This window comes from Ictidomys tridecemlineatus, chromosome 4, assembly GCF_052094955.1.
Source record: "Ictidomys tridecemlineatus isolate mIctTri1 chromosome 4, mIctTri1.hap1, whole genome shotgun sequence".
NCBI classification, from domain to species: Eukaryota; Metazoa; Chordata; class Mammalia; order Rodentia; family Sciuridae; genus Ictidomys; species Ictidomys tridecemlineatus.
The window spans coordinates 10,735,635-10,807,154 of NC_135480.1; the positions used below are offsets into that span (position 1 = coordinate 10,735,635).

Below are 71,520 nucleotides of genomic sequence, written 5' to 3' on the forward strand. Positions count from 1 at the left end.
GGGAAAAAAACCCCTTGAGAATTAATCTAACCAAGCATGGAAGATCTCTGTGATAAAAATTAAAGAACACTGAAGAAAAAAAATTGAAGACCTTAGAAAGATCTCCCCTGTTCTTGGATTGGCAGCATTAATATTGCCAAAATAGCCCTACTACCAAAAGCACTATACAGATTCAATTCAATTCCCATCAAAATACCAAATGCAGTCTTCATAGAGCTAGAAAAAAAAATAATCCTTAAATTCATTTGGAAGAATAAGAGACCCAGAATAGCCAAAGCAATCCTGAGCAAGAAGAGTGAGGCTGGAGATATCACTGTACCTGACTTCAAACTACACCACGGAGCCACAGTAACAAAAACAACACGTGTTGGCATCAAAAGAGACATAAAGAGCAATGAAAGAATGGAAGACACACAGACAAACCCATATACTTTCAGTCATCTGATACTTAACAAAGGTGCTAAAAGTATATGTTAGAGAAAAGATAGCCTCTCTAACAAATGGTGCTGGGAAAATGGCATATTTGTATGTAGCAGAATGAAACTAGATCCTCATCTCTCACCCTATACAGAAGTTAAATCAAAGTGGATCAAAAGCTTAGAATTAGATTGGAAAATTTTCAACTTCTAGAATAAAACATAGAGCCAACACTCCATCGCGTAGATGCAGGCCCTGACTTCCTTAAGAAGACCCTTGGAAGCTCAAGAAATAAAACAAAGAATCAATAAGTAGGACAGCATCAAATTTAAAAACTTTTGCACAGCAAAGGAAACAAGAGCAAAAGAGAGAGCCTACGAATTGGGAGAAAATCTTTGCCAGTCACTCCTCTGACGGGGGATTAATATCCAGAATATACAAAAAACTAAAACAAACAAACAAACAAACAAAAAAAAAACCCCCACAATCAGTAAGTGGGCAAAAACACTAAACAGCACTTCTCAGAAGAAGAAACACAACAGCCAACAAATATAAATATATAGAAAAAAATGTTCAACATCTCTAGCAAATAGGAAACTTCAAATCAAAACGACGCTAAGATTTAATATCACTGCAGTCAGAATGGCAATTATCAAGAATACAAATAATAATAAATTCTGACAAAGATGTGGGAGGAAAGGATAATTACATTGTTGGTGGGACTGCAAATGAGTATGACACTATGGAAAGCAGCATAAGTATTCCTAAAAAAAAAAAAAAAAAAAACTAGGAGTGGAACCACCATATGATCCAGCTATCCCACTCCTTGGTATTTATAAAACAAAAGAAAACAAAACAAAAACCTAAAATTTGCACATTATAGTGATAAACCACATCAACATTTTTTTTTTGGTGTGTGTGTGTGTGTGTGTGTGTGTGTGTGTGTGGTGCTGGGGATTGAACCCATGGCCTTGTGCATGGGAGACAAATACTCTGCCAACTGAGCTATGTCTCCAGCCCCCATGTCAACATTTATAGAAGCACAATTTACAATAACCAACAAGAGATGAATGGATAAAGAAAATGTGGTGTACATAGGGCTGTAGATGTGGCTCAATCGGTAGCAAGCTCGCCTGGCATGCGTGCGGCCTGGGTTCGATCCTCAGCACCACATACAAACAAAGATGTTGTGTCCGCCAAAAACTGAAAAATAAATATCAAAAAGTTCTCTCTCTCTCTCTCTCTCTCTCTCTCCTCTTAAAAAAATCAATTAAAAAGTTAAATACTTTAAAAAAAAAAGAAAATGTGGTGTATATATACACAAAGGAATATTACTTAGCCATAAAGAAAAATAAAATTATGGCATTTGCCAGTAAATGGATGGAGACAGAGAACATCATGCTCGGTGAAATAAATCAGACTCAGAAAATCGAGGGTGAAATGTTTGCTCTCGTGTGTGAAAGAAAGCCAGAGCAAAATAAAGAGAAAGCTAGAAGGGGAAATAGATATCAGAAAGATATAAGGAAGATCAATGGAGGAGAAGGAGACTGAGAGGGAGGGACCAGGGATGGGAAAGGAGAGGGACTGTGGAATGAATTTTTAAAAATCACCTTATGTGCATATATAAATATACCACAGTGATTTCCACCTTTATGTATATGTATAAGGCACCAATTAAACAGATGAGTGAAAAGAAGATCAATAAAGAAAGGAGAATATGGGAGGGACGCCAGGTGGGAAGGGGCCAGAACAGGGACTGAAATGGAGTAGACCAAATTCCACGCATGCATGATTCTGTCAAAATGAACCAAAATACTATGTATAACTATCATGTCCTAATAAAATAAAAACAGAGGATATATCAAAATATCTAGAAGAGTAGATTTTTAATGTTTTTATCACAAAACAATGATCAATATGAGATGATGAACTGGATAATTAGCCTGATTAAACCAGTTCACACTGGAAGGATATAGCAAAACGTCAAATAGTACACCATAAATAATTATGTATATATAACTATTGTTTGCCAATTAAAAATAAACATTCCATAAATGGAGGGAAATACATTAACACTATTTTCTTCAAGTGAAAAAAAAATCCCTATTTTTAAAAAATAAATCAATGAATCAGTCACTATTTACAAATATTCATTCAACTTCCAGAGGTCTAAATAAAGCAGTATACACCTTCTTCTGAGGCAAATATGAGAAAATTGAAACTGTTCTCAAGAGTATTCTACCAAGTAAAGCAGCCCCACCGTAATCCTAACAGAGTAGTCCTGCACTTTGTCTGGATTCTGAGTTCCTGTTTAGATCTCCCCACATCAGCTTGTATTCATAGACTGAGGAGCAGGGAGCGGCCCAACCTCAGGCGGCACAACCTGGGGTCGAGCTCAGTTCAGGCACCTGTTCCGCTTGTGCGGGCTCCAGCAGGCTGAATCTCCCAGTCTCACTTTGCTCATCTCTCAGACCAAGGTGACAGTAATAGGGCCTGTGCACGGGATCTGTGAGAGGAGTCAATGAACTAATAAAGGAAAAATCCTCAGCAAAATGCCTGTCTATAAATGTCAATTATCTGATTTAGAAAAGGGAAATGGTCAAACAAAATAAATGACCTTGACCCCAAGGTAAAATATCAAACCTAATCTAACTGAATCTGTCAACAAGAAATGTTAATGCTAAATGCTAACAAAAATGTCCTTCGGACCTGGCTCTGTTTGCACTGGCACCTCTCACTCTCCTGTTGGTAAGTCCATGTGTTCCCTACGGTCAGGAGGAAGCAACTGTTTTTTCATATTAACATCCTTAACAACGAAACTGGAGCAGAGGCTAGAGGAGGGGGGTGGTTGGAATAGTCAGCATTCTTTCTGAAGGGAAAGTCCCTGGACTCACATCCTCATCCAGATGAGGTCAAATTTGTCCTTTGGATTAGGGATAAAAAAAAAAAAAAATCCAGGAATTCTCTAGAGAGTTGGTGTTTGAACTGGTGGGCACAAACCTAGGGGTCAGAAGAGGTCCTAGTACCCTCATAGACGTCAGCATGAAGGAACCGTGTGCTCACACTGGTTCTCATCTCTGCCTCCCTTTCCACATTCACTCAAGTTCCGGTGTGTTTGACAGAAGACCTGCCTGTCTTCGCTGAATGTTAATACTTGGCATTGATTGTGAACGTAGATATTTCTAGACTTCAAAGAAAAATTTTGAAGTATTCTTTTGTCACACACAATTTTTTTTTCTCTATCAAATGGTATCTGATTTCTTGTCTTGAATAAAATCGATCCAGTCACGGGCACTGTATCGCTACAAAGAATTCTGAGTAATAGATCTCCCTATTCTTTTTAGCCCATAGCACACAGGAATTCAAAGAATCAAGTGATATTTCTCCCACAAAACTAATTGGTCCCACACGTCCATTCATCTGAAAAGTATTTTCAGAGTTATAAAAGTTTAAAAAAAAAATTCAGAGTTAGAAAAATGAAAAATGCCCTATAGATGCAAGGAGTGTGGAAAAGCATTCAGTCGATTCAGTCAGGTTCTCAGACATCAAAGAACTCACAATGCAGAGAAACCCCATGTGGGTGAGCAATGTGGAGAAGCCTTTAGTTCTTCCAGCTGTATTAAATACATGAGAAGGGGCTGGGGATGTGGCTCAAGCGGTAGCGCGCTCGCCTAACGTGCGTGCGGCCCGGGTTCGATCCTCAGCAGCACATACCAACAAAGATGTTGTGTCCGCCGAGAACTAAGAAAAAATAAATAAATGTTAAAATTCTCTCTCTCTCTCTCTCTCTCTCTCTCTCTCTCTCTCTCTCTCTCTCTCTCTGTCCCCCCCTCTCTCTCACTCTCTCTAAAAAAAAAAAAATACATGAGAAACTGCATACTGGACAGAAACCTCATGCGCATAAGCGCATAAGCAACGTGGGAAAGCCTTCATCCAATCCAGCCATGTTCTCATAGATGAGAGAACTCATATGGGAAAGTAACCATGACCAAAGACTTGGTAGGACTTCTTTCTTGAACTTTCTATCAACTATGAACAGTCGAGAGAACCCATATTAATGTCAAGCGTGTGGGAATGCCTGCGGTCATTGTGTTCAATATGCACATATAAATGAACAGAGCATGGAGAGAGATATGGAATAGAAGTGACGTGCAAGAGCCTTCAGCTGACCTGTGTGTAAGTATTGGTACTAAATCTAAAGGCTGGGAATGAGAAAAACACAAGAGAGTTGTCATTTAAAAGAAACAGTTGCAGCATCCTCTGAAAAGTTCTGGACTGGAATCCTAGATATAATTAATATAAAGACCTTGTTGCAAAATAATTGTGATTAGAATGCTCCAGAAAACACACTGCTGGAAGGAAACGTATTAGTTATAAATCAGTTGTGCTTATCAGTGGCTTTTTTTTCCCATTGTTTTATACTTACAGGGTTTGTTTTCCCTGCTGGATGCAAGCTTTAAAGGGCATGGCTATGTTTTACAAATACTCCACCACCTCAGCTCAAAAGCCCAGGGAGGGACCCCTTGTGGAGGGATGAGAATGTACAACTCTGAACCAGGCCCTGGGACTCTGGGTCTCGGTCATCTCTGCCTCTGATGACTGCAGCACCCACTAAGTCTCCTCGGGCCTCACATGAAGTAGGGGTGAGGCTTCGTCCCACCAATCTCTCTTAACCACAGGATGGATAAGAAAGGCTCTGCAAGTTTTGACGCAAGCTGCAAAATGAGAGGGGTTCTCTTATTCACCAGGCAGAGGCCGTTCTACAGGGTTGGAATGCTCTCGGTGGAAAACGAATGTCTACTCTACTGAATGTAGACATTCAGACTTGAACCAAATAGACTCCTGTGTGATTCAGAAAACATCCTGAATTTCTCATTTTGTTTCAGTAGTCTCCCCACCTAGGCTTGACTCCATTTAGGCCTTGTGTAAAGTTACTTTTTAAATCTCTGGTTTGATTTATAAGCAAATCAAGCACACTGATTTGAACCATCAATAAATAAAAATGGAAAGTGAAAAAAATTCTCTTGTTTAGCAATAATATTTTATGATGCATGGACATGTAAACACAAAAAAACTGCATTCAACTTATGAAAAAAATGTATTAAAATTTTGCTTCATGTACTTAATACTTTTTCAAAATTGAAACATATGGGTCTGGGGGTGTAGCTCTGTGACAAAGTGCTTGCCTGGCATATATAAAACCCAGGATTTAACATGCAGAACCAGAAAAAATGTTTGGAAATACATGGCAGGTCCTCTGTCAAAATGAATCTCTGCTGGTACCCAAATCATCAATGTGCCTTATGCTACAAATTCCATGGAGACATTTTCTTATTATTCCCTTGTTCCTGGTGAGCCTGTGTGGTTCTTGCCTCAAGCTCTTCATGACAGTGAATGAGTGCTGTAGCCACCACTCCCATGCCCTCAGACCCAGGCCATACCTGTAGCACACCCAATGCACCTGCAGACTTTTTGCTGCCACCTCTGATTTGCACAGTGAGGCTCACTGAATGGAAAGGTCATTCATTAGACATCCGAGACAGTGATGTGCACCAAATCATGCCAAATGGATGGTCCTGTGGTGTCTAAATCCCTTTTCTGTGATATATCCCAGGAAGAAGAAAGGAAGAATCTTAAATGCTTGACTTACCATGGAATTATCAAAGTAACTGCCCTACTTGGGCTGTTTTTAATGACAGAAACCAGTCCCAGTACCATCTGAGATACAGCCTACAGTTGGGGAGCCCTTTAACACCTATATGTTGACTTCACACGTCATCTCCATGGTCCAGGTATTACACGTGCCCTCTCCTGCTTGGCCTGAGGCCTTCTCTCCAGGTAAGACCAAAGCCTTTTCAGCATGAAAGTTTTGTCTTGGTGATAGAATTCACTTCCTCTTTGAAAATCACTTCCAAATCACAGAAACATTGCAATGACAGGTAGAATAGAGATCACCTCTACAAGCCCGTCCAACTGCAGTTCTTTTGCTTTGATAATACCGTCTCCTTGATTCCACTGTGCTTAACATGAATTCAGGATAAGGGTCACCATTTGTGGGACAGACGTTCCATCGGGTATTCAAGCTTTGAAAATCAAATGACAACCAGACTCCCCCACCCCAGCCCTAGAGTTCTGGCAATATCATACATAAATCCAGTGTTGAAACAAGAATCACATGGCCGACACTGAACAGGCTTTATGTGGAGAAAGCCCTCCCAGTGTCAATGACAGACACACAGACAGGGTTCCAAGGAGCAGTAGGCTCTTCTGTGAATTTTTCACAGGTTGTTGAGAGATCCAGTTGAGTCCCAGCAGTTTTCCTCCAGCATGTAACAGTCACTTGAACATGAAGGATTCTCCTTCAGGGCCAAGTTCCTTTCCACAGGGTTGAGACCACTAGACTAATCTAAAGCTCGGTTCCAATACTTTGGTTCTACCAAGAGAGTGAAGCCTAATTAAATGGATTTACAAGAACTTCCTTGCAGTGACGCAGTCCAGGTCCCATCAGCTCTTCTCTCAGCACTGCTTTGTGCTGGCAAAAGGAAATTTTTCTCTTTGTAGGCAAATGTGACTCCTTCTAGCCCCTTTGACATCTCCCTCTGCACATAGAATCCCTAATCTTCCTAGATTTCTGGTAAAGACAAAGAAGATAATCCCAAGCAAGACAGTTAGCCACAAGGGAACCGTGTTCCAGTTTCTCGTTTACAGGAGGAAATTACCCTAACTTCCCAGAGCCAGTTTAGAATTTGTCTCTCTGTGGGACACCACTAGTTGGAGGTCCTGACACCCTTCAGGTACAGAGGGAAGAGGTGGCAAGGCCAACTAGCACAACCAAAGATGTGAGATGGGGGTATATTTTTTCATCTCTGGATTATATGGACCACATGAGTTTGAAAGAGCCATTACTCTTTCTGTGTCCCAGTAAATGGAGACAAGACCTTCTTTACATGAAGGTCCTAGATTAAATAATTACCATGTGTTAAACACTCGGGACCGCGTAGTACTCAGACGGCCCTTCCACCTGAGCCAGGTGGACACTTTCATCCTCTCTGAATAAGGCAGCTCTATTCTTCCATTCTCACTTCCTTTACCTTCCAAGACACTAATACAGCAGCGTCTTTCCTCTTTATTCCCCTTTATTAAGGTCGACCCTCAGTACAGTCTCTACTCAGTCTTTACCTCAGTTTCTTCAGCCCTGTTGCCCTCCATTCCTCATCCCCTTCTTTGTAGCTATGAAATATAAAATGGCAGGCACAATAAGCAACTGCCATGGGGACGCAGAGCTCTCTTTGGTCAAAAAAAGAAAAACTGGTCAGCTGTTTTGAACTAAAGTAAAAAAATAAAATAAAATGAAACTCATTTCCTTTGGTTCACTTTGGGTGTGAACTTCATCACTTCCCACACACAGGGACTGTTGGCAGATTGTAAATGTTCCATGAAGTTCCAGATTCTACAGGAAATGGTGCCACCTTGAGGTTCAATCTGCACACTTACATTCAGTTTTAGAAAAATACTCCACAGACACTTCCTATTACATGCCAGTCCCTACGCATCACTTTGGTGATTAGAACAACAAACTCATTTGAGACCCTAGGATGTTCCATCCTGTGCAGGAAGGTAGACACCTAAATATGACACTGCAAAACAAGGAACATGGTCTTTGGGAGACATGTGCTTAGGAAATTGTGGAAATATAGAAAACGGCCACGTAAACCAATCCGGGCATTCAAAGGAGGCTTTGTGAGGGGCAAGATTAGGAGAGAAGTAGAATTATTTTGTCAAAATGAACCTGAATATTATATATAGTCATAATGCTCTAATAAAATGAGAGAGGAATAAATAAATGTCTGACCTGGAGTATCAGTCAACATTCACTTAACATGCACAGGGACACTGCAGAGGAAGACCTGATGGAGCTGGATGCTGGGACTTAGATTGGACTCCTGGGAGGAGGATGGGTGCTGAGAGCCACAGCAGAGTCAAGATGGCGCCCGAAGGAGTGGTAAGTGGTGACAACAGGGAGCCATTAAGATGATGATAATTAAGTTATAATTGCTGTGACTGGATGATGCTGGATTGGGACAGGCTGTGTATTGAGTTCTATATGGACCAGCTGTCCAGCAATAGGGTGGCTCGGGAATAGGGTGGTTCCTTTGGAGTTCCCGTGGAGTTCTCTCCGGGTTCAGAGAGAGAGAGAGAGAGAGAGAGAGAGCGCCCAGTGGAGAGCTGGGAGAGTTCCTGGGACAGTTCCCAGCAAGTGTGCGTGGAGTGGCAGCTCAGTTATTTTGTGCCCAGCCAGGCTGCAGCACTGGCTCTCAGCAGATGGGGTTTACAAAGAAGTGAATCAAGAATTGGAAAATCACCTCCAAGTTGGCACAGATGATCAATTCAACCCTCATGGCAGGTTGGGTGACAATAACTCTGCAAATCCAAGTGACCCAGGTACACTGAGGGCCAGGAAGGATGATAATCCTGGCAGAAACATATCCAGACAGCCATCCTTGTGGATGAAGACAATATAGCTGCAGTTGAGGGAAGACGACGGCTTAGGGGAAGCATGATATCCTCTGTGGTTTGTCATTTGGTCTTTAAGAAGTCATCAGAGTGCTGAGGAGTTGATAATGGTCAAATTATATTGTTACATTATGTGCATATATGAATATCTCACAACAAATTCCAACATCATGTACAATTAAAATACACAATTAAAAAATGTGTAAAGAAGGCTGGGGTTATGGCTCAGAGGTAGAGCGTTTGCCTAGCACATGTGAGGCCCTGGGTTGGGTCCTCAGCACCACATTAAAAATAAATAAATAAAATAAAGGTATTGTGTTATCCATAACTAAAAAAAACTAATTTAAAAAATATGTAAAGAGAGGATATAAAAGGAAGTCATCAGAAATTCATGGAAGTCAAATCGTTGGCTTGCTCACCACCTGTAAAGAAGAGTACTATTGACTGGGGATTAATAGATACCATCATAGCTGTAAGACATTTATCAGGGAGGAGTACACATCTACTTCCCCACCTCCAAGGGTGGAGGTAAACCTTGCACTCTCTTAAAGTACTGCTGTTTCTTTTAACCATATTTGGTATAGCCACCATCTTTCCACATACAAATATACTCTTGGTTTTGGTTTTTGTTTTGTTTTTGCAGTGCTGGGGATTGAACTGAGAGTCTTGAGGAGGCTAGGTAAGTGTCTACCACTGAAGTACGCCCCCAGGCCCCAGACAAACACTCCTGAAAGACCCCACTCATTTGGACAATGCACAGAACAGAACCATTTTTAACATCCTAAGGACCAGAGTATTTCCTCAAGTTTAGGTCCTGAAGACTCCAATGATACAGAAGAAGATCCTCACCTGAGAATGAGACTCACTTTTCTCCCAGCATTAGAGGGTGAGGGAGGAAAAAAGTCTACAAAAGATATGAAGAAAAAAAATTAAGAGAATATGACAATGTTTGTCATCAATTTTTGAGGAACGTTATACTAAAACAAAAAGATAGCAAAAGTAACTCAAAAAGTTATCCAAAACCCCACCAGAAGGCATTTCTAATTACTGAGAAATAGGAGAGCCCTAACCAATGTCAGGAATTGGGAAATGAAAAGAACGTCCTATACCTAAACAAATAATATCTAAAAACAGACTCTCTTTCAACTTGAGGTGGGTCCCGAGGCATTACATCAGTTCGTCCACATTCCCTCTGAACCACCGTCTCATTCAGAGGACGTTGTCGGTGTCTCAATGTTGCAGTCACCAAAAAATTCAATATAACGTTTGTGGCAGATGCTCATTAAATATTTGTTAAACAAATGATTGGGCTGGGGATGTGGCTCAAGCGGTAGCGCGCTCGCCTGGCATGCGTGCGGCCCGGGTTCGATCCTCAGCACCACATACCAACAAAGATGTTGTGTCCGCCGAAAACTAAAAAAATAAATAAATTCTGTCTCTCTCTCTTTAAAAAAAATAAATAAAATAAAAATATTAATAAATTGTCTCTCTCTTTAAAAAAAATAAAATAAAATAAATAAACAAATGATCGTCATTGAAGTTCACATCTTTCTCTTTGCCTGGAGTCTAGCTATTAGGTTCTGAGCTTAGTGAGACTTCTAAGTTAGTTTCCATAAAGAGATGAATGTCTCAAGGACATGAATGTTCTAATCTTCTTGACTCTTCTTTTCTTTTCACATGATTTAGTTAAAATGCTGGGTACATGTCATTCTCTTTGGGGCCTCAGAATTGTGATGCAACCTAACCCAGTAACCACTACCAAGGTACTGAGTAAGGTAAGGATCATGCCAAGAGTCAGAGGTACACGAATTCAGCAAAATACCATGGAATATATAACTTCCCAAATCAGTTAACACTAAGCCATGTAATGGAAGGTAGAATGTGCCTTCTGTTCAGGATGCACATGGGTCAGGAAGGAGTTCATCTAAAGTAACTCGGATTCCAGGATGTCACCTGAGAGGCCACAGAACATGCCATAGCAAATGGACCAGGCAGCTATCTTACCTACCTGGTCCACAGACCTTCTTTGGACCAAGGACTAAAATGACAACAGAAATTATTAGTTGCATGAATGGACGCTCATGGACACATTTGTTCCTTACCACTTCTGGAGTCAATATCCCTTTGTAACCTTATTTGAAATTGAAGTAAAAAATGGGAATATAAAAGAACATTTAAATAAAAATATTGGAAAAAGTCTTAGAGGAGGCAATAATGACAGTGGATCATATGCTACGCGGTGGTATTAACCCTGGAATTCAGAGTCAAAGAATAAAAAATAAGCCGCGGGCGGTGGCGCATGCCTGTAATCCCAGCAGCTCAGGAGGCTGAGACAGAAGGATCACGAGTTCAAAGTCAGCCTCAGCAACAGCGAGGAGCTAAGCAACTCAGTGAGACCCTGTCTCTAAATAAAACACAAAATTGGGCTGCGGATGTGGCTCAGTGGTTGAGTGCCCCTGAGTTCAATCCCTGGAATCCCGCCCTTGAAAAAGGATAAAAAATAATTATAAGAAAAAGGAAAATAACAATGATATCTGTGCATGAATATATCAAGAACAGTGTTAAGATTTAGCCTAGGGGAGAACCGATAGACGAAATAAAATCCTGGTCAGCTCTAAAGGAAGACAAATAGGGAGAAATAGCACGACAGATGCACTGAGTCCTCCTCATTAGGAAACTAGATAAAGCAGACAGACACAATGGTGAAACAACCAGGAGCACGGTCCAGGACACAGGGCGCTACCAAGAGCATGAGGAAATACCAGTGCTAGATCTAGGCAGGACCCAGGCACAGGAAAATGACCCACACTAGGCACTGGTTGCTCTGCAAGAGGGCGTGAAGAGATTGCTCATTTCTACCTAAGAGATTGCTCATTTCTTTTCCCCTCAGGTTGAGTCAAGAGAAAAACCTAGGAATAGAAATTAAATAGAAGCAGAAAGGCCCTTGAAGGGACAGCAGCCCATGAAAACAGGATTAAGCTGATTCTGAAATCTGTGTCTCCGAGCATTCTGACGTGTCAAGTCCTGGCAGGAAGAAGATAATATAATCAGAAGATGACACCAAGTGCATCTGTCGTGCTATTTCTCCCTATTTGAAGATGACACCATCCCAAGTCTTAAATTACTTTCACAATGTTTTTGCCAAAACATTAGGCAGAACACAATTTTAGAAAGCAGAAAAAGAGCCGGGCGTGGTGGTGCAAGCCCGTAATCCCAGCGAGGCTGAGACTAAGACAGGAGGATCACAAATGCAAAGCCAGCCTCAGCAATTTACCAAGGCCCTAAGCAACTCAGGGAGACTCTGTCTCTAAATAAAATATAAAAAAAGGGCTGGAGATGAGTTCAATTCCCAGTACAAAAAAAGTCAGGAAAAGAAGGAAATATAAGATTAAATATGTGTCTGGTGGGGGAGAGCCACACTGAATGACCACGCCTTCCAGTCCTGATGCACCAGGCTCTGACCAACCACCGCACTCATTGTGGCTTGAGCAGTGACCCACTAGACAGCAAGGAGGTCTTCTTTCTGGGCCTAACCCTAGGGTTGAGCTACGCCCACCTGTTCCCTTGTAGTCCTGCCCCTTCTGCCCTTTTGTGGATAGAACTTTGTAAGAACAGTGCCCCCCCAATAAAAGGTGACTTCCAAACGTGTTCTCTCTCTCTCTCTCTCTCTCTCACACACACACACACACACACACACACACACCAGCCTCTCCTGACTTTCTCTTGCTCTCTCTGTGGGGAGCCTGAGGTCAAGAGCCAGGGAAGCCGTCCTGAAGCTTGTGTAAAGGTAAATTGTGTCTGTGTTTTATTTTGTGTCCCTGAAAATTCACACGAGCAACCTTAGTTCAGCTGCCCGCATTGGTCATAGGCAGCATGTGTGTGCGCGTGCATGTGTGCGTGTGTATGCGTGTGTGCATGTGTTTTGTGTATTCATGAGAAAGAAAAGTTTTTAAAAGATCTGTAGGGGTTCCAGACGGTTGTTTAATCAGAGTTTGGGGGCTTTTTTGTTTGTTTGTTATTTCAACAGCGTCTCACTAAGTTGTCCAAGCTGACTGGTCCCCAACTTGCCATCCCCCTGCCTCAGCCTCCCATTTCCTCTTTACAAGCATGTGCCACCATGCCTGGTGAGGAAAATTTTCTTTTTTTCTTTTTTTTTTTTACATAATTATGATGAATATATTTGGTGAAATAAAAAAGACAAGATTCAGAATTCTGGAAGATAAACTGAAAATAATAAAAATCAAATTGAAAATATATCTGCAATGAAGAACACAATGTTAGGTTTCAACACCTTTTGCTACCTTGACATGGGATGCTGCAGTAAGAAATGTCTAAATGTGGGAGTGAGTTTGGAACCAGCAATGGGAGGATCCTGGGAAGAAATACATGCCAGGTGCAGTGGCACACGCCTGTAATCCCAGGCAGGAGGATCACAAGTTCAAAGACAGCCTCAGCAACAGCGAGGCACTAAGCAACTTAGTGAGACCCTGTCTCTAAATAAAATACAAAATAGGGCTGGGCATGTGGCTCAGTGGTTGAGTGCCCCTGAGTTCAATTCCTGGTACCAAAAGAAAAAAAAAAAAGAAATACAGGCTCATGTTAGAGTCCAAATTGCCCTGGACAGACTCAGTGGAAGTTGGAACTTTTATGACACTCCTGTTGAACATTCACAGGAAAGAGGAACGTGTTATCAGAGAGCAAAGGGGAAGGGCTATTTACGATGCAGTGGCAGAAAGTTATCAAAATTGTTTGTCTGGGGCTGGGGATGTGGCTCAAGCGGTAGCGCGCTTGCCTGGCATGTGTGCGGCCCGGGTTCCATCCTCAGCACCACATACCAACAAAGATGTTGTGTCCGCTGAGAACTAAAAAAAATAAATATTAAAAATTCTCTCTCTCTCTCTCTCTCTCTCTCTCTCTCTCTCTCTCTCTCTCTCCCCTCTGTCACTCTCTCTTTAAAAAAAAAAAATTGTTTGTCTGCTGACCAGGTCAAGATACCACCATGCCTGGGTTCTTGGTTACCCACATCATTCCAAACCAATCATTCTCCTTTTCAAAGGCACTGCTCACTCAGTTTAGAGTAACATGGTCACAAACATGCAGATAACACACCCTAAGTAACTGAAGCAGGAGTCCACTAAGATGTCACAGTGTCCCTGCCACTCCTGCAGTGGTGGCTTCTGCCATGTGACCAGCACTAGCTTCATGAAAGAAGGTTCAGTTCATAAGTAATTGCTAGGGAGTTATAAAGAGACTCTCATTACCTTTAATACCAGCTCCTAGATGGCCTCTCCTAGCTCCCGCCTCCAGCCACCTGATGCGGTGGGGGGGGGGGGAGAGAGAGAGAGAGAGAGAGAGAGAGAGAGAAAACGTCAGGGAGTGAGCTTTTATTGGAGAACAAAAAATTCCAAGGAAAATCCCATCCAATGAAGGTTAAGGGGGGGGCAGCATCCCAAGGTCAGGGGTCTTCAGGGCAGTGGCCAGGCATGCCTCTGCACGGACCAGCCCTCGGACCTGGAAAAGGAAGGCTCTGACCCAGCTGTGTCTAAGCGCCTCTCACCCCGCCAGGGAAGTAATTCAAATCACGTTGAGGATGGCCTCCCATTGGGGGTAACCCCATAGTTATTTTGTTAAAGAATCCCAGCACAGGGACCACAGGGGACAGTCAGTGGGCCCCTTTCTCGGCTATTCTCTAATCACAATTGAGACCCTAAATACACTCTTGAAGTTCCCCTCCTCTGCTTCCCTGGAACCAATTCTCCACTGCCACCGACCCTTCCAGACTAGAGGCAGAGCAGACAGAGCAAATAGAGATCCAAACAAATGTCATAGCATGCATGAGTTATGGCCTCCTCTTCTTTTAGCTCCAGATTAAGCTGAAATGAACCTCTATTACCAAGATTAAAGCTTCATAGCCTGATGTGGTGGCCCACACCTGTAATCCCAGCAACTCAGGTAACTAAGGCAGGAGGATCACTAGTTTGAGGCCAACATCAGCAACTTAATAAGACCCTGTATCAAAATAAAAAATAAAAAGTACTAGGGATGTGGGTCAGAGGTAAAGGCACCTTTGGGTTCAATCCCCAGTACCGTAATAATAACAATAATGTTATTAATAATAATATTATTAATGATAATGTTATTGTTATTATAAGTTTTATGAATTTAGTCAACTAACCTAACCCTAACTAACCTGAACCAGTGTTGGCCTTCATGTCCACACTCAGACTTAATAAGTTGCAATAAAATCAAGTGTCTGTCAAGGTGTGACTATGTATAGTGCAGCTTAGCTCACCACTACAAGACAATGAGTGTGCTTCCCTTCTCGGCATGCAAGGTAAACTGCTTTTGTGGAAAAATTTCAAACTTTATTAGACAGCGGTGGGGATGTGGTGGAGTTGACCACGCAAGTTATTTTTCATTGGCTGCTTAAGGCATCAAGCTCAGTAAGGGATACAAGTCCGAGCTTCAGTAGCTCAGACTCTGGTTTTATGTGCTACCGTCCAGGTTTCTACAGATGTCCAAAGGAGCCTCAGTTGAGCTCCAAAAGACTCAGATGATGACTGTAGCTGGGGCTCCAGGTAATCTGTAACCCCTTGGAATACAGGGGATGGCTTTATATGGTTTATATCTAAAATGTTCTTCCTCTCTCTCCCCACCCCCTTCCATCCCCCATCACGAAGTGAGCCTCTTGCTCCACCACTTGTTCCCAGCCAAAATGTTCTGCCTTGCCTCAGGCCCAAAGCAATGGAGCCAAGCGACCATGAACTGAAATCTCTGAAACCGTGAGAGAAAATAATTTCCTCCTTCAGGTTTTTTCCACAGGTATTTTGTCACAGCATCGAGCTGCTGACAGAAGATTGCTTCCCTTCTAAGCCTCCTCTGCCTTCTTTCCTAAACCTTCTCGAGGAATCTTTGCATCACAGAAGCCCAAAGGGAGCAAACAAAGGCTATAACGATGGCTCTGGCCAAGCAGAACTTGCCCAGCATTCAGACTACCTCGGCTCAAGGCCCTCAACTCCACTACAGCACGTGGACTTGGACTTGTGCTATCACAAGCAGATGGAGTCAGAAAGGCTTGTCCACCTCTACCTGTGCCTCACAGGGCAGCTAAGTAACTCAGGTTTGACAAGGATGTGTGTCGGGTAAGGAAGGGGTGGGCCACAGTGAGGGGTGGGGTTGGCAGTCAGGGACTGGTCTTGCTGAAACAAAGGAGCCTGGGTAAGCCTGTGTGGCATGGCTCTGGCTAGGTGGTGAAGAGGGGCCCACTTCTGTCCCTATAGTAGGATAGGTTGTGTACAGCACCCCTCCGGCAAGGGGGCAAAAATAAGTTGGTGGCTAACGGTGACTTTTGAAAAGCAGAGGGATTATACATGATAGTACAATCCATGTAGAACTAAAAAGAACCAGCAAATTTTTAAAAAGCAAAGGGGTTTAATTTTGATGAACTATAATTTATTACTTTTTTATACTTTATACTTTTTGTGTCATGTAAGAAATCTCTGTCAAACACAAAGACACTTAAGATCCGTTTCCTGTTTTCCTCTAGAAGTCTTTAACATTTTTAGCTTTTACATTTAGGCCTATGATCCATCATAAATTAATTCCGATATATGTAAGGACATGTAATAATTTTTCAAATATATCCAACTGGACCAGATAAGATGTTGAAAAAGTATGCCCCCCACACTGAACTTCCTTTTTACCTTAATTGAAAACAAACCAATTAGATATGGTATAGAACTATTTCTAGACTCTTGAAATTCCAGATCTCCATCTACCATGATGCCAATACCATACTGTCCTGATTTCTGTAGCTTTGTATTGTCTTAAAAAGTCCTGTTGTGTGACCTCTCCAAATTTTTGTCATTTGGGTTATTAAAAACTCTTTGTAGTTAAATATGAATTTTTAAACTAATTTGTAATAAACTTTTATCCTTCCATCCTCCATTGGGCTTGGTTAAGGTTGAATAAAATCATTGGGGAAGACTGACATTTTAAAAATATGGAGGATCCGACCCACAAACACAGTATATACCCCATGTCTTCATTCATTTCCCTCAGGAATGTTTTGTTATTTTTCACTGCATAGGGCTTCAGATCTTTTTTTTTTCTCAAATTTATTCCTAAGATTTTGATATTTAACTTTACTGAAACTTCTATTTTTATTTGAATTTGATTGTACATAGCCAATACACAGAAATACAATAAAATTTTGCATATCATTCTTGTATCCTGCAACCATACTAAACTGACTTACTACCTACCAGCCTTTGGTTAATAATACTGGATTCTCTAGAGGTTATCATCATTTGTTTTTGTGCTAGCAATTGAACCCTGGGCCTCTCATGCCAAACACACACTCTGCCTCTGAGCTACACCCCCAGCCCCTGAAGATCCTTTTCAATACTTTTTTTTTTTTTCTACTGCACTCTACAACCTCTAGAGAAATGCTCAGAAGTAGAGTTGGCATCCTTGCATTGAGCTCGGTTTAAGGACTGCATTCAGACATTCACTATTTAGTATGCATGTTAGGTTTGTTTTGTGGGTTTTTTAAATAGAAGCTTTATCAAGGTGAAGAAATTTTCTTTAAATCCTAAATGTACTTAGAGCATTTACCATGAGTTATTTGCATAGAATTGTTGAACTTCATCTACTTAGTCATGATTTTCCTTTAGCATTGTTAATGTGGTAAATTTCATTAACTTTCCAATGTTAACTCTACCTTGCATTCCTGAAATAAATCTCACTTAGTCTGTTACCCAGTGTATTTATGAAGGTATTTTGTAGAATCTGATTTGCTAAAATTTTGTTGAAAATGTGTTTATGTTCATGAGGGATGATGATCCAATTTCCTTGAAACACCTGTGTGTGGTTTGGGGATCAGGGCAATACTGGCCTAAGAAGACTCACAAGTGAGTCTTTAGTTTTCAGAGAGAAGTTGTGTAAAATTAGTATTATTTCTTCTTTTAAAATGTGGTAACAAGTACCACATCTATACCTAGAGTGTTCTTTGTGAGAGGAACTAAAAATCAAATTCTCTTACAATAGGACTACTTATACATCTCACAATAGCTAGACTGTGGAACCAACCCAGATGCCCTTCAACAGATGAATGGATAAAAAAAAAAAATATGGCATTTATACACAATGGAATATTACGCAGCACTAAAAAATGACAAAATCATGGCATTTGCAGGGAAATGGATGGCATTAGAGCAGATTATGCTAAGTGAAGCTAGCCAATCCCTAAAAAACAAATGCCAAATGTCTTCTTTGATATAATGAGAGCAACTAAGAACAGAGCAGGGAGGAGAGCAGGAGGAAAAAATTAACATTAAACAGAGACATGAGGTGGGAGGGAAAGGGAGAGAAAAGGGAAATTGCATGGAAATGGAAGGAAACCCTCATTACTGTACAAAATTACATATACGAGGTTGTGAGGGGAATGGAAAAAAAACAAGGAGAGAAATGAATTACAGTAGATGGGGTAGAGAGAGAAGATGGGAGGGGAGGGGAGGAGGGATAGTAGAGGATAGGAAAGGTAGCAGAATACAATGGTCACTAGTATGGCATCATGTAAAAATGTGGATGTGTAACCGATGTGATTCTGCAATCTGTATTTGGGGTAAAAATGGGAGTTCATAACTCACTTGAATCTAATGTATGAAATATGATATGTCAAGAGCTTTGTAATGTTTTGAACAACCAATAAAAAAAAAAAAACAAATAGGACTACTTAGGTTTTCTATTTCTTGAGTAAACTGAGATAATTTCTACCTTCCAAGGAATTTGTGTTTATTTCATTTAAATCATCAAGTGTGCTGCCCTAAGTGTTTCAGATAGTCTCTAATGATCATAAACATCTGCATAATCTGTAGTGGTGTGATCTCTCTCCTGACAGGGGTAATCTGTCCTATCTTTTTCTCCTAACCAGTCTAGACAGAGGTTTATGAATTTTTTAAGCTTCTCAAAGAAACAGCTTTAATTTTCTGCTGTTTTTCTGTTTTCTCTCTCTAGTGTCACTGAATTCTGCTCTACTTTGCTACTTTTCTTCTTACACTTCAATTTGATACTGTTTTTCTACTTTGGAAAAGTGGAAATAGAAATTATTACTGAGACCTTTTTACTCCTATCATAGGCAGTTAGTCCTATACATTTTCATCTGAATATTACTTTAGTTGCACCATAAGATACAAGGCCAACACACAAAAATCATTTGTATTTCTATATATCAGCAATGAACAAGCATAATTCAAAAATTAGAAAAACAAAACTATTTATAATAATGGCCAGAAAATAAATATTTAACAAAATATGTACAAGATAATGTATGCCAAAACTACAATGTGCTGATGACAGAAACTATAAAATGTGAATACATGGAGACATATCACATGCACGAATCACAAAACTCACTATTGTAAGTATGTGAATTTACCTCCAAACTCATCTATAATGAAATTCCAATGGAAACCCAAGCAGGACTTTTGTATAGATAGACCAATTCTAAAATATATGTAGAAAGGTAAAATTAATAGTAAAAACAAATTGGAAAGGAAAAAAAATCTGGAGGGTTTAAATTATCGGATTTTGAGATTATTACAAAGTATGGCAATCTTGGTCATGTGGTTTTGGCAAAAGAAGAGACACAGATGAATGAAGAAAAAAAGTCCTATATAGGCCCATATGAATGTGGCTAACTGATTCTTGACAGAGATACAAAGGACATTCAGTGGAGGAAGGACAGTCTTTTCAACAAATGGTACTGAAAAAACTAGACATCTGTCCACGTGCCCCAAATAAAAACAAAAAGCATGAACCTCACACTTTAAAAAGTTATCTCAAACTAAAAGTTATCTCATGTCTAAATATAACATTTAGAATAAGAAAACATTCAGAAGGAAACATACAAAAGCTTTGGGACTTGACGCTAAACAAAGATTTCTTTTGGACATGACACCAAAAAAGTATAACCCATAAAATGATAAGTAGACTTGCTGAATTTAAAATGTTTGCTCTGTGACTGGAAGTAAATGAAAAGGCAAGCTGCAGAACGGCAGAAAATAGTACAGAGCATGTATCTGGCAGCAGATTTGTATTTACACCATGCACGGATTCTTAAATTCAATGGTTAAACAACACAATTTAGGACTGAGACTTGAACAGATTCTTCACCAAAAATGATATACAGAAGGCAAATAGGCACTTGAAAAAATATTCACCCTTTTCAGCCTTGAGGAAATATTAAAACCATGAGACACCACTACACTCCTATTACAGTGGATAAAGAAATACGGACAACATCAAATGCTGATCAAGACACAACTGAAATTGCCTTTCTGTTGAATAAGTGCTTCTTGGACACGCTGTATCAATATGCTTATCAGAGTGAAAATTTGATGCTATGATTTCAGACAAAGACATGCTCTCCAGTTTACTTAATATAAGTTTCCAGTCAGGAGAACAGATGGAACAAATCTGCATGTCCACCATATTTGAATGAACTGTAAAATGTTTTTCTTCGCATGGGCAGAATCTTCTAACTTTGGTTTATCATGTGTGTTCACCGTTTCTTTTCTTTTTAAAGCATTCTTCTATTTAGCCTTTATTTTGTCCTAAAGTAGGGGTCAGGAAGTTTTTCTGTACAGGTTCAGACAACAAAAATTGTCAGCTTTATAAGCCACAAGGCTTCTGCTGCAAAACTTAATTCTACCCTCAAGTGAGCAGGTGGGGACGGAAAGACCAACCAGCATTTCCAATCTGCATGTTCCAATAAAACTAAAAGTTGACTGTGGCTTGATCTGGCCCATGGGCCATAGTTTACCAACCTCGACTCTAGGGACTTAGAGCAGCAGGACACCTAGTAGCCAGGACCAGGGCCACTCTTGATTGGCACCAACCATTTAATTAGCAGCTGTCTGGTTTCAATGTTGGGGCACTCTCCCGTTGCCCTGGTCCCAAGATGGTCTCAAAGGACCTCCTTTTTTTCTAATCAGAGCTCATGCACTTGAACTCTTTCAAGTCCTTTCACCACCCATGCAGCAAGGGTGGAGCCTGAGGAGTAGCTAGGCAGAGGGACTAAGTGGCAGGGCTGTGTCAAGGCCCAAGTCTTTCCAAAAGAATGAAATTCCTTTACTAACAGCAAGCATCTTCACTGCCCCATCATGAAGTCATTAAAGTGTCTCCCCGGGTATTGGATTCAGCCCTCAAGTCAGTACCTCTGGGGCGGGATCCCACCACCAGTGACCACGGAGCACACCCAGGTGAAGGAGCAGTGCCTTGCTTCTCCAGACTGTCTGGTGGCCAGAGACACATGCCTGCAGGACCAGGATCCGGGGCATGATGCCACAGAGCCTGGTCTTCACAACATCCACAGAAGGCTGGAAAGAATGCACTTTATTAATCTACCTCTAAAACTCTACAGACTAAAATTCTGCTGAATTGTAATAATCTATTTACACAGTGCTGCCTGCAGGCTGGTTGAGGCTGGGCCTGCTTCCTCCCCAGCCATCCACCAAGCCCATGGCCCCTGCAGGCCTGGGGCCACCTTCCATCTGCAGCACAAACACCCGCACACCAAGGAGGCTCACAGCCACCTGACCAAGCCCTCAGCACTGACAGACCAAGTAGGAGGATGTCAGCCAACACAGAGACAGACAGATGGGCACAGAGACAGCAGAGAGGCCATGGGCCTGCTTCAGTACTTCTTCAGATTGTGGACCAGGATGCCAGGAGTCCTGGTGTCCCGCAGGGGCGGCGAGTTCCAGACAGCCGAGCTGGTGCGCTTGTGGTAGCGGGGCTTGCTCTTCTTGAAGATGTCCTCCAAGTCAGGCAGGAGAATGGGTCCAAAAATCTCATCAGTGTTCGGTGGGTTACAGTATTGAGAGACGACAGCCTGTGAGATCTGGGCACCTATGTGGAATGCAGAGGCCTGGTCAATGTCTTAGGCGCTCCATGAGGTCCCTGTCCCTTGCCCTACACACAGCCCTGCCACTCTTGTCACCCGAGCATGCCCTGCCCCTGCTCCTCTTGCAGAGCCTTCTTTAGGCTCACCCGCCACCCACACTAGCTCTTGTTCGTCTGCAGTCCTCTGGCAGCTAAACCAAAGTTCCCCAAGAGCGGACAGAAGCAGGTGCTTTATTTTCCCCGTTGTGTAGATGGAAGACTTGCCCCAGGGAACAGAGCCCGTGGCTAGTGGAGCCGGGCGTGAAGACAGGTCTCGCCCAGAGCTGAAGCACCAAGCGAGCCTCCTTGCCTCAGAGCACAGGCTGACCGGGGACAGAGCCGAGGCCGTGAGAGGGCACAGCCCTGCCAGCAAAGCTGAGGAAGACCCTGAGGGATCAGAGGTGGGAACGTGCACCCAGCACTTGCCGGGCATCGGGCGCCACTCTGCACTCATTGTATTCCCCAAAAATCTCCTCAGCCAGGTTTTACTGTTAACCCAGCTAACAGATAAAGTAAACTGTCTAAGGTCAACTAAGCTTAGGTGGCTTCTCTGCTGGCACTGGCCCCTGCTCACTGCAGCCTCTTGGGTGACTTGACACTTCTAGTTCGACCAAGATTCCAGCTATCGTGGGGTTCAAAGGAAGTGAAAATGACAAAAGCAAGCTGTCTTCTGTAGAGCGCTGACCCCCTGTGGGATTCCTGGCTGGGACCGGTCTGGCCCTCTGGAGGTCTTCATCCTGCCCCGACCCCCAGCACACACCCTGCAAACCACTACTGATGGCACCAGGCCCTGCTCCACGCCGGCAGGCCTCGCACCCAGCCCAGGGCAGCAGTCTCACTCACCTGCATGCTGTTTAGATGCTGGGGCCTGTAAATCCCAGGTCAAATCCTGATCAAGTGTCCCGTGGCCCTCCTCCAGGTCTTTCCTGCCATTCCCAATGGCTTGAAGCCCTTGGCTCCAGCTCTTGGCACTCTGCCTAAACCCTACTACCATCCTCAGCCCGACAGGTTGCTAATGTGGGTCTAAGCCTCATTGGCCCTCCTGAGTGGGGCTCTAAGAGGAGCTTGAGTCTATCAGAGTGCCTGGTAGCATGCCTTGCCTGGGCTGGCCACAATGTACTCACTAAGAAAACAGGCATCCACCACCCTAGGCTGGTCCTCAGGTGAGCCCACAGGCCCAATGCAGGCTTCTTAGGCCAATTTCTCAAGCTGCCAACCCCAGCACAATAGCCTGGCCCCCTGCAACAGTCTACCTGCCATTTCCAGGGCCTGAGAAAGTGAGGAGAGGCAAAGGCCTGAGTCTCCTGGGCACTCTAGGCCCTGCTTACCTTGGGCCCAGCGGGGAATAGGCTTCCGGGGGTTGGCCTCGTCATCAGTAGAGTCATCACTATTCAGGTCCATCCCATAATCATCTGTAATGATTATGGGGCAGGACCTGGGCCCTTGTGGAGTCATTTGATATGAGGTACAAACTGGAGACTGGGGGGGAAAAAAAAAATCAATATGGCCATCACCTCCCTTCCCCTACCCTCCTACATCCCAACACTGGGGGACAATGGGCTCCAGCCACCTTCCCTCACCTCACAGGAAAAAACAAAAGGTTTAGGGTCACATTTTAATCTTAAAAAAGTCACAGAATACATACTACTCTGCATATTCATTTTCCACACAAATATTTTTCCAGGTCAGTGTGTCCAGATTCACCTCTCAGATCCATGATCTTCAACTTAACCCTCCGACACAGACAGACAGACCCAACTTCCAGTTTTCAACATCTTAACTTTGCTGCAGTGAAAACCCTTCCTTCACACTGTTTTGTTTGGTATCATCACTGAACTGAAAATAGCTGAAATGCTCAGCAGGAGCTGGCTAAATTCTAGTATAAAAAATGGGGACACAGACATCAAAAATAAGAAATGCACAGGGGGCAGAGCTGGGGAGAGAGATTGGCCAGAATACATTGTTATATTGTGTGCCTGCACCAACAGGTAACAACAAATCCCATCATCACCTACAACAATAATATACCAAGGGAAAAAAAATTAAGAAATGCACATATGTTGATATCTCACTTCAGTTAGAAGGACAAACATCAAGAATAAAACAAAAATAAATGTTCAAAAGGGTGTGAGGAAAAATGAACATTTTTACACAGTTGATGGGATTATGTATCAGTACAACCACTATGGAAATCAGTATGGCAGTTCCTCACAAGACAGGAATGAAACCACCATATGACCCAGCTATGCCACTGCTCAGTATCTACCCAAAAGAACCAAGCCAGCGCACTATAGCAACACAGACACGCCCATATTCATAGCAGCAAAATTTACAATAGCCAAATCACGGAACCAGCCTTCTTTTTTTTTTTTTTTTTAAAGAGAGAGAGAATCTTTTTTTTCATATTTATTTTTTAGTTTTTGGTGGACACAACATCTTTATTTTATTTTTATGTGATGTTGAGGATCGAACCCAGTGCGCCGTGCATGCCAGGCAAGCATGCTACGGCTTGAGCCACATCCCCAGCCCCTGGAACCAGCCTTGATGTTTACCGATAGAAAAAAGGTATATGTACATAATGGAGTTTTATTCAGCCGTAAAGAACAAAATTATGTCATTTGCAGGAAAATGGATGGAACTTGAGATGTTAAATGAAATAAGCCAGATTCAGAAACTCAAGGGACACGTGATTGTCTCTCAAGTGCAGAAATGAGAGAGGAAAAAAGAAAAAAAGGGTGGTGGGAGGGGGAGGATCTCATAAAAATAGAAGGGAAACCAGAAGAACAGAGGAAGGGTATCAGAGAAGGAAGGAGGGGGAGGGAAAGGGGAGGTAATGGGGAATGAGACTGATCAAATTATGCTGGGTGCATGTACAGATACATCACAATGAATTCCACTATTCGTATAATTATAATGCACCAGTTTAAAAAAATGGGGAAAAAAAGAAATGCACGTATTGAAATGTCTATATATACACTAAATGAAAAAAAGAAAAATCAAACTTCCAAATAGTATATGGTCATACTCATTTTAAAATGTACAAGTGTATATGCATGGAAAAGTACGTCCATGTGTTTGTGTGCATGACCTGGTTACATATGTAAAACTCTAAGGTATGTATTGAGTTTAGTAGTTTCCCAAGGGCCCTTTTTTTAAACTTATACTTTTATTAAAACTTTTTTTTTTAGTAATAAATTCTACTTTTAGAATATAAAAATAATATACCTATCAAAAACAGTAGATACAACAAGGAAGTGGACCATCCTCCTTAAGGTCCTAACTTATAAAGCCCCTGTCTGGACAGAGAACAAGAGCGGGCCCCTGGCCACCCTGGGCACTGGCCTCACCTGCACATCTATGGTCACATTCAGGCCCTTGCTGGCTCCAGTCGCCTTCTTGGCTTTGCGCTCCTGCTCCTCCTGCAGCTGCTGCTCAGCCAGGCGCTGCTGCTCCTCCTGCAACCCAGCCAACAATAGGGTGTTGTGTATGTGCCCCACTGCCACCCCAGGCAGCACAGCAGGCCAGGCAGGCCCTGCGCCAGAGACTGAAATCAGGCTACCATCTCCCCAGCCACAGCCCAGCAGGCCCAGAGAAGCCCACCCATGACGTACCCCTACCTTCTTCTTCTCCTGCAGTTCCCTCTGCAGTCGCTCCTTCTGTAGCCGCAGGGCCTTCTCCCTCTCCTGCAGCTCCCTGAGTACCAAGCAAGAGCCTGTCAGGGCAGGAAGCAGAGCCCTGGCCCTGTTCCCACCCTGCTAGGGAAACCAGGCCAGTGGGTATGCCTTAGAGGATGGGATGGCAAAATGGGATACCAACTCAGAGCCACAACTGCACTTTTGCCCCAAAGGCAGGGTGTCCGCACCCTGAAGGGCCCTGCCTTGGCAATCACTAGCATGCAGTTCCCACTCCACCACACAACTCAGGTCTCAGCCTCACTCTTCTCTTATGCGATGGGACTGTAACACCTTTCTTCTAGCATTGTCACAAGAGTCAAATGAAACCTTCTGTGCTACCTGCAATCATTCTAACCCACAGGGCAGACACCAGCTCAACCCATGAAGCAGAGGAGGGGCTGTGATGGATCTGGCACCCCTTCTACAACAAACTAGCTCATAACCTTTCTGAACCAGTTACTTCCTCTGTGAAGTGGAGCTGATGGTTCCTAAGCCACAGTGAGCTTCAAGTGAGGACGCAAGAAGCGTGGGTAAAACACAGCTTGGTACCCACCACGGCTACCATTATAATTATCCTGTCACCCCTCGCAGGGTGACAATACCACCCTGCACTATCCAATTCTAAAACCACATCAGCTGCCACCCCTTTCTACTGTCTTGGACTTCAACCTCCAACTCTGTCCATAGGACCAGGGACAACTTTATGTCAATCAATAAGCACCAGAAGACAGCACTATCACAGTCCAGCCCTTTGGCTGTGACTCCTCAATTCTCCGTTAAGCCTGTATCCACCACAAAGATGGCGTTTCCCAGGAGATGGGGCAGGAAAGAGGACAGCTGCTGGGCCACACACACTCGTGGGCACAGTCCTCTCACATCTCCTGGCCAACAGTGAGTGTGGCTTTTGTCCCTGACATCCCCAGAACCCCAGCGACCAGGCACAGGTGGGTCTCAGGTAACTACTTGGAAAACTAACTGCAGAATCCTATCCTGCCTCACAGAGACCACTCCTCGGCACAGCCAGGAGGTCCCAGGGTTCATGGAATCCAGAGTCCCCAAGGTGGGGAGCTGGGGTGGGAGGCACCCTGGGTCATCCTCATCACCATGGGGTGTACATCTGGTGGGGGCAGGGCCCAGAGTGCTGAAGGCCCCATGCTGCATCACAAAGATCCCTCTGGCCCAAGATGCCAGTTTTGTTAACAGAAAAAAAATACCTGTGGGCTTCCTGTAGTCCCAGCCCACAGCAGCCCTGCTGGGAAGTGCTAGCCTACCTGTCACTAAGGAAAAGAGACCAAAAAGGCAGCACCACTGCCTGCAGGCAGAACAGAGCCAGAGCCAGGCCACCCCTCCCATGGCTCCTGCGTCTGCTGTAGACAAAGTGCACCCTACTCGGAGGCCAGCAGCCATGGGCACCCGGCTCTGAAGGTAAGGAAAGAGCCTGCCAACCCAAGAGAAGCCGGGAGCCACACTGGAGACAACGCACCGTCTCATTCCCACGCACGGGAAGGCAGGCTATGAGCAGGGCCTCACCTCTCGGCCTGGAGCCGCTCCTGCTCCCTCTTGCGCTCCTGCTCCCTCTTGCGCTCCTCTGCCAGCTGCCGCTCCTGCTCGCGTTGCTCTGCCAGCCGCCGCTCCTGCTCGCGTTGCTCTGCCAGCCGCCTGGCCTCGGCCTTGTGCAACCGCTCCTGCTCCTCCTCCTTCTTCTTCTGCAGCTGCTCTTGATGGCGCCGCTCCTCCTCTTCCTGAAACAGCCGTGCAGAGGCGGGTAAGGGCACTCTCGCCAGCCAGGGCTCCCAGGGAGGAAGAGGCTGGCCGAAGGGGTGAGGGGCTGTGCCAACCCAGGGTCCTCTGGCACAGGCAGCGGCAGGGGCTAAGCCGCCAGGTGGGCTGCCAGGTGAAGCTCTGCGAGCGCCACCATGGCCAGGCTGAAAAGGCATCTGGTGACACCAACAGAGGCAGATTCAACAAGCAAGGGCCGAGGCTGGAGCTAGGCCCACCAGCTGCGTAACACTCAGTAAGTCACTTAACAACGCTGGCCATGGCTTCCTCATCCATAAAATGGGAACAAGAATAGTACCTGTTGCCCCAGGGAGTTGTGAGTTCACCCACATGACACTTAGGACAGTGCCCGGCACAGAACTCCCTAATGACAGATTCCACTCCCTACAGGAGTGAGACACAGTTCCCAGGGAGAGGCAGGCCCCTCCTGTTCAGAGGAAGGGTGGCTCTAAGGGCAATCATGTGGAAGACTTTTAGCACATGCCAGACACCACCTGACGACCTCACATCAGGTGACACTTTTAACCTTCACAATAACACTATCCAGAAGATACTGCTCCCACTGCAAGTAACAGAAGCAGAGAGGTCAGGTAACCTGCCCAAGGTCACACAGCTAACAAATGGCAGAGCTGTCAGAAGTCTGACTCCAAATGCATGCACCTCACCCTCAAAATGCCCTCTTCCTCAGAGACAGGGGGCAGGTTACAGTCAGCATCCCCACCCCCGAGGTACTTGCTGTTCCTCCTCCTGGGCTCAAAGCAACAAGATCCAACAGAATCAACCCCAATAGAAGGTGTGCCCAGCAGGTCCTCGGGCACCAAGGCAGTGACCTTCCTGCCCACCCCCTTCCCTGCAGCCCTCCTGCATCGCACCTGCTGGATCCACTTGAGCCTGCGCGCTTCCTCCTCCTGCTTCCTACGCGCCTCCACTTCCTCCATCTTCCTGGCCGCCGCCTTTTTCTTGGCCTTCTCCTCTGCCAGCCGCTCCTCCTTGGCCTGCAGAGCCCACCCGCACGTGCCCATTGGTGGAGGCCCTCACACAGCTCCACAGAGTAGGGCCCAGAACTCTGCGTGATGGGTACCGGTGCCACTAAAAACCATGACTGCTCCCCACAGCCCAGAGAAAGGGCAACGGCCGCCATCCAGCGGGTCAGTTCTGCTCACTCGCAAAAGGCTGCTGGGAAAACCCAGAGCCCAGAATATCAGCCCTTGGCTTGGCTTGGTTCAGAATGGCCTTCAGGGCCCACGATATAGACAGGATAGCGTGTTAAACCCAAGAGGCCCAGCCCCACCCTCAGCCTGCCAGGTCTGAGAGCTCAGGCCCCACCAGGGCGAGCCCACCCGGCATGGCAGCCCCAGCCCAGGCTCTCACCTTCTCGGTCTTCTCATCGATCTGAGCAAACTTCTGCTCTATCTGCTTCTTCTTCTCCTCCTTCATCTGCTCCACGCGCTCTCGGGCCTGCATCACCTTGCGGAGGCGCTCCTCACGCTTCCTACAGGCACAGAGAGTCTTACGAGACCCGGGCGGGCTGGGGCTGGGAAGGGCAGGGTCAGGGGCCAGGACACTTACAGCTTCACCTCCTCCAGCCGCCGCCGCTTGTCCTCCTCCACCTTCTGCCTGCGCAGCTGCTCAGCCTCCTCCTTCCGCCGCAGGTTCTCCAGGCGTTGGCGCTCCTTCTCCTGGGGGTGAGAGGGGCTGGGACATGAGCAAGGACTAACCCCACTCCAAAGGCTGCCCAGCCTCAGCCAGGTGGACAGCAGCAGAGAATGTTCCTTAGAGGCAGAGGTGCCCCTAGCATGCCCTCCATGCTCACCCAGGCTGGGCAGGGGCTTCAGTCTCTGCTCCCAGGAGGATCCAAACGCCTCCAAGGGCCGGAGTCACAAAGCACCCTCGGCTGAGCCCTGCCAAGTTATGGGCAGCACAAAAATCAGGCTCAAAATTGAAATGTGTGTGCTGATTCTATAAATAATGCATTTGAAAAAGAAAATGGAGGCTGGGATTGGGAAGGGACAAGAAGACAGCTTTAACAGCTCTGGCTGCTGTTCTGCATAAGGGGCCAGCACACACACAAGCACTGTCACCATCATGCTTTATAACATACGCTATTTGTGAATACTTTATTCTTTTGTGTACATCAACTATTTCAGAAGCATTGAAAACAATAAAGTATTGTCAAGTGCTAACAAAGGTTACTATGGTGAGACAGATTAAATATGATATTTCTTAATTTTCCGAATTCCCATGATAGAATTTTTTAAAACAAGTTTTTAAAAGTAGTAGTAGCTGTGTAGCAGATTGATGCTAGCACCCCATCTGGGCAGACCCAAAAAGCCACAGGAGGGCACAGTTAGGGCGTGGACAGTCAACAGGAGCCCCACACCCTCCCTGGCCAAGGGCAAGTCTGCTGTTTTCCCCCTAAATGGTCTGGGGCTGAAAATAGAGGCTGAGGCCAAGACCATAGCCCTGCATACACCACCCTCAACTGGCTTCCACTCCCTCTTTGGACTCAGCTTCCAATAGCCAGCCACCCTGCTCCCCCTCCAACTGGTTACTGTCAGTTTCTCCCTGGCTCCTGGCCAACTGACCCTGACAAGAAGAGCACTCCCACCCAGAAATCTAGCAGGGACGTGGCACGATCCTCCTGAAGCTCTGGTTAAGGGCTAGAGCACAGTAGGCACGCACCACCTATTCTTCCCACCTATGACGGTCACAAAACCTGGCAGAATGCAGAGAACAGCTACTTGAAGCCTCTGAAGAATAAAGCGGCAGATCTGGAAACAAGACCAGACTCTGAAGCACCAGCAATAAGTTCTCCTTTACCTCTCCTGCCCAGCCCAGCCTGAATTCAGTGCAACCTGAAACCCCAAAGGGTCAGGATCAGCTGGGTGCAGAAGGAGAACTCCAAGAAAAGCCCCCTAGATCTGACTCAGGGATCAGAAAGAGAAAGTCTAACAGAGACAGTACACAAATCCTTTCTGTCATGGTAACCAGTTGCTGCAGACTCCAGACTATGGAACTATGTTCCTGAAAGTCTAGGCTCAACCTTGTTTATTACTCTTTGTTACTTGGTCTTTCTGCCAGGTGGCCCTGGGTGCAGTCATAGAAGCACAAGGCAGAGCCAGGTAACCAAAGTCCTAGTTCCCTGGATGGAAAAGGAGAGTTCCAGAGAACTGGAAAGTACTGAAGGAATCAGGAAAGGGATTCCATGGATTATTTATGAGTTCCTAGGCTCTGTTCCAGGCTGCAGATGCAAGCATCTGACTCTAATTATCACACCCAAAACTAAGATAAAACAGATCACCTTCAAGCCCCTTCAGACTGGCACACACTCCGCTAGACCCATACAGCTAAGGCTTGAAAACATGAACCGACTTTGGATGCACATGCCACAGAAGACAGACGGGAACCTGCAGCCTGAAAACGAATCAAGTCGCTTGCTGCTAAATTGCAGAGTTGGTAAAAATACCAACACTCTCCATAAGATTTAAACAAGACCCAGAGCCTCAAGCCTAATAAGAAGAACATTGAGGAGACAATCCAAAAATCACTCAACATGCAGAGAAACAGGAAAATCTCAACTGACATGGGAAAAAACAATTAACAGACTCCAAGGTGGCATGGTTGTTGGAATTTATCTGAAAAAGACTTTAGAATGGGTATTTCAAAAATGCTCTGATAAGTCATCACAAATATTTTCCCGAAAACTAGACAAACAGAAAAATCCCAGCAAAGAAACATGAGATATAAAAGAAACAAATGGAAATTTTAGAACTAAAAATGCAATAACTGAAACTTTAAAATTCAATGGATAAGTTCAACAGCAAAAAAGACAGGACAAATAGCAAAACTGAATATAAATCAATAAACATTAATCAAATTGAACAGAAAAAGTTATTGAAGAAAAATTAACCAAACTCACTGTTTTAAGACAAAATCACAAGGCCTGCAGGTGCAGTGGCACACGCCTGTAATCCCAGCAGCTCAGGAGGCTAAGGCAGGAGGACTGCAGGTTCAAAGATAGACTCAGCAACTTAGTAAGGCCCTGAGTAACTTAGCAAGACTCTATCTCAAAATAAAATTAAATAAATAAATAGGGGATGGGGCTCAGTGGTTAAGTGCCCCTGGGTTCTATCCCTGGTATCAAAAACAAAACAAAACAAAAAAAACAGGTCTTCATGTGATTCATTAGTATATCTTATAATCTCACAAGGAGAGGAAGGTGATGCTTAAGAACATTTAAAAAAACAATGACTGATAATTCTGCCAAGTCCAATGAAATATATGATCTTGGGATTTAAGGTCAGTGAACCACATGACCTTGACAGGAGATGCACCCAAAACTATAAAGAAATCCATGAACACATGCATCATAAACAAACCTAAAAACTAGAAACAAAAGTAAAGTATTAAAATCAGACAAAATAAAAGGATACACTCCCTACAGAGGAACAATATTTGGAATGACTAAAGATTTCTTATGAGAAGGAAATTTTTAAAGTTTTTAAGAAAAAAAAAATTATGCCCAGTGTAAGCATCTTACAGAAATAGGAAGAGAGCTAGGCTCCTCAGATGAAGGAAAACTAGAGAATGAGTTGCCAGCACACCGATTCTAAAAGAACCATTAAAAGAAGTTTTCCTCTCCACAAAGAAACATGAAATATCCAGAACAAAGAAAGAGCAACAGAATTGGTAGATACCCAGGTCAAGAGAAAATTCTTTTCCTCTTGAGTTCAACAAGATATTCAGCAGTTGAAAGCCAAAACTAGAATGTATCAAAACCAAAGGATGTAATATGCAAGACAACTAGAGCAACAGTGGGGGAGGCCAAGGGGCCCAGGGGGAGGTTTTTGCACATGCCCACACTGGGGAAATGGTGGCTCAACAGATTAAGTGGAACACGGAATTCCTGGAAACACCTGGAGAGAATGCTGCAGAAGGATAGTCAAAATCACAGCAGATAAAATGGAACACACAAAAGTTTTCTAGTAAGCCTCTGAAAAAAGAAAAGGGGAAAGATCAAACAAAAAAATGATAATAATAATAAAGTAATGGTGGCCCTAAATTCCAACCTATCATTAAATATAAATACATCAAATTAAGGCATTGTCAGAATTATTTTTTAAAAACCAAATATCTGCTGTCTGTAAGAAACTCACTTTGAATATGATGGTTCAGATGCCTTGAAAGACCTTGGGCAGACAGCAGGAGGCTAATCTCCAAAGATAGCTATGACTCAACAATTAACATGACATTCTCCAAAAGTCACCACCACACTGAGCTGAGGACAAACAGGTCAATGGCTGCTAGGATCAAGGCAGAGAGATGGTATGACCACACAGGGGCTGCTACTGGCGCTCTGTGGTGATGGAGAGGTTCTGCATCCCAACTGTGATGGCGGTTACAGAAATCATGTTAAAATTCATTGAACTATACTCCCTACCCCCGCAAAAAAAAAAAAAAAAAAAGTCCATTTTACTGTAAGATCACTGTTTCAAACAAAACATTTCTTAAAAAGTGAAGAGAAAAATGGGAGGAAAGAGAGACACAAGGAGCCACAGAAGTGAAGCTGGGTACAGAAAAGGCCTGCAGAACACTGGGGCTCCAAGCGGAGGGAGGAAGGGCAGGCCTTCAGCACACCCTGGCTCTGCAACTACCAGACCTGGGGAGAACAAGAGGAGGGTGGGGCCCACAGGCTTCTCCACCCAGCTGCAGCCATCTGCTCTCCTTCCAGGAAAGCACCTCAGAAGCAAAGGCCATATGGCACCCGACTGCCACCCTTTCCTCCTGCTCCAAGAGCAGAGCAGACTCCAACTTTCAGCAAGGCTCAGTGAAACAGAATTGTGTCCCAAAGCTCAAGTGACAGCTTTCCCAGCACAGACCAGAGCCCTTCATCTTGCTGCATTACAAATTTAGTAAGAAAACTTGGTGCTTCAGAGTAGCTCGTGTCACAGAATCTGTTTCTTCTCTGTCTGCTTCTCAAAAACAGGTGGGTTGTTCCCGCTCCCCAGAGGCCCCAAGCAGAGGCTGGGAGGACACCATGAGCCAGGAAGCCCCTTCTGCCTCCAGAGCCCTCACTTAGGCAGTCTGTCCTGTACCCAGCTGGCTTTATACCAAGTCCTGTAGAAGGTACCTGACACAATTACTCTCTGGGTCATCAAATCTCTTTGAAGTTCTGACTAGTCTCTTCATTTTGTGACCAAGGAAACATAGGCCCAAGAAAGTGTGGCCCCTGGTTTTTCATCTAAGGACTGTCCATACCCACCAGATGCCCTGTTCAGGGGCCTGGACTCCCCAGAGCAGAAAAGGGCAACGTCCCAGATGTCTCAGTCACACCCATGAGAACTGCAAATCTCTAATAAATCAGAGTGTGGGGCACACAAGGGCTAGCTAGTCCTCTTCACTACTGAGGGCCCAGGAGCCTAGTGGGAGCCTAGCACAGTAACAGGAGTGTAGGGCCTCGGCCTCCTGGCTGACGAACTGGAAGGCACACTATCACCCCGTCCAACCAGGGAACGGGGCTCCCTGCAGGAAGGGCAGGCTCCAGACCCACCAGGCCAAGTACTGGGAAGCCCCTCCCACCTGCAGAGGTGATCCGCTGGAGGCAGAAGCCCTTCTGGTAGTCAGTGGGCAGCCCTCCAGGGCTCCCACAGGAAACAAAGGAACAAAGGTTAGTCTTGGCAACTGGCACAGGAGCCCAGCCTGAAGGCTAAGCAGGCCCGAGCTCCTCTAGGTTCTTACTCAAGGTCAGTAACCTGGCTCAGCTCAGCTGAGGTGTCTGAGAAGAGAACAGCTTCTGTGGCCTTGTTTCTAGATGTCACTGCAACAATTCTACTGTAAGGTTTGGTGTTTTGTTTTATTTCAATACTGGGGATTGAACCCAGGGCCTTGTGCATGCTGGGCAAATGCTCTACCACAGAGCTACAGACCCAGAGACAATTCTCTATTAATAGCCCAGTTCAAAGCCAGACCTCCCTCCCCCGTAGCTCCACCAACTCAAGGCTACTGCTTAGATCTGTGACCCAATAAATCTCAATGGCTCTGGGGACCAGAGACAATCTGTCTGTTCTCTTAGCAGACCCACAGGCCCCCAGTGCTGGGGACAGGGAAGAGAGGGGGTGGTAGGAAACAACTGGAGCTGTAGTCCCAGTGAACAGCTACAGGACACCCTGCTTATGTCCCTGCCAGAGCAAGGTCACAAGCAGAGGGCAGACTCAGCAGAGGGAGGACACCAGACCCCAGAACTTCTGAGTGCCTCCAATCAGCCACCTGGTGCCTCAAATGCCCCTCACCGCCATCCCCGTCTCTTCCTAATGCTCCCCTTGCAATGTTAGTGCTTCCACAGCTGTCAGTTACACAGACAGGGCTACCCAGGGAAGTGCTAGGTGAGCTGTTACAGGACAGGAACAGGCTTTACTTACGACAAAGCTGTACTGTGAAGAAGACAGGAAAAAGCCAAGAGTTATTGCCAAGGTCCCAAACCTGGCAGTGACAGCAGGCGTCTGCTCAGAGCCTATACTCTCACTAGCAGTACCACCCCACGCCCACCTGCAGCGTCTGTGCCACTCCTCACCTGAGCCCTCACACTTGGGAGGACGGTGAGCACTGTAGGTCTGCTAGGCCCATCCTGCCACTTCCCAGCCCAGGGTTCACAGCGAGCCACCAAGGCTCTGGGCGACAGTCCAGAGGACTAGAAGGTCAAGGCAGTGACCCCAGTGTCAAGCTGCTCATGGCCACAGAGCCTTGAACTGGCCCTTTATCAGAGCCAGGCCATACCTGCCTCTGCCCCTGTCTCTGTCCGGACCCACACTACTCCCAGTAGCCCCAGCTTGAGTAAAGCTGGACCAGAGAACGGGGCTCCCTCACCTTGGGGTCCACACGCAGGGGAGTATTGCGCTTGATGAAAGACTTCATGACACTGCTGCGGGATCCCGAGGTTGGGGTCATGAGCATCTGGTTCCTCTGCACTGTGTGCAGAAAGGTCCGGAGGGGCCGTACCACCTGCCAGTGAGGAAAGAGATTAGGACAGGGCAAACAGGACAGGGAACAGCACAGAGTTGGGAGCCTACTCACCTTGCTGGCTGGGCAGGGTGGGGAAGGAGTCTTACACCTGGGGGGCTGCAGCTCCTCATCCCCCAGATGATGCTCGTCCAGCTCGCTCATCGCCTGCTTATAGCTGCGTTTCCTCCTACCCAGGCACATTGGCAACGTCACAGGGCAGACCCATGCACCCTCCCCACACTCCGCCACACCCCATAAAAAAACATAAAGTCAGCCCTAGCCAGGCACGGTAGCTCACGCCTATAATCCCAGCAGCTGGGAGGCTGAGACAGGAGGATCATGAGTTCAAAGCCAGCCTCAGCAAAGGCTGGTGAGGTGCTAAGCAACTCAATGAGACCCTGTCTCTTAATAAAATACAAAATAGTGCTGGGGATGTGGCTCAGTGGTCAAGTGCCCTGAGTTCAATTCCTAGTACCAAAAAAATAAGTCAGGATTCTGGACTGGAAGGGACTATTGAGTTGGGGTCTCCCTGGCCAGCCCTCTGACTCATGCAGAGAAAGGAAGGTGACCAGTCCAGGGTCACATTGCCAAAAATACTCAGAGGGACAGGGTTTATGACTAGATCACCCCATTCCCAGGCCAGTGCTGGCACCATAGCATTGAACAGCCTCCTTCAATAAGTCAGAACACAGGCCATGAACCCCAACAAGAAAGGAGCCCCTCAACAACATCCCCCTCCTCATGCAAAGCCTTCCAGTTCATGCCCCTGTGGACCCCTTGAAAGAAAATCACCCACATGCCCCTTCCCAGGTGCAAACCTGACACTCCGGGGTGGCTCTCTGTGTCTATCTGCTTCATCAGTCTTGGCCTCTGTGAAGAGAGCAATTTCAACAGGGCTGCAGGACAATGTTGGTGGGCTGGGCATGGAGGGACTGGGAGAGGTGGCTCCCAGCTGGAGCTATAGGAGGGGCAAGGCTCTTCCTGGCAGCCCCCAGGGTGGCCCGTGACAGAAGTGTAAGCCTTAGCAATGTAGTCACTGGCTCTAAGGAATTTATGTTCATCCAGAGCCTGACACACTATCCCCAGGCCAGAACCCTCAGCCCCAGTGCCTGGTATCGGTGGCAAGAATGGCAGGACAGTCCCACTAGAGCTACAGCCCCTGAAGCTCCATGCACAGTTGCTAAACTGTCAATGGGCCTTGAGCCAGTGACACCATGGCAGAAGGACAGGCTCCTGTACAGAGTCACCATGTGGAATGCAGGCTCGGGATTTGCTTCACACTAGGAGAAAGTGCCCCTTACTCCAAAGGGAACTTGCAGCCACCCTGGGGGCTGTAGGGCTGGCACAACCATTGTCACGGACCCTGTCATAAAGAGAAGGAAGCCAAAAAATCTTACAGCTACAGTATTCTCCCCACCAGAGGAGAAGCACTCTTCCCAGGAGATGTAACCCCAACCCCAGGATCCCCCGAGGAGCCCAGAAAGCCAGGGAGGGCTGCTGGCCAGCTCCCAGAGCCACGGTTCTCCAGCCCTCTGTCCACAGGGAAGGACCTACGAAGGTCAACAGTGAGCCAGATACAGAGACAAAGCAGGCGGCCAGGCTCTCCCCTCTTCCCCTTGGAGTAGAGTTCAAAGCCTGAACCAGGCACCTCACATTCATACCCCGATTCAGGCCCTTCCCCCTGCTTCCTGCCCCAGCCAGCCAAGGCCACTCGTGCAGCACCCAGCAACAGCGCCAGCCAGAAGATCTATGCTATCTTCAGGTTTCATTTACTCCAGAAAACGGGGTTCCTCGTCCCAAGACAGGCCAGGCTGAGACCAGCACGGCCTCCTGTGGCTCTGGTACCCGCATGCAACAGGTCAGGAAGACTCACCTTGTTGCCCTTCAGAGGAAGAGGGTGCTTCCTGGTCACCAGCTGCAGGCTTCAATGTGGACGTACTAGGGGCAACCTTGGTGGCACCATGGAGCCTCGAGTTACTCCCATCGTTCTTGGAGGCCTGTGAGAAGAAGCAAGCTTAAGGGGCCCTGCCTGGAACTGAAGGCCTGGGATGACTGTGATGTGGAGCACAGCCCCGGGGGCCCTCAGGCCCTCCCCCCGGCTGCCCGCCTCACCTCTGGCTTGTCTGCCTCCACAGGCTCATCCTTGTCACTGGATTCCTTGTGCTCAGGGCTGAAAGCAGAAGGGGATACTACAGAGACACCCCGGCAAGTCTAGGCCCTCCCCCTGTCTCTGGGGTAGTCGGTGTCAGAGGACCTGACCTGGGCACACACCGACAGCCCAAGGCATGATGGGAGGATGACAGCCATGACCAGCAGCTTCCTGGGCAGAGGATGTCAGCTTTGAACCTGGTTTCATCTCGCCCCCATCATGGCTTTGATTGGGAGGGCAGCTTGCTATCCTTTGGTTCTTCTTTTTTTTTTTTTTTTAGTTGTCAATGGACCTTTATTTTATTTATTGATAAGCAGTGCTGAGAATCGAACCTAGTGCTCACACATGCTAGGCAAGTGCTCACCCCTGAGCACAGCCTCAGCCCCAACCCTATCATTTGGTTCTTAAAGGTCTGGTCCCCAAAGATCCCTGTTAAAGGGCTGGTCCCCAGAGTAACACTACTGGGAGGTGATGGGCATTTTAAGAAGTGGGGACTAGTGGAGGTCTTAGGGTCAATGGGATGTGGTCTGGATGGGGATAGTGAGGCGCCACCGGCTCCTTCCCTTCTCTTCCTGGCCCGGAGGTAAATGGCTTTGCACCCCTAGGCTCTCCTTTGTGATGCATGCTGCTGCCAGAAGCCCAAAGCAACAGGTCAGTTGGTCATGGACTGAGACCACTAAAACTGGGAGCTTTTTCTCTTATTAATTGGTTACTCAGGTGTCTGTATTGGAAAGTTAACACAGAGCCCACTCCCAGCTCACTGCAATCTCCTGGACCCAGATGAGCCCTGTCTCTGGGTCCAGGGGCTGGTCAGGCCAGCAGGTATGCCCAACCCAAGCGGTGGCCCTCTGCTCCAAAGCCAGAAGGGAGGGGGCTGGCTTTAGTGATGGCAGAACGTGGCCTCCAGGAAGAGGAGTCAGTGTCATGGCCCCAGGCAGTGTGACCCTGGAATGGGGAGCACTCCAAATCCTCCAGGCTACCCTCCTACCTCACCTGCCCCAATCTGAAGGTGTTCTTCGAGGCTGGTCTGCCTCATCTACAACCTATGGAGCCCACCCTCCCGCCAGAGCAGGCCAAGCAGAGCTGACAAGTACTACATAGAGACTGGCACCCTGCTGCTCACTGGCTGGTTAAATGGGCTGGGGAGAAGGGCAGGGCTGCCAGCAATGCCATGGATGGTCCAGCCCGGGGAGGGAGGGCTCAGCAGCAGGAAATGCTTCCATCCTTGGTGCTCACCTCAACTCCCTGGTCCCCAGAGTGCCCTGCCCACACCTGGGAGCGTCCCTTAGCCCTGGAACTGAACTCACCTGACTTTTTGGGGCACCTCAACATTCAGGAGCCTCTCCAGGTAACTGTGACCTGATGGGAAAACAAAGGAACAAAAGGTGTCTTCAGAAACTGGCCATGTACCACACCAAGAGGCTCACAGAATCAGCTCTAGCAAGGGCTTAGCCATCGCTCCCTTCAGGAGACACAGGCCCACCATGTCCTGGGCCCTTAGCCTGACTTCCTCAATGGACCTACAGACTTTATGCCTTTTGCTACTGCCTAACATGGCCACCGGAGGCCTCAACTCAGCTCCTTCACTAGGCATAGCTCTGGGTCCTCAACTCCCAGCACAGGTGCTACACAAGGAGCTTATTCATTCAACAAACATTCATTGAGTGCCTGGTATGTACTGGGCCCTAGTCAGGCCCAGGGAGCCAACAGTGAGCAAAACCAACAGAGTCTTCACAACCAACAAATAATCCCATAAAGGACATTATGGTGCAATGACAAAAGAGAGCAAAGGTTTTTAAAAGCCTAAAGAGGGGAATCTGAACTGGTCTGGAGGATTCAATGTGTAGAACAAAGAAAAGGAAGAAATGGGAGGGAGAAGGAAGCCCAGGCCAGTGGCACTCAAACAGTAATCTCCAAAACCTGGATATCCCCAGACCTTTTCCGAGGTTCCACGAGGTCGTAACCATTTCACCCTAATATTAAATAATTACTTTCCATTTTCACTAGGTTGACATTTGCCCTGAAAACACAAAAGGGGTGGGGTGGGAGAAGGGGACTACGGAAGCTTAGCACCAATCAGGACCACAGCAGAAAGCATCATCTTATCTCATATAAACAGTCTAACACTGTCCTGTCTGCTATGTGGGTGCTAACACACAATAAGGGGTAGGGGCGAAGATAGAAGTTCATTGGATTAGACAAAGGGGAACAAGGGAAGGGAGGGAGGATGAGAATAGAAAAGACAGTAGAATAAATTGGGCATAACTTTCCTATGTTCTTATCTGAATACATGACCAATGTAACTCCACATCATGCCCAACCACAAGATTCGAATCCTAATTAGCATAGTTACCCCATATATGTATGACAAAATATACTCTATTGTCATGTATATTTAAAAAGAGCAAATTTTTTAAAATGTCCTCAGTGAAGAAGCATTAATTTTATTAAATCTAAACTGAAGTGCATGTCTTTTTAATATTGTGCTCAACACAGTGGTTAAGTATGTAAAATGTGCATCTACTACAAAACCAGGTCTCCATGAAAAGTGCCTGTGTTTGAATTGCCAGCTGAACTAGCAATTTTTCTTCAACTTTTTTAGTTGAAAGAATAATTAGCAATCTTCAGCTATCCAATGTTGGATATCTGGACAATATCCTAAAAATAAATGAAGTGAATCCATCCCTTAAAATATAACAACTAATGCATTTGTTGACAATAAAAAAAAGAGCTCTCCCCACAAAAAGTAGAATTTTGAAAAACATGTGTCCACCACCAGAAGCACTGCAGTTTCCTGAGACCTAAAGACTTTTCTGATGAGATCAGAAAACAAACATGCTTATTTGATATTACAAAAAGAAGTCTGTGGATGTTTTTGAAGATGTATAATTCAAAGAAACACATCTTCCAAATGACCAATGCATAAGGTTATAAAACCACTTTGATTCAGTCAAAGCGCAAGACAGGTCATGAGGAATCAACAACATGATTTCATTACAAGGAGCCTTCATGAAACTGTCACTTATTACACTGGGTATAATAACAAAGGACATGCACAATTATATAGAAAAGCCAGGTAAAAGCCCTCCCTCTTCCCATGATTACACGTGTGTAAGGCCAAATTTCTCAGATACATCAACCCAAACAGCAAAATGCAGCAGATAAGATGCAGAATCTGGCTGTCTTCAGCTAAGCCACACATTTAAGAGATCTGAGAGGGCTGGGGATGTGGCTCAAGCGGTAACGCGCTCGCCTGGCGTGCGTGCGGCCCGGGTTCGATCCTCAGCATCACATACCAACAAAGATGTTGTGTCCGCCGAGAACTAAACAATAAATGTTAAAAATTCTCTCTCTCTCTCCCTCTCTCTCTCTCTCTCTCCCCCCCTCACTCTCTCTTAAAAAAAAAAAAAAAAAAAAAAAAGAGATCTGAGAAGTGTGGAATAAGGTCAGTCAGTTTTGGAAAAGTCGATACAGCAAAAATCCTATGTTAAAAGGTAAAAGGCTTGACACTTTAGTTTTTTAATATTAAGATATTAAATATTTTAAATTATTTAATATTAAAATATTATTAATAGATAACAACTATTAAGTAATTTCTGTTTTCTATAAAATATTAACTATTTTAAATACTTTTAAATTCCTTACTTTTAATTTTTAATATAGTAACTAGCTTATAATCAAAAGCTTTTTGCGGTCCTCACTGATTTTTAAACTGGAAGCAGGTGCTGAAACCAAACCTTGAGAGCCACCAGTCTAGGGAGAAGGAGAAGCACCTCCCGGAGCCAGAGACAGAACAGCCTTCTGGGGGCGTGGAAGGCAGACCTGCTCAGCTGGCTCATCCTGAGCCATGGGAGCGTGACCAGAGCTAAGGCGGAGAGGCAGCTAGGGTCTACCGGCAGACAGGCAAGGGGATGGAACAACAGAGTGGCAAGGCACCGAGGAGGAAGCAAGAAGCAGGATGGGGGAACCTCTCTTTCTGGGGTCTGGCAGCCAGTGGGAGGAGCAGCTTCAGAGTCAGAATGGCAGTTATGGGTGATGACTATTCACAGGAGAGGGCTCTGTTCCTGGCTTCCATTCCAGCGTCAGAGCAGGTCTGGTGGCAGGGAGGTGGCCTAAGGCCAGGCATAAGGACTAAAGGACTATTCCCCAGTGCAGAGGTGGCCAGGAAGCCACAACAGAATCTGACCTACATAGCAGAACCTTCTAGAAACCCTACAGTGGCAGCCCCTGACCCTTGCCTATCCACTTGAGAGCCAACCTGCCTGTCCACTGCTGCTAGACAGCCCCTCCTCAGTATTTGTGCACCAGGCCAGGAGGGCCAAGGCTTCATGTCCCTGGTCAGCAGCTCCTCACCAGTGCTTCACGCAGGCCTCCAGATGTCCCCTGTGTCTACCCTTTCCTGCTAGTCACCTTTTCCTGTCTCATTTCCTCTCTACTCTCCTGCTGCAGGTACTTCCTTCATTTCTAAAAAGAATGAGTTGCATGTAAATCCCTGCGGCAAAGGCTGCTTTAGGGGACAACCCCAACCAAGATGCCATCTGAGTTGCCCATCCAGCCACACCCAAGTCTGGAGTCAGAAAGACACCCACAAAGTCTCCACATCCCCTCTTCACCACCCCATAGCTGTGTACCCTGGTCACACCTACACGGAGCTTCAGGGACACTGCCCTTGCTGTGTTTGGCTTGTTTAAGTGAGATCTACTAAGCATGTGCCATACCCAAGCACTAGACAGGTTTTCCACCCACATTCAAGGCAGGTACTATCACCATTTCACAGATGCAGAAACTGAGGTTGAGAGAAGGGGTATACCCAAGGTCACCCAGAGTCTCTATGACTCCAGATCCTGGACCCTACCTCCTCCTCTCCCTCTTCCTTCCATCTTAAGAAGGAATATGAGCATTAGGCTTGGAGTCAGACAGACTTGGTCACGTGCCAGTCCACTCAGAAGACCACCTGGGAGCAGAGAAGGAAGAGCAACCAGAAGGGCTTGGAACTACAGATCTGATCTCAAAGCATGAGAGGAGCTCCAGAGATCCTCTCTCTTCCTATAGCCCCCGCCTCACCTGCCCCTGCTGGACCTCTCAGGATCAGATTCAGGCCTGGGGAAACCTCCAAGGCAGATATGAGCCACCTAGGTACGTCTGAGAATCTAAAAGGGACAGTGCACCAGACTCCTGTCTCATGCCATGCTTCACAAGACCCAAATTACACCACCACACGACCAAGGGCAGTACCCGGAGAAACCTGCCAAGGTGAGGTATCTGCACCTGCCTGAGGGGCCCTGCCCTGGGGCTTTCAACAGGCCTCAGCAAGCACTTGCCTTCCTGGACAGAATAAAACTAGTAGGGCTCCTAAAAAACAAATGCCAAATGTCTTCTTTGATATAAAGAGAGCAACTAAGAACAGAACAGGAAGGAAGGGCATGAGGAAAAGACTAACAGTAAACAAAGATGAATGGGGGGAGAGAAAGGGAGAGAGAAGGGAAAGCATATGGAAATGGTAGGAGACCTTCAATGATACACAAAATTATAAGAGGTTATGACGGGCAAAGGGGAGGGAAAAAAAAGGAGAGAATTGAACAACAGCAGAGGAGGTAGAGAGGGAAGATGGGAGGGGAGGGGAGGGGAGGGGGGATAGTAGGGGATAGGAAAGGTAGCAGAATACAACAGTCACTAATATGCCATTATGTAAAAATGTGAGTATGTAACAGATGTGATTCTGCAATCTGTATTTGGGGTAAAAATGGGAGTTCAAAACCCAATTGAGTCAAATGTATGAAAGATGATATATCATGAGCTCTGTAATGTTTTGATCAATAAAAAAAAAAAAAACTAGTAGGACTCAAGCCCCAGCTTCCCAATTAATAGACACCATGACCTCCAAAGCCTGTCTCCTCCTCTGTTGAAGAAAGGAAATCCTAATAAGCAAACAGTGCTGTTCACAGACCAAAGGAGATAACCTTTTCTTTTGCAAATTTTATAAGTTCCAGGCAAATGCCAGTTACTTTGTACCACCCACTAATATAAAACATGGCCCATCCTCTCTATCAACCTCACTGTCCAGACCAACCTCTAGTCTGCCCTGCAGCAGCCTCCAGCTCCCTGACTCCCTCCCTCCTTCCTCTTGGCCTTTTTTTTCCCCATAATGCTGGGGATTGAACCCAGGGACTCACACATGCTACCTAAGCATTGTACCAGTGAGCTACCTCATCAGTCCTTTTCATTTTTTATTTTGAAAAAAAGGACTTGGTAAGTTACCCAGGATGGCTTCTGTCTCAGTCTTATAAGAATCTGCGATTTCAGGCATGTGCCACTGTGCCCAGCCCTCTTGGCCATTTTTCACAAGGTGCTAGGAATCTTCTAACAACTATCATGGGCTACTTCCTCTGCTCCAGTGGGGCTATGCCCAAGCTCCTCAGATGGCACATGAGCCCAGACACCCTATCACTTATTGCTCTGACCCTCAAGGTCTTTGTTCAAACTGTTCCCTTTAGGGATGCCTATCCCCACATTTTTCCCATCTAGCCAAAGCCCAGCCATCCTTCAAAACCCTCCCAACTCAGACCCGCCCCCATCATGCAGCCCTGACTCACAGAGATGCCTACCTCCCTTCTGTGGCTCATAACACTTAGGGTACTGGTCCCCTTCACTGAGATCTGATGATAATAAAAGCAGCTAATGCCATGGAGTCCTTCCTGTGCCAGGCATGATTCTAAACACCCTAGGTGCAATAATGAAGAAAAGCTCATGATGCCCCTGTAAGGTGATGCTATTACCCCAGGTCACAGATGAAGAAACCAGGCCCCCAAAGACATTTACATACCTACTCAAGGCTGTAGGGTAGGTAAATGACCCAGCTGTCACCCAAACCCAGAACTCTAGCTCCAGAGTCAACCTGGTCCTCCTACTCCTCTCAGCAGATACTTAGTCATCTGCTCCAGAATGAGCCTGGGGCAGTGAGAATCCACATTCCAAACTAAACAAGATTTCACCAATAGGAGGTGGCATTCCAGCATGCTGCATCTAAGTCAGTCTCTGCAGGACAGGGAAGGGGAGGAACACACTGGCTCTGAGAAGACCCTCCTCAAAGGTTCCAACTTCAACGTGGCCATGAAACACAGGGACTCTGGAGCCAACCTCTCTATGCTTCAGTTTCCTCATCAATAAAATAATGGTTGGATTAGACCTTTATCATCCAACATGGCAGCCACTAGCTATGTGTAGCCATTTCAATCTAAATCAAATAAAAATGTAATAAAATTTAAACTTAGCTCCTCAACCAGTCTAGCCATATGTTGAGTGATCAACAGCCAGATGTGGCTAACTGGCAGCTACCATGCAGAACAGCACAGATACAGAACAGTCACAGCATCACAGAAAGTTGTTCAGAAAGTTCTCTGCTAGGTGGTCCCTCAGAAACACTCAGCTGAATCAGGGACCAGGGACCAGTTCACACCACCCCCCACACTCACAGATGATGCGGGCAGAGGCAGCTGGCTCCTTGGCAGCCTTCTTGATCTTTTTGCTTGATCTGCGGCTGGTGCCTTCCTGTCTGGACACCAGGGAATACTTTTGGGTGAGTAAGACTTGGGCATCCGGGGAGGACAGGGCAATCAGGCTGCGACGCACTGACTGAGGGACTGCACGGGAGCCCGTGGGGGTGGAGAAGTTCTCTGGCAGGATGGGGGCCAGCACCCGCTCCTTCCATGGAGAGTCTGGAGAGCTGTGTGAGTCCCACAGACCTGGGGAAGCCTGCGCAATCTTGAGCTTGGACACAGACCGTCCAGTCCCAACCCCTCGACTCTTGGTGTCCTGGGGCGTAGCCATCAAAGAGCTCACTGTGACAGACTCCAGTCTTCCGGCCTCTAACTTCTTAGGTGTTGATTCAACATCCGATGTCGGGATGCCCTGGGAAGCCGAAGGTGCAGCTGGAGTGGGAGCTGGGGATGGAACCTGTGACAGAGCTGAGGCAGCCATGCACTGAGTGAGGCACTGTTCAGCACTCCGGCGCTCGGTAAGGCCTATCACCACCATGGGTTTCTCGGTCAGCATGCTGGGAAGCTCGGGGATAGGTGAAGATTCAGCCGATGCTGTGGAGGAGGCTACAGCAGCGGCTGCGGCTGCAGCGGCTGCGGCTGCGGCGGCTGCAGCTCGGGTCACCCGCTGTAGCACAGGAGAGCCATTCTTCCCCATCACTGTAGCCAGCTTCTCCACCTTATCCTTGCTACAGATGTGCCGAGAACTCAGCTGGCTGCTCCGAGTCTTTCTGCGGGATAATCTGCTGGGGACAGAAAAGCAGGGACTGAGATAGCTCAACAGGGCAATGGGCACCCCTCAAAAAGCTCAAGCTAGTACAGACCAATCTCTCCAGAAGCCACCAGCTCAGCTGGAGTGAAAATCAGAGGATTGGAGGCAAAAGATTGGGGTGTCAGGGCATGCTCTGCCACCTCTAGCCATGAGACCCTGGCTGCTCAGTCTCTCTAACTATAAGCTAGATGCAATGTCCAGTCCTCACAGAACTGCTGGGAAGATTAAATTACTATAAACTTCTCTCTGACTGAGGTCACACTGTCTAGCACCCTGCTATGAACTTCACACATGATCTCAAGCTGCAAGATGGCCCCGGGGAAGGCAGCACCATCATACCCACTTTGGGGGATGAGGAAACAGGATCAGAGAAACCCAGAGACGTACGTACAGCTAATAAGGCACAGCACTGGTGTTTACATCCAGACTGCCTGACTCTAAGACCCAGTGACTTCACTCCAATACTTTGCAGTCACCATTTCTGTGAGGACTTATAACATGCCCAGCAACAAGAGGGCTGGACCAGTCATCTGGTCCATACCTCTGGTCACTCTAACCCAATACAGACTGGTTCTCCCAAACTAGGAATCCTTCCCCTCCCCCACCCCTAACATATACACAGGCATCTGCACTCACACACTCTCTGAATTTCTTGGTCTTGGTTATTGCTTCACTGCCTAGTTAACGCTTGGTTAATGCTTCACCCACCAGCACTGCTGCAGGTAGCTGCCCCTCCAACACCTTCCCAGAGGGCACCGAGCCTCAGCAGAGACCACCTACCCAGCACACTTGGCCCTGGCACTCCTACCTCTTCCTGATTGGGTCTCTGTTTTCATCCTGAACACAAGAAACCTGTCTCTTCTTCCGTCGGTTCTTCTGAGAAGGAGTTTTGGGCATCAGCTCTGGTTCTTTGCTGAATTCTCTGTTTGGTACAAGGACAATGACACTTGAGACTTCCTAGCAGAAGCCAGGTCCTCCTTTCATTGATCTGCCCTCCTCCCATTTCCCAGCAGTGACAGGTAAAGCTGGGGTTGCCAGCACCAAGAAAGCTCTCCAAGGCCCTGTGTGAATCACCTGCCAGGCACTCAGAGCTTCCTCCGGGACACATGACAGGGAAGCAAGTTCCCAGGTGAGTCCTCCCAGCCCCTCACCTTGAGAGGCCCCACCAAGTACAGTGAGCCAGGCAAAGACAACCTCTCCCTCTCCTGCCCATTACACTGGGTCAGGCCCCAGCACACTGGGCCCTCGGGAAAGAGCTGTCTGCTTAGCTGTCAGGTAGGAAGTGAACCTGCTATGTGTCCAAAGCCAGAGCATCCCAAGCAGCCCCTGGTGCCCACACCGCACAGCACCCCTGCTTTCACCTTATGAACATGCGCTCCGCCTCCTCCTCGATCTCCTTGAGCCACACCAAGTCCTTATTGTCCATGTTGCAGACAAAGTCTATGAGCTTCTGGTCACATAGCTCCAGCAGGTGAATGGGTCCTGGGGCAGTGGTCCCCATGGTGGCTCTTTCTGGTGAAGGCACGGACAAGAGACAGAAAGGTTCAGAGTTAGAGACCAGTACTTTGTTCAGCAGAAAAGAGTTGCCAGGCCACAAACCCCACCCCTAAATCACCATAAGACACCCAGTGCCCAAAGCAGGGCCCCTCTCCAGATGCAGAATTCCAAACACAAGTCCAGTGGTTTCATTTGTACATAAAGAAGGACCCTTGCCCTCAAGCAGTCCAAGCACCTCCCTGTCCTAAAATATACACTCAGGGAAAGGCTGTCCCAGTAAGTCCATACTTCCCATCCAATTCTATTACGAATGTTACAAATCACCTTTTTCAGGCTTAAGATGACAGGCACTGCCACCTGCCTTCTTGGATCAGGAAGAAAGCAGGCACCCCAGCACCCCTCTCCCTGCCCAACCACAGTCCTGCTCTTACTCTCCTGCCACCTTTCATCCTAGCACTTGTGGGTGAGTTATGTAAGGGCTTAGGACACAGCCACCCTGGGCTGCACATGAGCTGACCCCGGGCTCTAGGCCATCAGACATCAAATGCAACTGCCTCTTAAGAAGTTGGTAAGAAAGTAGGGGTCCAAGGGTATGGTCTCCGAAGGATCCCACAACCTTCTCCCTAGAGCTGAAATGCCCAATAAATGGATAAAGGAACATGAGAGGTAAAGACAAGGAATCCCTTGCTTTTGAGAAAACTTGTCTCCAAATATTAGGAAAGGGAAAACACAAATGAGGTGGGCTTTTTTCCTTACTTTCTTAAAAAACTAGAAGCTTAGATATCTTCCTTATAACTTGGTAAGAGAATCATCACAGAAGTCCCAAGCTAAGATGAAGTATTCTATTACAGTCAATCGAGGAGTTCAATAAATACCCCAACTGTTAAGTGAATGAAAGAACAAAAGTGTGGTGATGGCCATAAGCCATAATAACAGACTGCACACCTCATGTCATGAGTGACACCCTGATTTTACCTTCAAAACCAAGAAGAGCCATGCACAGCTCAACCTACCACTTAGGATGGAAGGTCTGGGAGTAAGGCCAGATTGCTGACCCCTTGATCCTTCTGGAGCTTAACACTAGCCTTTGTTCTTCAAAGGAGCTCTGCCCTCCATCTGGAACATTCTCACCCATTTTCTACCACTTGGATCTCAGATCCTCAGTGAGGACCTGACCATCAATCTCAAACAATCCCAGCCACAAACCCATCCATTGATTCAATCCCATGCACACCACTGGGTGTGTTTAACTGCCTGTCTCTGCTCCCAGAAGACAGGCCCTTGTCTGTCTCACTCATCACTGAAAGCCCAGAGCCCTGCACAGCACCTGGCATTTGTTGAATGAATTAATCCATCCATCCATCCATCAATCTCATAGGAACCCCTCTCCACCATCACAACAGACAGTGACACTAACTGAACAACTCAAGGTACAGGTTAGGGCAAGCCAGTACACATCCAAAGCTCCTGCTCCCAAATGCCAAGGGCAGCATTAACTGGGTAGGGCCAAACAGGCAGAAACACACAGGTTCTGGGCAAAGCCCTCATCTGCAGTCAGCTAGACATGGGCATCTCCTTTCCACTGCCAACCCTCTCCTACCCCCAGCACTTCTGCACCCAAGGCACAGCCCAGATTCTGGTCCAAGGCCAGCAAAGTGGTTTGTAGAGGAACTAAAGGGAGCAACAACTGGACAACTTTTTAAAGTATTTGTTTAAACTGACAAAGAGGATGAGTGATTCTTTTGCTAAGTTCAAATACCATTTGAACTTCTTAGGGTAGATGTGGTTTTAGCAGACTTTAAATTAACTATTTAAAAAAAACATCACCATTTGGGGCTGGGGATGTGGCTCAAGCGGTAGCGCGCTCGCCTGGCACGCGTGCGGACCGGGTTCGATCCTCAGCACCACATACAAACAAAGATGTTGTGTCCGCCAAAAACTAAAAAATAAATATTTTAAAACAAACAAACAAAAAAAAAAAACATCACCATAAGTTAGAACAGAGGGGACCCTGAGAGAAAAGGAAGGAGTGCCATCAGCCTCCTGGAAGAGCAGCAAAACCCCCATCTTCAGGTTAAGAACCTATGAACAGACCCTGAGCGCCCATTGAGGAGGGAGATTTTCTTCCTCTCCACAAACACTTTTTCCACACTGTACACCAGACGAGAGCCCCCCACCCCACGGCCCTCCTCTTTGGGGAATACAGGAGGTGGACACCTCTCCACCACACCTCCGTGCAGGTGTTACAAGGGCTGCCCCGATTACGGAGTGGTACTCCATGCCAGGACCAGGCAGAATCACTTTTGATTCTCACCCCAATCTCCAGGACACCCATGTGCAGCTAAGGTAACAGGAAAAAGAAGTCAAAGAAGCCCAGTCAGTAAGGGGCGGAGCCTGGGTTTAAACTGTGCTCTTACCCACTAGCTGGAGGCCTCCGGGACAGCGGCCTGGGAAAGCTGGGCGCCTAGTCTCGGCTCCAGGCACCCTCACCAGCAGCCCGCAGCTGAAGGGAACCGCGCTTGACAGCGAACGCGCTTGGGGGGTGACAGAATAAGCCGCAGCGTTGGCCTGTGCGAGTGGCCGGTTTAAAATGCTACTCAGCTGGGGCGCAGCATGCCCAGCTAGGGATTTAACAGAACCGAAACGTCCTCTGGCACCGTCCCTCCAGACGGCCCGGCCGCTTTGGGGCTTCCTGGGGGCCCAAGCCAATCAAAAGCCAAGTCCTTGGCACACAGCGCGGTGCTAGGCCCCCGGGTGGGGAGGGGACGGGGTTATTCTCTCGGACCCTAGGCGTTTAAGGGGGGTGGGAGGTGTGTGTGATCTCGCCACTTAGAAGAAGGGACCCCTAGGTTTCTACGTTGCAAAGGGCAGGGGTGAGGGGGTCACGAAGCGGGGGAACAAGTCGCTAACCTCCCCCCCCAACCCCGCCCGCTGCCCGCGCTCACTCACTTGACTGCACCGAGTCTCTAAAGGGTTGCTCCGATCCAAGTTCCGCGGTCTCCCTAAGTAAGCCCCCGCCTCCCAGATCCTCCCGGATCCCGGCCTCGTAGGCTCTCGGCTCCGGAGGAGCAACCGGGCGGCGCTGCGCGGGCGAAATCTACGATTTTCAAAACTGAAGCGTCAGCCAATCCGCGGCGAGTTTTTCCGGAAGGTTGAAAAACTCGAAGCCAATCAGATAATAGGAAGAATCAAACAGGTCACTCATTGGCTTTCCTGATTGTCAATCGGAAGGATTAAGAGGCGGGGAAAGGACGCTTTAACCCTCCTCAGCTTCCCGGAACCGCGGTGCGCAGCGTCTAGACTAAGTCGCCCGCTGTCCGGGCTTCGCGCGCCTTCCGGAACTACAAGCCCCAGAGTGCACTGCGAACGAAGGCGTCGCGCCGCGCGGGAGGGTTGGGGAAAGGGTTCCGCCTGGTCGCGGATGTATTCCCCAATCCTACAAATTCTCCTGTTCTGTCTCTACCGTTTTCCCTCACAAGGATTGATGGCTTGCCGATTTGGAGAAGTAAAAAGAAAACGCTTTGTGAATCGCGTCGGAGTTTATTTATACAGAGTCTTCCGTCATCTCTGGGGACGGTCACCTGGGTCACACCTGCATGTCCAAGTGTTTCTAGTAGTTCTCCACGTTTTGCCCCCACCCAGCACACACATTTGGCACTGTGTGAACACATTTGTTCTGGGAGGTAGCACAGCCACCCACCGACAGCAAACAATTATCTGACCCTATATATCAGTGTTTCTGCTGTTTGAGAAACTGCTTCAGGCACTTGTGTTGTGGAGGGAGGTTGCCATGGTCTGTAAAAGAAACCAGCTAAATCAGCTCAGCCTGGGTTTAATGTCCAGTACTGAAGAAAGAAGGGAGGAGGAGGGAAAAAGTAATTTTGGCCTGGTGCGGTGGCACACGCCTGTAATCCCAGCGGCTTGGGAGGCTGAGGCAGGAGGATCACAAGTTCAAAGCCAGCCTCAGCAAAATCAAGGTGCTAATAAGCAACTCAGTGAGACCCTGTCTCTAAATAAAATACAAAATAGTGCTGGGGATGTGGCTCAGTGGTTGAGTACCCCTGAGTTCAATCACCAGTACCAAAAAAAAAAAAAAAAAAGTAAGGGATTGAAGGGATTCAGGAAGTACAATCCCAAAATATGCAAAGTGGTATGTTGGTTATTTCAGGCTGAAGGGAACTGCAGATGCAGAAGAGGGCCTCTTCCTGAATGTCCTCTGCCTGATCAAAAGCAGATCCTCCACCTACAATCCAAGTGTTATAAAAATGCTCCCCAAAATTCTTATCTATCCCATCAAGGATGAGCAATACACCATAGGTGGAAGAGAGTAGAATCTCTCATCCTATGCAGAGCCCATTCCACCTGAGAGCCCATTCCTCTTTTCATGATAACTCCCTCTCCCTACGTTGCCTGCATCTTCCTCTCCTGTCTCTTATAGAGAGGTTACATAAACCTTTAGGTTACACTAGGATTGGGGATGTTCCCTTTCCCCTCGGGTGATGCCCCCATGTACAGTAATAAATAATAAATCCTATGTCATTGTCTTCTCTCAATTATCTGTCAGTTGTTCAGATGCCAAATTATCAAACCTGCAAAGGGCAGGGAGGGGAAGCTCTCTTCACCCCTACAAGACGCTAGAGAAGGCTTTCTGACAGCAGTTAAGAGGAGTCACAGGTGGAGATAGCATGGAAACGACTGTGATAGAATAGTGGACTTGAAAGCAAGGAGGAAGCCCCTCTGATGGGCACTGTGGTCCTCTACTGCTCGATCTTTTGGAGACCATGGTGGGACCTGAAATGTGGGTTCCTTACAAGATTAAGGGACCCTTTTTACATCAATCTGGCCAAGGGAGAAATTGGCAGCGGCCAGTCTGTGAAACAAAGTGGGAGAACATCCAGAGATAGACAATAGTAGTTATCAAATTATTTTGTTCTTGCATCAAATAAGAAACTTTTAAAAACTCAGGTCTACATTTGTAATTGACCTCTAAATTCTTATCTCATCGTTTCAATGGTTGCAAAGGATGTGATTTTCAGTGTGATGTAGATTTTGACGCTCTACAATGGGACTCTCTTTTAAACAGGAGGCAGGCTACAGGAGAAGACAGCAGTCCCTTTGGAAGTTTATGTTCCTTGTCATTCTCACTTGTGGGAAGAAATTGAACAAAAGGTGTAAGTGATGGTGCCATGAGCTGGGGCCTCCAAGAAGATAATGAAGATGTGGTGCTTGCAAGGTGGACAGGTCTGATTTGGGGGCCATCAAAGCTGAAGTAATTGAGGAGGGCTGAACAGTGGGGGAAGCTGCCTTGGAATGAACCTTAAGGGACTAACTGGTAGGATTTCAGAAAGTGATGATGGGGATGAAGAACATTCCAGATAGAAAGGAAAGGAAGACGAATCATGAAAGTAGCATGTGTGATCTGAGAGTAGAAGGTACAACTACCCACCCAGAAACTCCTCCATCAGTTAGATTTGTGGCAGAAATTCATATCAATGGGGTGGATAATTCTAGAGGGATGGTGGATGTACAGAGCTTACCTGCAGTAGCAAAATGGCAAAAATCACAGAGCATAAACGTCTCGCTTCAAGAGCTAAGATGTGGGGCTGCAGATGTAGCTCCGTGGTCAAATGCATGAATAGCATGCATGAGGGGCCTGGCTTCCAGCCCCAGGATCAAAAACGAAATAAAAAAGTAAAAAAAAAGAAAAGAAAGAAAAAAAGCTAAGACATCCAATGATGTTCCAAAGAAAATACGAAACTTCCAAGGCCACCAGAAGAACAAACATACGATATTTAATTTTAGTGAATCTCAAAATTGTCTTGAATCAACAACCTTTGACTCATACTAATGTCTTAACTAAATATCACCACGCAACATACCTACACACCAAGCAAAAGAATTCCATGGGTAAACATGACCTGGACATTTGTAAAAATGTATTTATTATATGTACAGTCGCTGTGTTTTCAGGTAATTGAGGGGAACACAGGACAATTTTTTATTTTCTTGTTAAGGCACTGTCATTAAAACAGGAACCTGGCAGACTTAAAATAGAGTTCAAGTTTACAAGATGAAAGCCTGCAGTGGAGATGTGTTTTTCTGAAAAATAAAAAAAAAAAAAATCTCAAGAAGGAAAAGCAGAAAACCAGCTTTACTCATCTTGCTTAGTAAAAGCTATGGTTGAAATTGTCTAATGTAGCCCCTAAAAGGAATGGTGTCAGAAATCGTGGGTAATTTTTGAAGCAGTGTGGGTGTAATTACTAGAATGGTATGTGTTTTTATAATTGAAAAATAAAAAACACGTTGGGGGCAAAAAATTTGTTAAAAGCTTTTCCTGTGTGTTATGTGTCATCTTTGTTTACAGTTCTTATCTAACAAATTATGCTTTTAAGCTTAAGTGGAAGTCAATAAAAAAGGAAATTGGTGTATGGATATGTGATGTGGAGATGAAACTTCAAATGGAAATGAAAGGTGGAATGTATCCCCAGAAAAAAACTTTAAACAAATGAAATAATAAATATGTCCAATAGAATCAAAATACCATAGCAATTTGATACCCATATTTACAGTTTGGCCCTTCCATGTCCCCCAGAGCTATGTGTTGAAGGCTTGGTCCCCAGCTGGCGCTGATATTGGGAGGTAGGGCCTCACTGAAGGAAGTAGGTCACTGGGGGCATGGCCTCAAAGGGAATATATTGTCCCCGCCCCCTTTTCTCTCTCTCTCTCTCTCTCTCTCTCTCTCTCTCTCTCTCTCTCCCTCCCTCCCTCCCTCCCTCCCTCCCCTTCCTTCCCTCCCTCCCTCTCTCTTCTCCCTCCTCCTCCCCCTCCCTCCCTCCCTCCTTCCTGGATGCTGTGAGGAGAGCAGTGTTGCTTAGCCATGCTTACCTGCCTCTCCACCAGCCCACAGTGATAAGGCCAAGCAGCTGTGGACCAAAACCTCTGAAACCAAAAGAAAGCTTTCCTTTTGCAAAGCAATGAAGTTGGGTTGCAGAGGCTGGAGGGGACAGCCCTTGCTATAAAATCTCTCACCCTCTCACCCTAACTGTGACGGAGATACCAGACCTGATGATAAAATGAAATTCTAAGACTGTTATGATGAAGAACCAAAGCCTGGGGGAAGGGTTCATCTTCCTAGACTTTGTAGCTTTCTGAACTCTGTAGGAATGGAGCTACATCACTTAACTTGCTAGTATAAATTGTAGGTTACTACGCCAATGAACTCTTGCCTAAACTATGACCTCATTGGCTTAGTTCTTAGGAATTTAGCTCTTAAATCTCTCTACTGCTTTCCATAGTGGCTGTGCCAATTTGCAGTCCCACCAGCAATGTGTAAGTGCACCTTTCCCCTCCACATCCTCACCAACATTTTTTATTGTTGCTTGTATTCTTGGTAATTGCCATTCTGACTGGCGTGAGATGGAATCTCAGGTAGTTTTATTTGCATTTCTCTAATGGCTAGAGATGTTGAACGGTGAGCTAAGCAACTCAGTGAGACCCTATCTTTAAATAAAGTACAAAATAGGGCTGGGGATATGGCACAGTGGTTGAGTGCCCCTGAATTCAATCCCTGGTATCCCCCCAAATTAGCCGGGGTTCTCTAGAGGAACAGAATCAACAGAAAGCATAATTATAAAAATGGGAATTATTAAGATGGCTTATGCAACCAGAAGCTGGATAGTCCACAATGGCCATCTGCAGCCTAGAGAGCTGGAAGAACCAGTAGCTGTGCAGTCCAAGAGGTTGAAGCCTCAGTACAAGAGGGATCAATGGTGCTACCCTAGTCAGAGACTGCAGGCTTCTGGAAACTCTCTGGACAATTACTGGCACTATCTGCTTAGGAAGAGTGAAGAATCAAGAGTCTGATGTCCTCAGGTGATGGCAGCAGCAATCAACAAACCATTCAAGAAGAATGGAGCTTGTACCTGCTGCTGCTCCCTTGCTCTTCCAACTTTTATTCCACCCAAGCCATCATCCTATTGGACAATGCTGCCCATGCTTAAAGAGGGTCTTGACTTCAGTTGGCTATCCCACATGCCAATCATTCCTAGACACACCCTCATTGACACACCCATCAGCCTCTTAATCATTGATATCCCTTAATCCAATTAAGTGGATGATTCAAATTGACCATTACATACCCCCCTCCAAAAAAAAAGTGAATAGGAAATAAATTCAGTAATATTAAAACACATCAGAAAACTGAACTTGCTGACACCTTTACTTCTGGTGAACAAAAGCAGGAAGAACCTATCTCAAGGGATGGGAAGAGGATGATTGCTCAGAGAAAGTTCTTCTAAAGGGTTGGGGTAGTGACCTCCGTCTCTTACTCAGACAGTAGCAAGATGCTCAAATGTTACTGCGCTAATGTCTGGTTAAATTATGCATCTCTCTAATGGTGTGCTCATAGTATTAGTAAAACAAGGAATTTTAGATCATAAGCTGGACTCCTTTTTTCCTGTTTTCAGGTCTTTGAGACACTGTGGGCTCAAAAACTAACCAAATTCTTTTGTATTAATGACTACTGAAAGCTCATTTTCCAATTTATATTTTTATACAATATCCAAAAAAAAAGCAGGTAGGGATTTGAATGGATTTACTTTAAGAAGGAAAATATAGGTAAATTGGAACCAAGAAAAATTCTTTTTAGAATACTTTTTCTGGATAATATAGTGGCCAAGAAAGACAAACATCAATTTCATGTCTTTCAAATTTCCTTGGAGATTGGAAGGAGTTAAACCAAAGGTGCAATCTTTAGGAATTGTGTTATGTTGTATATTTATATATGTAGACATATTTATGTAAGGAAAATTTTTTTCAAAGTGCGCTCTGCATATTTTTAGTGAGAGATGACATGCATTTGCACAAAAATTTTCAGGCACATTAAATTTTTATAAATTAAAGTACAACCCAGGTGCCTGCTTTGAGAGTATGTTGTTGTTATTTTGTCTTTTTCCCTAATAAAACACATTTCATCATACAATATCTATAGAATTAGAGAACAAACAAACAAACAAAATCCCTGTGCAAAGAAATCAAACCCACTGCTGTTATAATGGTTAAGAAATGGTGTCTGGGGCTGGGGTTGTGGCTCAGTGGTACAGCGCTCGCCTAGCACATGTGAGGCCCTGGGTTCAATCCTCAGCACCACATATAAGAAAAGATATTGTGTGCAACTACAACTAAATATATATACATTTTTTTAAAGAAATTACATCAAATTTCATATAAAAGCCCCATGTAACCTCAACTCGGGGGGCTCAGAACTTTAGAGCACTAGCTCACCTGGGTCCACTGGCATAAATAAACCTGAGTTCTCCAATCCTCCCAGTGGTGCCTGGTCTCTTGCTGAGCATGATTGCCATAACATTTTCTATAAATCTCTCACCCTCTCACCCTAACCACAGAAAGGAACAAAGACAGCCCTTCTAGATGAATATGTTTCTAGAACAGAATCCTTCCCTTCTGTAAGTCTTTTGGGGCCTAGCTACATTCCTTAGTGTTTCTTTTCCTAATATAAATTCAGACCTGGGACCAAATAAATCACGGGTCTCCAGCCAAATCTAGCACAACCACATTTGGGGAGTTTTGTTTTGTTTTGGTTTGGTTTTGGTTTTGGTACAGAAGGTTGAACCCAGGGGTGCTTTACCTCTGAGCTATGTCCCCAGTCCTCTTTTTTTAAAATTATTACTTCTTAAATTTTGAGATAGGTCTAGTTAAGTTGCTAAGGCTGGCCCCAAACTTGCAATCCTCCTCCCTCAGCCTCCCACATAAGTAGGATTATAGATGCGTCCCACCTCGCCCAGCCCACCTCATGTTTTTGTATAGCCCATCAGCGGAGAATGGCTTTCACATTTTTCAAAAGCTAAAAAAAAAAAAAAAAAAAAAAAAATCAAAAGAAAAAAAAATCAAAAGAAGAATATTTTGTGATGATGAAAACAACACAAAATTCTAATTTACTCAGCCCAAAATAAAGTTTTACTGGAGCCCAGCCACTATCCGACAACACAGTCTGTGGCTGCTTTGGAGTAGTTGGAATCGAATGATTGCTACGCTCATCTCTTCACGTCACTGTCTGGCGTGGTAAAAATGGAAAGATATAAAAATTCACCAGCATTTCAAGTGCCTTGCACATTATATTTCACAGTATTTTACTTTTCTAATTACCTATCCATCATGCCAAAATAAGAAAAGTGGATTTAGAATACTGTGCTTCTAGGGAACAATAAAGCATAGATTATTCATCTTCTTAGGTGGCAAAAAAAAATTGTGTTTATTAAGCCATGGCAGGAAGCTGAGCTGAAAGAATACAATATACATCAATTTTTTTCAAACTGAGCACTCATCACAATATTTCCGACTTACAGGAAGCAACCATCAGAAAAATAAGAAAATTTAAAACATTATTTCTCATCATAGCAGAATTTCTTCACAAAAATGAAAACTTGGCTGTAACCAAAGTGAGTTTCCTGTGCTTCGTTTGTTAACCAAGCAAGGAAAACCATTTATTCCTGGTGAGTTAACTAAATTGTGTTTAATTGCAGCAGCAAAAAGAAAGGAAAAAAAAGTTCAGAGAAAATAAATTTCTTTAAAACCGTTAACCTTGATGAGAACATTTGCTTAAGGAGTTGTAAGTACTGGGAACAGTATCAGTAGTTGATGGGGAAAGTCCTGAAAAAAGATATATCCATGTCAAATTCATGCAGTTCAAACCCCTGGAATCTATGAATGTGACCCCGGGGAAAAAAAGGTCTCTGCCGATGGATTTAAATTAAAGATCTTGAGATGAGATTATCCTGAATTATGTAGGTGGACCCTAAATCCAATGTCAAGTGTCCTTATAAGAGACAGAGAAGAGACACACCGGAAAAGAGATGGTGTGAAAATGGAGAGTAAAATTGGAGTGATGTGGCCACAAGCCAAGGAAATCAGGAACTACCAGAAGTTGAAAAAGACAAAGAACAAATTCCCTCATAGAGCCTCCCGAGGGAGAGGGTATGTGGCTTGCCAACACCTTGATTTCAGGCTTCCGGCCTCCAGAACTGTTTAGGAAAACATTTATGTTGCCCAGTGCAGTGGCCCAAGCCTGGAATTCCAGTGACTCAGGAAGCTAAGACAGGAGACCTGCAAGTCGAAGCCAGCCTGTCTCTTTAAAAGATAAAAAAAAAAAAAAAAAATTAAAAGGACTAGGGGTGTAGCTCAGTGGTAAGGAGCCCCCAGGTTCAATCGCCGGGAGCAGAAAAGAGAAAATACACTTATGTTATTCCAAGCCACCAAGTTTATGGTCACTTGTTTCAGCTGTCCTAGGAAACATAGTCAATTGAAAAATAATACAAGCACATCAGATAGAGCACTGATCTCTAGGATATATAAAGAACTCCAAAAGCTAAGCACCAAAAAATAATAATAATAATAATAACCTAATCAATAAATGGGCCAAGGACCTGAAAGAGACACTCCTTGGAAGAGGATACACAGATAATCAATAAACATGGAAAAAATGTTCAACATCTCTAGTAATTAGAGAAGTGCATCTCTAGTAATTAGAAGAACTACTCCAAGATGTCATCTCTCTCCAGTCAGAATGGCAGCAATTAAGAATACAAACAACATTCTTAAATGTTGGCGAGGATGTGGGGAAAAAGGTACCCTCATACACTGCTGGTGGGACTGCAAACTGGTGCAGCCGATAAGGAAAGCAGTGTGGAGATTCCTTGGAAATCTTGGAATAAAATCACCATTTGACCCAGCTCTCCCTCTCCTAGGTTTATACCCAAAGGACTTAAAAACAGCATACTACAGGGACACAGCCACATCAATGTTTGTAGCAGCACAATTCACAATAGCTAAACCGTGGAACCAAACTAGATGCCCTTCAGTAGATGAATGGATAAAGAAAATGTGGCATATGCACACAATGGAATATTGTCAGCAACAAAAGAGAATAAAATCAAGGCATTTGCAGGTAAATGGATGGAGTTGGAGAATATAATGCTAAGTGAAGCCAATTCCCAAAAAAACAAAGGCCGAATGTTTTCTCTGATATAAGGATGCAGGAGCATAATGGTGATTGTGGGGGGAGCATGGGAGGAATGGAGGAACTTTAGATAGGGCAAAAGGGTGGGAGGGGAAGGAAGGAGACATGGGGGTAGGAATGATGGTGGACTAAGTGCGTGTATAAGACATGAATGGTGTGAAAAGACTTTTGTTACAACCAGTGTCTTGAAAAATTTTGTTCTATATGTGTAACAGGAATTGCATTCTGCCATTATGTATAACAAATCAGAATATGTTAAAAAAAGAAAAAGAAGTCAGATGATTTTGAGCGGTTTTTATTGCCTCTTGATAAAAAGGCGAATGATACTGTAGTGAGTGTTTATAATTTGATGTTGCCTCAGCATCTGTTTTTAAATGTTTAACTTTCTCATACCAGAAGAGGTCTTCAGCCACCCTGGACAGTTTCCATTACTATACCCTGCCCAAAGGGCTGTGGCCCGTGGCCAGAGGCAAAACTTAGAGACATCCTCTAGCCTAGCAGACTGAGCTCCCAGCGTTCCGCTGGTCTCTTTAAAAGGACCCTTCAGAGGTTTTCCCATGAATTTAAAGTGACCGCCTCTCCATCCCATGGTAAACTCCAAGGAGGGGCGCTTACCAATTAAAGCTTCCTACTGAAAACTCTTTGGATGACACCCAGGACCCCATGAAGGCATTTTCCCAGGAGTCCCCGCCCCCATTTCCATCTTCCTATCTTCCTACACTGCCTGTCCTCAGTGTATTGTCTTCCACCCTGGCTGCGCACTCCCCCGGATTTGTAAGTATTTAAAAAAAAAAAAAAAAAAAAAACTTTTGAAGTCTCCCATTGTGGTTTTGTCTTTGAAGCTGAGCCTGTGGTCAACCCCAGACAGCGGAGCCCCTGCTGTGCTCTTCTCTCTGGGTCTCTGATAACTGCTGCGGAAAACTCAAAGATATTTATTCAGAGCCCTTACTGATGCTGCTCAGTTACTATTTACTGAAGGAGTTCATGCTGAGGTCCCCGGCAGAGTTAGCCCCTATAAATAGACTGCAGGAGCAACCATAGCAGAGAATATTTCAGAAGAAATTGAGGAAACACTGAACAAGTACAAGTACAACTCTGCTAAAATGTGTTACAACTGATGGTGGCAAAAAAGTATAGAGCAGGAAAAAAAATTAATTGGACCAATTTACAAAGCTTGTGAAAATGTAAAGTGTCAAAAAAACTGTGGTTGCCATTTATATATATATATATATATATATATATATATATATATATATATATATATATGTTGTTGTTGTTGTTTGTTTCTTTATCTGTTTTATGGGTTTTTTTTTTTTCCCTTCTTCTTCTTCTTTTGGTACCAAGGATTTAACCCAGGGGCACTTAACTGCTGAGCCACATCTCCAGCCTGTTTTTTGTTTTTAATTTTGAGACAAAGTCTCACTAAGTTGCTTAAGACTCACTAAATTGCTGAGACTGGCTTTGAACTTGTGATCCTCCTGCCTCAGCTTCTGGGATTACAGGCATGTGTCAATGAGCCCGGCCATTACATAGCTTATCAGTAGATATTTGCCAGCAAATATTAGAATCTCTCTATCATGTGTTACTGAACCTATCTGTCATGCAGTACTGAATCATGTGTACACCAGGAGTGTCACAGTAAACTTGATTCAATCTCATTACCTTCCCCATCTTCAGTTCCATGAATTTTGACTTAGCCTATTACCGGCAGTTTAATGGATTACCAGTGGTAAAGAATTACTGTGATTCTTTTTTTTTTTTTTTTTTTTTGTAGCTCAGGCTAAAATTGAAATTTTTCTGAATGAGAACTGCCCTCAACTTTGGAACACTGAGTGGCTTTAGAACTTAGCTTTTGCAACATACTTGATAATGCTTTAATGAACTCAACCTAATATTAAGAGCACTGATATGCAAAACTTCAACAGCGGCAAGGTCATTGTGATGACAACTAACATTGTCTTTTCTCCGTATTTCTATGGGTGCATTCTAGTCAAACTAACAGAGTCAGTGACAAGTGACATCGAATTGTATTATATGCTTTCTATGTTGTCAAAAGCTGAAACAAGAATTGAGATATCCATCTTCATACAAATTTGGGCAGATATATTTTCCAAGCTCAAACTACTGTTCCACCTCCATAAAAGTGTAAAGAAAATTTCCATATTACAAAATCCATCTTACTGTGCAATGGAGTCACTTCAATGGAAGTAAATAACTTGCCCGCTGAAAGGCAAGTTTCCGGAAAAGAATCTAATAGATTATATAATGATAATTATATAATGATCAGTTAAAATTATATACTATGCACGATGGCAAATTCCTGTAATCCCAGCAACTCAGGAGGCTGAGGCAAGAGGATCGAAAATTTCAGGCCAGCCTGGGCAACCTATTGAGACCCTGTCTCAAAAGTAAAAATTAGAAGGCTGGGATTGTAGCTCGTGGTACAGCGCTTGCCTCACACGCAAGACCCTGGGTTCAATCCCCTGCACCACATTAAAAAAGTGAATGAGTAAAAATAAAGATACTGTGTCCATCTACAACTAAAAAAGTGTTTTTTTAAATTAGAAAAGGTGGGGACTCAGGCATAGCTTCGTGTTACAGCGCTGGCCTAGCATGCTCAGGGCCCTGGGCTTGATCCTTAAAAAAAAAAAAAAAAATGGGGGTGGGGCTGGCAGTGAAGCCCAGTGGTAGGGCACTTGCCCAGGATGTGCAAAGCCCTGGGTTCAATTGCTGCTGACCTCAGCAATGGGCACCAGAAAGGAAGAGGAGGAGGAGTCATCTGTTCATGGCCTGGAATTGGTATTTAATACACTTATCTGTATGAAAAGACGTTTTGGGCCCGGCATGGTGGCGCACACCTGTAATCCCAGTGGCTCTGGAGGCTGAGGCAGGAGGATGGTGAGTTCAAAGCCAGCCTCAGCAATTTAGTGAGGCCCTAAATAACTCAGCAAGATCCTGTCTGTAAACAAAATACAAAAAAGGGCTGGGGGATGTGGCTCAGTGGATGAATGCCCTAGAGTTCCATCCCTGGTACAAAAAAAAAAAGACATTTCAGAAATGAAGCAGATGATTTTTTGTTGTTATTGTAAATCTGCATTAACAGCTGAGCACTGCATTCAATTGCAGGAAAATGGGGTGCTGGGGATTGAGCCCAGGATCTCATGTACACTAGGCAAGCACTCTACCACTGAGCTACACTCAGCCCTAACCAATTCTAAAATGAAAGGAAACATGAACTCTGAGCCATATGTATTCTGTAGTTATATTTTTCATTTTGTCAATTAAAACGTTGTGGAATTGTGTTTTCTCTCTTGTTAGTTAAGCTCCTAGTTAATGTTCCAGATGTTTACCTCTTGGTGCACAGAGTCCAAATTATCAACTGCCCAACCCTTTACAGAAGGCTGCTGACCTCAGCGATAGGCACATGAGTGCCCCTTTAAGAACCTGCAAAAAAAAAAAAGATCCAAGGGATACACTACTGCAGGTCCACAGCCAAGACCCTCCCCCAAAGGGAAGCGGGCATCTCCCGCAAAGCAAGAAGGAGCATGCGCAGTCAAGGCTCCTGAGGCTTGCAGACGCAGAAGCTCCAAGGCCATAAGGTGGAAGAAAGAAAGCTGAGCAGGATTGTGCCGACCCGGAGCAATTTTGCCAGAGGGCTTTGTACCCACCTTCCTGAATGTTAAAGTCAGTGCCTTTTGGAATCTAGTGACTCAGAGGTGGAGGTTCAGCCCCAGGTCGGGGGTTATGCTGTGATTAAAAAAAAAAAAAAAAATATATATATATATATATATACACACACACACACACACACACACACACACACACACACACATCTCAGTTTGGCGGCACATATACTAACACTGGAACGAGATCAAGAAGATTAAAATGGCCCCTGCACCAGGGTGACACGTAAATTTGTGAAACGTTCCATATTTTAAAAAAATGTTTATGCAAGATACAAAACACTTCTCAGACAAGTAGTTTTGTGGATGTGCCTTTTAAAAACTGTAGGACAATCATATACTGCTCACATCATGTTGCCGTGCAAGCATGCCTTCCTAAACATATAGAAAACAATCGAGAACCGAGTGCTGAATTAGCAAGGCCACCATGGAGCCCCTTTGATCAGCCACCATATGCCAGAGACTGGCCCTTTGTGGGTTTTTTGTTTTGTTTTGTTTTGCTTTTTGTTGTTGTTTAAATCAACCTTTTTTGTAATATAAACATATATGACTATATTTTAAATGTACAGCTCTGTGAGTTTTGGCAAATGTATTCATCCTTGCTCACCAGCACCCCAAACAAAATGCAAAATGTCTCCATCACCTCAAATATTTCCCTCCTGCAATTCTGTAATCAGACTACACACACGCAAATGGAATTCTGTAGAATACACTGCTTTGTGTCTCACATTGTTAGCACACATTGTTTAGGAGAGTCATCTATGTGTGGGTATCAGTAGTTGGTTCCTTTTTTATTGCTGAGCAGTATTATGTGGTATAAATGATCCACATTTGATAATCCATTCACCACCCTGGTTGTTGATGAACAACTTTCCTTAGACAAGTGTAGATGTACGTCCACTATACAGATGAGGGACACAGCTTGCAGGGTCACGTGGCCAGTGTCCATGTAACTTCATAAGATACTGCGGGACAGTTTTCAAAGTGGCTGTACCATGTCACTCCCACTAGCAGTTCATGAGCAGTCCACTGGCTTCACATCTTCCCTACTTTACAACAGACCCTAATACAGATGCCCGAGGATTCCAGGCACTTCAGCTGCCCCCAACTCTCCCAGCTGATAATCTTCCTCCTTAACTCAGGTGGATTTTAGCTTACTACACCTTGGGGCAGAAAAATAAAGTGATCCTTTCTTTCAGAGGTTATAGTTTCTCTTCCTGTGGTCCAAAGCCTTAAGTGAATACCCTAATTTTTTGTCCATTTTTCTTTATGGTGGAGGTGTTAATTCTGTATCAGTGACTCCATCAGAGCTGACAGCAGATGTCCCCTAAGATGTACTATATGTTGAAATCTCAAGGACTCGCTGTCGTTAGTTGTTGCCATATGATATTGATGGCTGAGAAGCTCACTTGGGCTAACTGAAAAATGTGCAGAAGCAAGGTTAATCAAAGAGCGTGTGTATATCAACTTGCAGCGATGAATAAAAATCAGACTAAAAATTCTCTGAGTGTTATCCTTGCTGTCTCTTTCCTAAGCAGGGCACACAAGTGAAATCATAATCCAGCTCTTGATTTATAGTGAGGAGTCCCTGTCATGAGTGGCTGGGGTCAGCCTGGATGTAATCCAGGGCCTTCTCCAAGGCAAGACGGAAGCCACACCTCATCTGAAGGTTGTCGGTGCTCGTAGGATCAGTGTGGGCTGTGAGAGGAATGGTTAATGACATCAAGCTATGACAGCCTGACGCATCCAATTTATAACAGGATAAGTCTTGCCAGAGGGATTAGATATATATGAAATCTGTGCCTCTCTGCACCCTCCGTCTCCACCTAAAGAGAAAACCTTCCCCTTGGAACAAGAAGCACTTTAAGTTTGGTGACTAACACTCGCTCTCCCCCCTACACCCTTTCGACAGGAAATGCCGCATCTGCCTCTCTGACGTGCCTTTTGCTTTTGCTCTGGTGACCTTGCATTGCTCTGCTCTCGTCAGTAAGCTGGTAGCAATCCCATTCCCCCCATTTCCAGATTCATAAGGCAGGGACCCCCACATACATCATAGCATCTCTTAGCAAATCATCACACACCGTGGGAAAATCAAATAACAACTCTAAAACATGATTAGCACATTCACTGGCGGGAACAAGTTGGGTAGGGGTGATTGGTTACTACAAGAGGGGGATTCGTTAGAACTGATTGGTTTAAGCCAAGAGGGGTGTTTGTGCTGAACTACATGGTTTCCCAACTTGTTATCAACCACCATAAACTACTGGGAGGGTCATCTGGCATCCCAGGTATTTCCCTGTCTCATGCTGATTGGTGGCTGCTAGGGGGTTGCTATGGGTCCCCACCTAGCCTGACTGAGTCAGGGTCCCCTGGCGCAGCAGATCTCTCCTGTTATTTGTAGATAAACAACTTAGCAGGGTGGGAATATGCCTAGGAGTGCTTTGTGGGTCTTTCCAAGGACAAAGGCCTTGGAGAGGCTTTGCTCTGAGGTAGAGGCTGGTTTTTCAAGCTCAACTTGGTTCTGCAAAGTTGAAGTATGCAGGACAACTGGTGTTGAGAGCCACAGCCGAGTGGGGGTGGCGCCTGGCATTTTGCCAGAGAAGTGGTTGAGAGGTGAGGCCAGCGAGCCATTAAGATGACGATAATTAAGTTAATCTGTGTATAATTGCTGTGACTGGATGATGCTATATTGAAACAGGCTGTGTATTCAGTTGTATATAGACCCCTGCAGTCCGGCAATAGGGCGGCTCCTGCTGCCTCGGCGCCCGCTACTTTTGAGTTCTCACGGGAACTCCCGGAGTTCCCGTTGAGTTCCCGTTGAGTTCTCACGGAGCCCCGTGGAGCGCTGGGAGAGTTCCCGGGGAGTGCGGTGCAGTGCCGGTGCGGTTCTGGCAATAAAGGAGTTCCTGTTTGAACCTACAAGTGCCTCGTGGCGGCTCGGTTGTTTTGTGCCCAGCCAGACTGCGGCAAACTGGAATGTGTTGAGCAGGGAAAGCTCTATCAAAAGCTGTACCTATTTGCCTGGGCTGCCAGAACAAAGTACCCCAGACTAGGCAGATTAAGTTGTCTTACAATGCTGGAGCCCAGAAGTCCAAGAGCAAGATGTTAGCAAGGCCGGTCCCTCCTGAAGGCCGTGAGGGAGAATCCAATCCAGGCTGCTCTCCTAGCATCTGATTTGCTGGCAAATTTTGGCTTTCCCTAATTTCTGTCTCCATGTTCCTATGACAATCTCCCTGTATGTCGGCCTTCTTAGGGTACATGGTCTCCTCTGCCACCAAAATTCTAGTGGGAGGCACACTACCTCTGAAGGTTTGATAACTGACTCTACAAAATAAATTGATGGTGGACAGATGAACCAGAGAAAAACTAGTTTAATTACATACCAACCTATGAGAGTCCCACAAAATCTGAGGCTGGAAGAAGCAGCAGATGATTGATGCTTTTATAGCATCCTGAGCTACAGAAAGGCAGCAGGGCTTGTGGCTTCTGGGATGTGGGGGTGGAAGAGGAGGATGTGGTGAATAAAGGTTATCTGGTTTCATAGACAGAGAGCCTTCCAGACAAGCCTTTAATCCCAGTGACTCAGGAGGCTGAGGCAGGAGGCTCACAAGTTCAAAGCCAGCCTCAGCAACTTAGTGAGGCCCTAAGCAACTTAGTGATAACCTGTCTCAAAATAAAAAGGGCTGGGGATTGGGGATGTAGCTTCGTGGTTAAGAACACTTGGATTCAATCCCTGGCAATACACACACACACACACACACAAAAGTCTTTCAGGAAATAAAAGTCATCTCATGAGAATAGGTGACCGTCCTCCACATCCTCTCCTATGATTATTTGGGGGATCCATTTTCAGTCAGATAAGGGAACTTCAGGGGAAATCCTTCCCTGCAGGTGCTGTTCCTCAAATGCCCTCAATGTATAGTCATCACCATGCAAAGGTGGCGTATTTGGGGGTGATATTTCCAGAATCGCTGCACTTCCTTATCCTGCTACAGGAAGACAGTAACTGGGGAGTCTGCAGAACTAGTTGGAGCCTGTGCAGCCTAGGGATGCTGCAGGGCCATGCAATGGCTTTGAACAATGGCTGTGTGGCTTAGGCAGCCAGTGTCCCCAACTCAATAGGAAGGAGTTGGGACAGATGGCTTCCCAAGTTCCCTGCACCTCTTCAGACAAATTCTTTCAGCACCTGGGAAGTCAACTTTGAATTGCGGGATTTACAGATGAGCCCTATGCTGTGAGTCCACTCGAGTGCAGTAACCTGCATTTGGATCCAGTCTTTCAAGGAGAATGATACAGTTATGTGGGTGGGAAGGACAAGGACTCTCTTTTGAGCTTCCCCCTTATTCCTAGCCTACTCCATGGGAAAGCTTTATAAGTCAAGGCCATTTGGAACAATGAGAAAAATAAATGAGTATTTTGTTGTTGTCTGTGTCCGCTTGAACTTCCCTAGACTTGACCCTTAATCCACAAGGAAACACCTCTTTACCCACATATGTTAAAGTGGGAGTCACTGACTTGCTCATAACAGAATTCAGATATGGAAGGGACCCTTTGCAATTGAGCTAACAGTCCAGAGAGGGGAAGAGTTAGCTCAAAGTCACAGGAAAAACTTTAAGGGCAGGGCCAGGAAAAATCAATGTCAATTTTCTTTTTTTTTTTTTTCAATATTTATTTTTTAGTTATCGGGGATACAACATCTTTGTATGTGGTGCTGAGGATCGAACCCGGGCCGCACGCATGCCAGGAGGGCGCGCTACCGCTTGAGCCACATCCCCAGCCCTCAATGTCAATTTTCTAAACTGTATAATGAGAGACCTCTGAAATTCCTTCAGGCCTAGAGTCTGGTCCCCTGGTCTCGATTATTGGACCAGTGATTTCTGCCGCACCACCACCCCCATGGTGGTTCAACAGCCTCGCTGTTGCTGAGGCTGGCTTTGAACTCTCAATCCTCCTGCCTCAGCCTCCCAAGCTGCTGGGATTACAGGCATGCCCACTGTGCCCAGCCCATGGGTTACCATTATTTTAAAAAAGGACACTTTAACTCAGAAAGCAGAGGGTACACAATCTCAGCATACCTCACCATGACAATAATCAATTCCTTTACAAAACACTGCCTCTTTCTTATTTTTTTAATTTTATACAACTCAGTAAAGCCCTTCTCACTAACTGAGGAGGACCATAAATAGTTATGATCCTTGAAGAGAGCAGTCAGTTTTCAGCCTGTATAGCTGACAGTGCACATAATAGACACCTCATTATGATGCAGCAAGAAGGCCCTCATCAGCTGAGCAGATGCCAACAATGTGCTCATAGACTTCCCAGCCCCCAGAACTAGGACCCAAAAAAAGCTTTATTAAAAAAATGTGGGCTGGGGTTGTAGCTCAGTGGTAGAGCCAGCACTTGCCTAGCATGTGTGATGCCCTGGATTCTATCCCCAGCAGCACATAAAAAATAAATAAATAAACAGAATAAAGGTATCGTGTCCACCTACAACTAAAAATATTTTTTAAAATGTGAGCCCACACATAATTCTCCTCTTGGTCTGACCTTAAAACAGAGATGGTCAACTCTGGCTGCAGGGTTAGAAACCCCTGGAAGAGCTTTTGTTTTTGTTTTATTTATTAATATGGTGCTGAGGATCAGACCCAGGGCCTCGCCAGTGCTAGGCCAGCCGTGGTTCGGAGGCGGTGGCTTGAACTTCCCATGTGTGACAAACCCTAAGTACCGCGCGAGGGCGCTAGAGCACAACGCAGGCCACGAGCCCAAATTCGCCCTGCAAAACGGAATGGGCTGATTCGCTTGCTACACCCTGGAATTTTTTTTTTTTTTTAAATTTCCATTTTTGTGTGTTTGTTTGCTTGTTGATTGTGATGCTGGGGACCGAATTCAGGGCTTCGTGCATGCTAGGCAAGCACTCTGGAATGAGCTCCACCCTCAGTTCTCCATACTGGCTGATAACCAAATGACAATTGGGAAAGGAAGGGGTCTGTCTTCCTACCGAACACAAACCACCTACTCCAAAAACCCACCGACCGTTAGGAGTTCCGTGCTTCGCTTCAGGGTGCAGCCCTTGAAAGTAGACGACAAAATGTATCGTGAGTTAACTTGCTGGTATGTGTAGCAGGTCCTCCCCGCCACCCAAGAAAGTGGCTGGTGACTTGCGCAGGGGAGCGATGCCTCTGGGTGTCACATAAGCAGATGGGAGACTCAGCAAGTGTGGTCCTAGCTGTCTCCCCACCCATCTACAGCAGAGTGCAGGCTTGAAAGTGTTAAACCCAGAAGCACAGCTGGCAGCTGAGATTAAGGAGGGGGAGGGATTAGGGAGGAGCAGTAAGTACCCCAGGAAAGACCCCAGGTTCAGTCGCTTAGAGACAGGGAGGCCCTGGCTTCCAGGGGAAGTTCCTTCAAGGGGCTGTTTTGACCTAGAGCCGAGGCCTTTCTGTAATGGTTAAGTTTTCAGACGGAAGAACCCCTAAGTGGAGATGCAGAAATACAGAAAGAAAAAAAAAAAAAGTTTTTGTTTTTTTTTTTAATATTTACTTTTTTAGTTTTGGGTGAACACAATGTCTTTATTTTACATTTATGTGGTGCTGAGGAGCAAACCCAGTGCCCCATGCATGCTAGGCCAGCGCTCTACCACTGAGCCACAACCCCAGCCCCCAAAAGGGGTTTTTGATTCACAACACCTGTGTGGGTGAATTTGCTTTCATCAAGGGATCTGCAAAGCCGGCAGCCACAAACACAGAATTTTTGTTAAATAGGCCTATTCTAATAGCATATTAATAAATGTTAATTTTCAAAGAAAAATTGGAAAATCTAAGCAAACATAAAGAAGAAAATTAAACTAAACCTAGTCCTGGCACTCTTTATCTCCTTCTAAACTTTTTTTCCCCTTCACACTTCAATATATAAAATAAGATTATTCTGAAAAAACATCTCATGTGCTATTATTTGATTTTATATCCTATTGTACTTATTCTCTCAAGTCAAGGCATATAACTTTGTTTTTGTTTTCTTTTTTATCAAAAACGTATATGGGTGTAACATACTTACATATATTACACATTCATGTACTGTTACTTCTGTAACCTAAAATAACATCTGTACCCACATGTTGCCATTTCCTGGCCTGTGACCATCAGATAGTGCCTGCTGATTTCTAACCCCAGAAATGGGGGTTCAGTCCTCTCCCCAGTCCCCACCACCCAGTCCCTAGTATTCCCTGGTTATTGGGAATACTTTTTATTCCTACACTTTTTATTTTACTGGATTTAATTTTGTCCTTACCCTTTGTTTCCCCTGGACCTATCTCCAGGACCTTCACAAATTTACTAGAAGTGTATTTTAGTTATTTAGTTATTTTTATTTATTTAGTTATTTTTCTTTTGCCAATAACATAACTCCTCAGACTGGGTAAGTTTTTTTTGTTTTTTTTTGTTTTTTTTTTTTTTTTTTTTTTTTAAAGAGAGAGTGAGAGAGGAGAGAGAGAGAGAAAGAATTTTAACATTTATTTTTTTTTCTTAGTTCTCGGCCGACACAACATTTTTGTTGGTATGTGGTGCTGAGGATCGAACCCGGGCCGCACGCATGCCAGGCAAGCACACTACCGCTTGAGCCACATCCCCAGCCCCAGACTGGGTAAGTTTTAACAAAATGAGGCTTATTTAGCTCAGTTCTGGAGGTTCAAGCGCTCTCCTCTACCTGGTGATGGCCTCCTTGCTGGCAGAGTCCCAGAGCAGGGCCCTGCATCACATGGCAAGAGCAGGGAGTACTGGTGTGTCCTCTGATTTCTCTCTCTTCTTATAAAGTCACCTGTATTCCACCGTGGGGCTCCACCCAGACGAATTTGTCTGATCCTAATCACCCACAGAGACTCCACGTCTGCACACCATAGCTGGATTAAGTTGCCACTGTCTCAATACAACAGTGTTTAAATTCAAACGCAGGAACTCAGAGAGGACACGTGTCAACCAGGTCCAAGCCGCAGCAGGACAGTAGGCCTTCTTGCAATTCCTCCCTCTTGAGGTGTTTTCCCAGAACCCTGGGACTGGTTCCCAAATGGAAAGGTTGCTGTCATCTTGAGAACTTTCTTCTTGCTCTCTCGTTGATCCTTGGTCTCCCGGATCTCATGGCCTTGTCCTTCTGGAGGTGGGTACCAAGTACCAACCATTTTTGAAAACTCTACATGTCACTTGGTGCCTTTCTTTCCGTTCTCAAGGTTGACTGATGTTCTGGGGAGGAAGTGAATTGGGGGTCAGAAGTCATTTTCCCACGGATCTTTTAAAAGCACTTCTCTAAGGGTTACAGTTTCATTTTTGATCCTTTGCACGAAATCTGTGTTTTGTTTTTTCTTGGTAGCAATTGTCCTTCGCCCTCTGACAGATCATAACGATGCCTAGGGCCTGAGTCTGCTGTCATCCATTGAGCTTGACATTTGATGTCCCTTTAATTACAACAACTCATGTCCTAGGTTCTGGCAAATTTTTTTTGAATTATTCATTTAGCAATTCCTACCTTCCATTT

The 71,520-nt window shown here is 45.4% G+C and overlaps 1 protein-coding gene and 1 pseudogene across 11 annotated transcripts; one reads left to right on the top strand and one right to left on the bottom strand.

The window, feature by feature from the left end:
- Positions 1 to 21,312: 21,312 nt before the first annotated feature.
- Positions 21,313 to 50,398, bottom strand: Incenp (inner centromere protein). 11 transcript variants are annotated; one of them, XM_078045854.1, is made up of 19 exons: positions 50,230 to 50,392; positions 47,145 to 47,295; positions 46,592 to 46,705; positions 44,949 to 45,757; positions 38,784 to 38,835; positions 37,440 to 37,497; positions 37,201 to 37,324; positions 36,146 to 36,197; positions 35,400 to 35,514; positions 35,193 to 35,327; positions 34,748 to 34,759; positions 28,899 to 29,008; positions 28,701 to 28,821; positions 28,202 to 28,324; positions 27,081 to 27,292; positions 25,488 to 25,569; positions 25,224 to 25,331; positions 23,205 to 23,355; positions 21,313 to 21,843 (listed from the first exon to the last, which is right to left on the bottom strand). In XM_078045854.1, exons 2-19 carry the CDS (start codon positions 47,282 to 47,284, stop codon positions 21,629 to 21,631), a joined length of 2,733 nt encoding a protein of 910 aa, XP_077901980.1. In that variant the 5' UTR covers positions 47,285 to 47,295; positions 50,230 to 50,392; the 3' UTR covers positions 21,313 to 21,628. The 11 variants fall into 11 exon arrangements, 10 of the variants coding, with proteins under 10 accessions (XP_077901980.1, XP_077901989.1, XP_077901982.1 ...); XM_078045863.1 differs by having other exon boundaries at positions 25,494 to 25,569; positions 44,949 to 45,754; positions 50,230 to 50,391; XM_078045856.1 differs by having other exon boundaries at positions 44,949 to 45,754; positions 50,230 to 50,391.
- A 12,753-nt stretch (positions 50,399 to 63,151) lies between these two features.
- Positions 63,152 to 63,251, top strand: LOC120890107 (U6 spliceosomal RNA; annotated as a pseudogene).
- Positions 63,252 to 71,520: the final 8,269 nt, after the last annotated feature.

What these genes read in the sequence shown, in the direction of transcription:
- Incenp (XM_078045854.1), bottom strand. Translation starts at nt 47,284, where the DNA reads ATGGGGACCACTGCCCCAGGACCCATTCACCTGCTGGAGCTATGTGAC. An exon ending in TGCCTCTGCCCGCATCATCT is followed by an intron (nt 38,836 to 44,948) that starts GTGAGTGTGGGG and finishes TTTTCCCATCAG; the next exon opens with GTCACAGTTACCTGGAGAGG. An exon ending in GAGCCACCCCGGAGTGTCAG is followed by an intron (nt 35,515 to 36,145) that starts GTTTGCACCTGG and finishes GTGCCTGGGTAG; the next exon opens with GAGGAAACGCAGCTATAAGC.